The 69672-nt window shown below is 29.6% G+C and overlaps 2 protein-coding genes across 2 annotated transcripts; one reads left to right on the top strand and one right to left on the bottom strand.

Annotated features, from left to right (window-relative positions):
* The first annotated feature begins 9809 nt into the window (after positions 1 to 9809).
* Positions 9810 to 49900, top strand: LOC122501103 (homologous-pairing protein 2 homolog). The gene is made up of 2 exons (XM_043610374.1): positions 9810 to 10016; positions 49133 to 49900. The coding sequence occupies exon 2, from the start codon at positions 49156 to 49158 to the stop codon at positions 49756 to 49758; it is 603 nt and encodes a 200-aa protein (XP_043466309.1). The 5' UTR covers positions 9810 to 10016; positions 49133 to 49155; the 3' UTR covers positions 49759 to 49900.
* LOC122501123 (uncharacterized protein K02A2.6-like) lies at positions 30585 to 37337 on the bottom strand. Its single transcript, XM_043610397.1, has 3 exons — positions 33872 to 37337; positions 33501 to 33736; positions 30585 to 30671 (listed from the first exon to the last, which is right to left on the bottom strand). Exons 1-3 carry the CDS (start codon positions 37263 to 37265, stop codon positions 30585 to 30587), a joined length of 3717 nt encoding a protein of 1238 aa, XP_043466332.1. The 5' UTR covers positions 37266 to 37337.
* Positions 49901 to 69672: the final 19772 nt, after the last annotated feature.

The following is a 69672-nucleotide window of genomic DNA, read 5'->3' as shown; positions in this document are numbered from 1 at the left end:
TTTTATTTTCACTTCTAGACTGTTAACAATGGTTTGTTGACATAACCTACAATTGAAACTATTGTTAAAGGACTTTAAAAATGTCTACCGAAACATTAAAAAAAACGGACTGAAATTGTACTGGAGGACTTCACCCTTAGGGTGGAGTCCCATGACAGCGTTTTGCGTTGCGTCTTAATGGGAGAGTAAAAGACGCAAATATACGTTTGCTGCATTCTCTCTCATTACAACGCAAAACGCTGCCATGGGACTGCGGCCTTAAGTCCAACGCACAATAGGTTCGCGAAGGTCGTTCGCGAACACTGTAAAAAAATCTGCTGTAAATTTACTATGTCCGACGTTGGAAAGTTTGGTCACTATGTCCGACGTGGTATTTTTACACGCCGACTGTAATCTACATAACCTGCAAATATTTTTTGAAATAATATTTTCAGTCGTAACTTTTTGTATTTATGAAATATAGCCCAAAACTTTTTGTTATATTATTATTTACTTATAAATTAGCATATACTTTCTATAAATGTACATTATATACACTTTTTTAGAGTTATTTATAAAAACTTGAAAATTTTTTGAAAATCTTAAAGGAATAAGAAAATTACATTCGCCATGTAATTGTACAGATCGTGCGACGTAATATTACGTCAAAGTGTAGAAATACACGCAATGTAAAAATACCACGTCGGACATAGTGATCAAATTTTCCTACGTCGGACGTAGTAAATTTACACAAAACTATTAAATTACATAGTCGTATAATGTAAAATTATTAAAAATAGTAAAACTACTTTTGGAACGAAATAAATTTACTACGTACAACCTATAATTTTGATGTGTGAAATTACAAGTTTCGTGTTATTTTACACCAGATTTTTTTACAGTGAACGAGACGCATGAGATAGACAAGGACACGAATATATCTCTGTCCTTTTCTAACTCATGCTTTGCGTTCGCGAACGACTTTCGCGAATCTATTGTGCTTAGGCCTTAAGGCTGAAGTCCCATGGCAGCGTTTTGCGTTGCGTTTTGTAACTAGGCAATGAGTGTGAGAGAGATGGAGATATATGTTTGCTATATTTGCACTCATGGCCTAGTTACAAAACGCAAAACGCTGCCATGGGACTTCACCCTCAGGGTGGAGTCCCATGAGGGGCCGTCCATAAACCACGTGGACAATTTTTCACAAATTTTTGACCCCCCCCCCGCCCCCCGTTGTGGACAGTCGTGGACATTTGTGAAACCCCCTCCCCCCTATACAATTGTCCACGTGGATATTGCAAATTAAAAAAATAAGTTTTTTTTACTCCTGTATGTTAAAAAATAAAAAAGATTATTTTTGAACATATTTCAAAGCAAGAATGTCAGTAAAGTCAGGGAAATGTTAGGAAAAAATTTTTTGTCAGGGAAATTAAGAAAATTGTGACTTTTTTCGACTCATTTAAAATAATTGCGACAAAATACCACAATTTTTAGTAAAAAAAAGTACAAGTTATTTTGATTTTTATAATGTGAAAAATAACTATAAACAAATCTTTTTGAATAGTTGAAATTTTGTAAAATTTAATTGAAAATAATTAATTTATTTCAAGTCTTTTGTTACAATTTTTGTAGAATAAAAAATCTTTAAAGGTAAATTTAAAAATGAAAATTAATGAAAATTAGCTTCTAATTTTTTAAAATTCAATATTCTCAATTACATATTTTCAAAAATTCAAATATATACAAAAAAATAACATTTTAAAATTATTTTTAACATTTTAGAGGAAACAATCATGTTAAAAATTTTTAATTAAAATTTATCAATCAAATTCAAAAATAATTTTAAAATATAACAGAATTTTAGAAGAACTTTCGGAAAATTATTTAAATTAATTGATTCAGAGGCGAAGGTTTAGTTGCCCAGTAAAAAAAAGTATTGGAAGAGAGCGAATAGTACACTGAAAAAAAAGTTCATTGAATCAAGTAAATGCATTTTCTTGACCTGATTTATTTGAAACAAACCCATATTTTCTTATTGGAAGAAATTTATTTTCTTGTGTCAAGTAATTTTGAGCATTGATCAAAGTTATTGAAATAAGAAAATATGGGTTTGACATAAGTAAATATCTTACTGTTTCAAACGAACTGTTTTACATGCGCCAAGTCTCGAAAAAGTATTGAATCAAGAATATCATGTTCTCACGTCAAGTAATTTACCTTGAGTCATTTGGTATCTTGAGTCAAATAATTTTTTTACTTCCTTTAAAGCAACTATTTATTTCATCCAACACCCATAGTCTTGAGCCAAGAAAATGCGAAGATTAATACAAGTTAATAATTGTTTCAACTCAATTAAAAATTATTTTGTTTCAAAGAAATATTAATTAATCTAAGCATTTCTTTTACTTGAAGCATTTCTATATTCTCATGTTTCAAAATCATTAATTTCTTGCGAGAATGTTATATTTTCTGGAATGAAATATTTTATTTATTCAATTCAATTAAGTGTAAAATCTTGAATTAAATCATTCTTTTGTTTCCTTTAAAAAAGTTTTTACTTAATTCAACGCTCATATAATCCTGATTCAAGAAAATACGAAGGTTAATATAAGTAAATATTTGTTTCAAGTTGATTAAAAATTATATTCAATTAATCCCATATTTATTTGAAGAAAGAAATTCATTTTCTTGTGTCAAGTAAATATTAGCATTGAACAGAATTCTTGAATTAACAATTTAGTATTTGGCAGAACTCAATATGTAATTATTTCAACCAAATATTTTACTTTTCCGAAGTACCAAAAAGTATTGAATCTAGAATATCATATGTTCTTAAGCGAAATAATAAAGTATTGTGTGGAGAATTCATGTTTCTTGAATCGAATCATTTTATTTATTTGCTTTGAAACTTTTTTTTACTTAACACAATGCCAGTGTTCTTGATCCAAGAAAATATTTTTCTTCAAATGTATATGCTATACATGTATATGTATACATGTATATGTATATGTATATACTTAAATATCAGTTTTTGAAAACTGTCCATTGAGGCTAGGATGGCATAGTGGTAGCGTGACGGCTTCTGGTGCGTGCAACCCGAGTTCAATTCCTCCAACCGTGGAAAATTTTCTTTCAAGGTATATTTGTTGTATTTGTATTAAGTAATAATTAAATGTAAATATATATGTAAAATAACAATTATTTAAATAAAAAATATAAATGTTAATTAATTAAATAATAAAAATGTTTGACCTAAGTATTAGAAAAGATGGGATGGGGGTAAGGGGGGGGGGGTAATTTAAGTAAATAATTTACTTGTATTGAGAAAGTATTTTTTTGATTGAAATCTATAAATTTTCTCAAATCAAGAAAATATTTTCTTGGACAGAGAACATACTTTCTTGATTTGATACATAAATGATTTTGAATTAATATATTCTGCATTTCTTACATGCTACTTAATTTCTTGATCGAATTCCATATTTTCTTGGATCAAGAATATATGTTCTTCTCCCAAATATCCTATGTCAAGAAAATCGTTTTCTTGAATCAATACTTTAATAGTCTTGGCCGTATTCAATCCCACGATTTGCTTCAACCAAGAAAAATTTTCTTGGTTCAATACTTTTTTTTTTTCAGTGTATTGGCGGTGAGTTTCTGCCAATACGTTTTCGCGTGAAAACCGTATTGGCAGAAACTCACCGACAATACTATTCGCTCTCTTCCAATACTTTTTTTTTACTGGGTGGAAATTGTAGAAAATAATTGAATTCAGGAAGGGTTACAATTGTCATTTCAAAAAATAATTAAAATCATAAATTTTACTCATTTTCCGTAAACATTCATATTTTCCTGTAAAAAGAATTTTGTCAGGGAAATTGATTAACTGAAACTTATGATCATGGGTCATTTCGCAGGAGAGTTAAGGTTCATGTCTCAGATTTTTTTTATATTTTGCTTATTAATAGTATTTTGGGTCCTAAACAACTATACCAAATTTTAATTAAATATTTTTATTATTTTTCAAGATATTTGCATTGCAAATTTCTTGACATGTTTTTTTCATTTTATTATAACTCACTTATTTTTAAAAATTTATTAAATTTGTTAAGAACCTTTTTTACGTGAAAACCATTGAAGTTTAGTAAAAAAAATGGAACATTAAAAAATATCAATTTTTTTATTATTTATTTATAAAATTAAATTTATTTTTAATGTTTAAGCATGAGCCCTATCAGATTTTGTTTAAAAAAAAATCTTATTTCAAAGTTTAAGATCTCATTAAAAAACCGTGAAATTTTTAGAATGGCATCTGTCTTTGTTTTTTAGTAAGAAATTGTCAAAGTTTTAATTGCACTATCGCGCGCCGGCTCACAGTTGGATTTTTTTACAATTGAAGGGCTACAGAAAATAAGGGGACGAACGCGTGGTTGAAAGGGATAATATCAGTCAGGTAGCAGCGAGCGGCTCAAGGCTTGTCACTGCTACCCGACTGGTAGTATCCCTTCCAAGCCTCGCGTTCGTCCCCTTATTTTATGTAGCCCTTCAATTTACTGTTCAAAAATGACTACAGCCTACAATTTTTAACCGATTTGAGTGTTTTTTGTTTTAAATTTAAGGGGACATCCTGGGAGGCCGATTTTTTAAATATTGTTTATAATTTTTTATTTTAAAAAAATTAATACAATTTTTTTAAAAAGGACGTTTATTTTCTTATTCCGTTACTGCACATGATTTAAATAAGTTCAAAATAATCCAATATATCCACCAGACAATTAATAAAACAAAATAATTTATTCAAATTGTTATGAACAATATTAATTAACAAATAGTTAACTTTGATTCCTCTTCAATAAAAAATGTTTTTTTTTCACATTTACTTTTATATTTAGGTTCATTTAAAGAATATATGTCCTCTCTTTGTTTAAATAAGTTATTTTTTAAACAAGTAGGACATGTATTCTTGAAATAAAATTAAATCAAAAAGAAAATGTGGAAAAAAACCTTTTTTAGTGAAGAGGAATCAAAGTTATCTATTTGTTTAATTATATTGTTTATAACAATTTAAATAAGTTATGTTTTGAACGAGGAGGACATATATTCATTAAATGATCCTAAATATAAAAGTAAATGTTAAAAAAAACATTTTTTAGTGAACAGGAATCAAAGTTAACTTTTTGTTAATTAATATTGTTCATAACAATTTAAATAAATTATTTTGTTTTATTAATTGTCTGGTGGATATATTGGATTATTTTGAACTTATTTAGATCATGTGCAGTAACGGAATAAGAAAATAAACGTCCTTTTTAAAAAAATTGTATTAATTTTTTTAAAATAAAAAATTATAAACAATTAATATTTAAAAAATCGGCCTCCCAGGATGTCCCCTTTAATTTAAAACAAAAAACACTCAAATCGGTTAAAAATTGTAGGCTGTAGTCATTTTTGAACAGTAAATTGTAAAAAAATCCAACTGTGAGCCGGCGCGCGATAGTGCAATTAAAACTTTGACAATTTATTACTAAAAAAACAAAGACAGATGCCCTTCTAAAAATTTCACGGTTTTTTAATGAGATCTTAAACTTTGAAATAAGATTTTTTTTAAACAAAATTTGATAGGGCTCATGCTGAAACATTAATAATAAATATAATTTTATAAATAAATAATTAAAAAAATTGATATTTTTTATTTTTAAATTTTTTTTACTAAACTTCAATGGTTTTTACGTAAAAAAGGTTCTTAACAAATTTAATAAATTTTTAAAAATAAGTGAGTTATAATAAAATGAAAAAAACATGTCAAGAAATTTGCAATGCAAATATCTTAAAAAATAATAAAAATATTTAATTAAAATTTGGTATAGTTGTTTAGGACCCAAAATACTATTAATAAGCAAAATATAAAAAAAATCTGAGACATGAACCTTAACTCTTCTGCGAAATGACCCTCATCCTGATTAAGCTTAAGATATCTTTTTTGGAAATATCTTTGATTATATGTCCACGTTGACATTTGCTTTAACCCCCCCCCCTTCGTGGACTTTTGATTCACCCCCCCCCCCCTGCCACCCAAATGTGTCCACGTGGTTTATAGACGGCCCCTGTCAGCGTTTTGCGTTGCGTCGTAATGGGAGAGAAAGAGACGCAAATATATACGTTTGCTGCATTCTCTCTCATTACAACGCAACGCAAAACGCTGCCATGGGACTGCGGCCTAAGAGTGCAGTCCCATGGCACCGTTTTGCGTTGCGTTTTGTAACTAGGCAATGAGTGCAAATAGAGCAAACATATATCTGTATCTCTCTCACACTCATGGCCTAGTTACAAAACGCAACGCAAAACGCTGCCATAGGACTGCGGCCTCACTGTGAATACGTCGACCGAAAGCAGAAAATCATGAGTGCAATAGAGATAGATAGATATTGTTGTTCTTTTCACTTATGGTTTTCTGCTTTGATCGACGTAAAAACGTCGAATGCTCAGAACATCGAACTGTTAATTCGTCGAATGCTCAAAACGTCGAATGATAAAAACGTCGAATGCTAAAAACATCGAATTGTCAAAAGTTCGAAAAAGTTCTTTGTTTTAAGTTAATGTCTACTGAAGACAAAGAACTTTTTCGAACTTTTGACGATTCGATGTTTTTAGCATTCGACGTTTTTATCATTCGACGTTTTGAGCATTCGACGAAATAACAGTTCGATGTTCTGAGCATTCGACGTTTTTATCATTCGACGTTTTGAACATTCGACTACTTTACCATTCTACTACTTGGCAATTCGAACAGATGGCGTTTCGACTACTTTACCATTCTACTACTTGACATTTCGAACAGATGGCGTTTCGACTATTTGAGCATTCGACGATTTGAGAATTCGATGTTTTTAGCATTCGACGTTTTAATCATTCGACGTTTTGAACATTCGACGAATGGAAAATTCGATGATTTAAGCATTCGATGAATTAACAATTCGATGTTTTGAGCATTTGAGAAATTGATAATTCGACGTTTTGAACATTCGACATGTTGAGATTCGATGTTTTTAGCATTCGACGTTTTTATCATTCGACGTTTTGAACATTCGACGAATTGAGAATTCGATGTTTTTAGCATTCGATTAAATGAAGATTCGAAGTTTTTAGCATTCGACTAAATGACGATTCGATGTTTTGAACAATCGACAACTTTACCATTCTACTACTTGATAATTCGAACAGATGACGATTCGACGTTTTGAACATTCGACAACTTTACCATTCTACTACTTGATAATTCGAACAGATGGCGTTTCGACTATTTAAGCATTCGACGAATGGACTATTCGATGGTTTTACCATTCGACTAAATGAGGATTCGACGTTTTTAGCATTCAACGTTTTAAATATTCGACGTTTTGAACATTCGACGAATGGGGATCATTATATGTAAAGCTAATCTCAGATGGCAGCACTATAGCAAGATTTGTCTAGCGCTTAATTTTTGATTTCTCGAAAAGTCATATTTGTTTTACAAACAAATGGGCGAAGTAAATAAATACTTTTTTTGGAATTGTGAAAAGTTAAAAATTGAATTACTTGGGTGAGGAATTTGTGTCACAGGAAAAAAGACGGTTTTGCAAGTCACAGTATCGTAAAAGTATAGATAAAAAAAAATTGAGGTTATGTTGCCTGTTATTAAAGATATTGTAAACACATTTTAATTTTGAATCTCCCAACATCTTTAAATAGTTTTCCGTACTTTATTATAACCAATATTTCTGATCTAATGATTTTATTCTTCATTTACATGAACAAAAACCATTTATATTGTTTAATTAATATTATGCAACAAATCACATTTAAAATTTTGCGCCATAAAATCTTATAGTAGTGCTGCACTCTACTGGGGCCGTATTCTCGAATCGATGACCCTAGATGTCGCATGCGACAGACCATTCGAGATGGAAAAAGCTATTCTCGAACGCTTGTCGCATGCGAGATTTCATGTCGTATGCGATAATTTCCGAATGGTTCATCTCGAGTGGGTAGTGGCCATTCGAGATGCAAAGTCGTATACGAAATGCTAGTAAAAAAAGGTTGTGTGTCATCCTTGTAATAAACGTATATAATATAAAGTAGTATTAGTGTACATGAACCGCATGCTAAAGTAGAAAAACTATACAAAATAACCTAAATGTAATGTTTAAGAATTAAAAGTAAACTTGTGAAATAAAAGTTTAATGTAAATAATTTATAATATGCAAAATTTATAATGGATAAATTGCACATGTTTGTGTTATTTTTGTGAATGAATCATGTTAACAATATATTTATTTTATTTTTTTTAATTTTTTAATCTTCGTTTCATTTTTTCTGTCTGTTCACACTTTAAAGTTAGTTTTTGTGTATGCTTTTGTTTTTTTCTTTACAAAATATTGTTTCACAAATTGAAAGTATGCTCTTTTTTAAGATTTAAAATAAAATAAAATTTAAAATTATAAAATTACAAAAAATTTTGATTAACAAATAAATTTTCTTTTTGCAAAAATAGGAAATATATATATTTATTAATTAAAATTATGCATAATATAAAGGGATATATCCCTTTATTATGCATAATTTTAATTTTTCAATAACAATATTGTTCACAAACTGATTCTTTTCTTTAAAAAAAAAATATTACATATTCCAGTTTCTTAACATTTTTGTAAAAAATTCTCAATTTACAAATGCTAATATTAAAACTTTAATATAAAAAAAATGTTGTTACATTTATTTACGAATTTCTTTAATTATAAAATTATTCGTAATAATATCAGTAACTTCTATTTAAATAAATATTTGATTGTTATTATTTTTTCATTATTTTATTACATTTAAAAATAATTAAATTTTTGTAATCATTTTGTAACGTACGTCTACAAAATTCAATGTATTTAGTGTTTTTAACTAAAATTCTTCTATAAATTCATTATTTTTAATAATTAATTAAATATATATTGCCAAATATAACTAATTTCAAAAGAATTTGAATTATCAAAAGTTTAAATTAAATTCATTCAAAATTAAAATTTTATAAAATTTCAAACTGAAACCGCTTAAAGTTAATTTGTTTATAAAAATTGTAAACGCAAAATTGAATTGATTTTGAAATATTTAAATGAACGGATAACTATTTGTATTTTTCTCATATGTCAAGTTCTCTTCCTCCTCAATTATGATTGGCAGATAAGTATTTGGAAACGACGGCAACAATGTATGAATGTCGCACACGGAAATTTTCGAACAACCTATCTCGAACGGTCATTGAGAATAGACTTTCAGAGTCGCATGCGACATTAACCATTCGACATTTTACGCATGCGAGAATTGTCGAATGCTTTCGAGAATACGGCCCCTGGTCAAGTTTGGCTGTGAGGATCCCCATTGAGAATTCGATGTTTTTAGCATTCGATTAACTGAAAATTCGATATTTTTAGCATTCGACTACATGACGATTCGATGTTTTTAGCATTCGACGTTTTTATCACTCGACGTTTTAAACAATCGACATATTGACAATTCGATGTTTTTATCATTCGATGAATTAATAATTCGACGTTTTGAACATTCGTCGTATTGACGATTCGATATTTTTAACATTCGACTAATTGATAAATCGACGAATTGATAATTTGACGTATTGACAATTCGATGTGTTTTTAGCATTCGACGTTTTGTCCATTCGATTACTTGGCATTCGACTATTTGATCATTCGACGACTTGGCGATTGGGGGATATGCATGCGTCTCGTATTCTGCTCACATGTGATCGCACCCTAAGGGGGACAAAAATATTTTTCTTCTAGTTCACTCCATACTGCTTGCACACGCAGGCAGCCCACTGTGACCGATCCATTATTCTCTCATTATTCTGAATACATTGTGCTTAGACCCTTATAATCGTGTTTATTATTAGAGAACCGTTAAGTCTTTTGAATTAAAAAAAAGTTCTCAAGAAGCTTCATATGATATATATATATATATAATAAAGTTGAAAACTTTACATTATCTCAGTAAGTATCTTTTAGGAATATTTAAATAAAAATATAAATCACTTTAACGTTTTAAGTAATATAATTATTCTAAAGTATATCAATTTTTTTTATATAATCTTAATGTACTGGTAAATAATTTTCCTTTGTGTTTTGTTTGGATGATTGTCAAAATTAAAATAAGCATTCTACTCAGGTTTTCTGGAAAATTTAAACAATTAAAAGTATCACTTTATTAAAGATTGAATATTTTTGAAATTAAGAAAGAATTTTTGTAACATAACCTAAAAGGATTATTGTTTCTCATTCTTTGAAATTTTTAATCTTTATTTAGACTACGTGTTTATTGGTGAATTATAAAGACAAAATTGTTCATCCTTTTTCTAAACCATTTTTTTATTATACACATTATTTTTTGTTTCAAAAGAATATTTTTATTTGTTTTTTGACCTTATAATGATCAGAATAATTTTGTTGGGCTTTAGTAGAGCAAAAAAAGCTCTTTACAAGTCATAAATAAAAAAAAGTTTCACCAAGGTCATTAGGACATACTTCAAACTTATTTTTTTTTCAAGTCAAGAAAATGTACAGAAAATTTTCAGTATTTTTTAATTAGATTTTGCATTTGAGGATTCTGCTATTTAATGATTGAAAGCTATTTTTAACTTAAAGATTAAAGCGCTGCATAGTTAAAGCTAAAATTTTTATGTTAATTTCATGAATACTTTGCTTCCTTATAAAGATTTTTATTTTATGAGTGAATATTATAACCTATTTTGTAGTTTTGACAGTTTTTTCGGCTCTATATCGAAATTAGACATAACATTACCGCGAATGTTCTCACACACTATAAGCAAATTGTGGAATCACTGATGATTTATAATGCATTAGAATCGTTTCAATCCATCTATTTTTTTAAGTTATACGTGTTGTTACTTTCCTCGGTCTCCCCTTTCCCTTTAGCTCTTACAAAATTCGAGACATTTATGAAAATATGTTATGTATTTAAAAACCGACCATTAAATGTAATTAAGGAAATTTGAACCTTTATGACTTCCAGTTTTACAACACAAATCTTTCCCGTATTTAGTTAATGGAGTTTTGAATAATTTTTAATTAAAGTTATTAGAAAATATCTATAATAATATAGATTATGGTTAACACTCCGTCAGAAAAATTACAATTTGCATGGGGTCTACGGATTATTCTGTAATTTGGTGAAGTTGTTATATTTGATAACAAAAATAAGTGTACCAAAGGATTTTAAAAAATTTTCAAAATTGTAAAGATTACGCCATTTTGAATTTTTTTATAAGATTTTTTTCAAATGTGAATAGTTCCGAAACAATTTAACGGATTTTAATAAAATTTAAATATGTTATAGTTAAAATTATGTCCTTTCAGAATTTTTCAAAAAAAAAATTTTTTTTTGTTTTTTTCAAAAAAAAGTAAAAAAAAATTTTTTGAATCGATTTATTAAGCACGGGACCGATTTTTGAGTATTTTTCGATATATAATAAAATATTCCTTATAATTTCACCTTTCATTTACAAAAAAGAAAACGATGGAGACTTTAATAGTTTTCGAGATATTGCAATTTTTGTGGAAGCGCGACCACGTTTCAGTACCAGCGCAGTATCTTTTACCCGGGATGCCTCACAGTGGGATTTTTTACACTTTACTCTTCAAAATTGTCTAGAGCCTACAAATTTTATTGGATTTTAATGTTCTTGCTCTTAAATGAAAGGGGATAAAATTTCTAAGAGATCTCTTTAAACTCTATAACGAGGGCTCTGTCTCTCGGTATAGCGAGAAAAATTTTCTCCCGATTACCCCCACTATTTATAAACAAATACACATTCAGTTGGTTTAAATTTGGTTAAAATCAATTTTATTTATATAAAATAAAAATAAAAAGTCACTTCTTATTTGAAATAAATAAATAAATTTTCTGTATGTTAAAGTTCAAATTAAACTAGGTTACGTTTGTAATTTTGACATTATTTAATTTGTAAACACTAAAAAAAATGAATGAAGAATCTTAAAAGTGGGGATTTCTCCTCTTGCGCTCGTAATAGAGGGAGACTTGACTCCCGAACTTCTCGTTATAGCGAGATTCGAGTGTATTTCCGAAACAATTTAACGGATTTTAATAAAATTTAAATATGTTATATAGTTAAAATCATGTCCTTTCAGAATTTTTCAAAAGAAAAAAAAAATTTTTGAATCGATTTATTAAGCACGGGACCGATTTTTGAGTATTTTTCGATATATAATAAAATATTCCTTATAATTTCACCTTTCATTTACAAAAAAGAAAACGATGGAGACTTTAATAGTTTTCGAGATATTGCAATTTTTGTGGAAGCGCGACCACGTTTCAGTGCCAGCGCAGTATCTTTTACCCGGGACGCCTCACAGTGGGATTTTTTACACTTTACTCTTCAAAATTGTCTAGAGCCTACAAATTTTATTGGATTTTGATGTTCTTGGTCTTAAATGAAAGAGGATAAAATTTCTAAGAGATCTCTTTAAACCGATTTTTGAATTTTTAATTGTTTATTTATTTTTTTGTTACTCAAAGTTAACAATTTAAAATATTTTTGTAAAAAATACTGTTTATTTTTTATTTTTCTATTGCACAAGATCGAAATCAATTTAAATTAGTCTAGTCTGACCACCTGACAAATAATAATGCATAATACAGTTTATTTAAATTGTTAAAAAAAACAATTTAAATTAACAAATAGATAACTTTGGTCTGTTTTTTTTTAAATTGTTTTTTTTGTAGACAAATTTATGTTTATTTAAGTAATGTATGTCTATTTTGTAAAAAAATGATTTGAAAGTTAACAATTATCATTGTTATTAATAATTATATAACCAATAATCTATTTTCTTTTGCATTTATAAACATTTCCAGCATTTTTTAAACTTTAAATATTTATATCATATGTACATTCTTTCAAAAACTTAAAAAATTTATTAGCTTAAACAATTACATTTGTTATAAAGAAATTATTTACTTTGTAAACAAATAAATGGCTTATTTCTGCAAAAAAATAGAACCTTTTTGAACGAGTTTAACATTTTAAAGCTCTACTTAAATATCGATAACTTGAGTATTGTTAATATCAACGATAATCATTAACTTTAAAATCATTTTTTTACAACGTTGACATGAATTACTTAAATAAACATAAATTTGTCTAAAAAAACAATTTTTTTAAAAAGACCAATATTATCTATTTGTTAATTAAAATTGTTTTAAAATCAATAAGTAAATTTTACGAGTTTTTGAAAGAATGTACATATGATATAAACATTTTAAGTTTAAAAAATGCTGGAAATGTTTATGAATGCAAAAGAAAATAGATTATTGGTTATATAATTATTACTAACAATGATAATTGTTAACTTTCAAATCATTTTTTTACAAAATAGACATACATTACTTAAATAAACATAAAGTTGTCTACAAAAAAAACAATTTAAAAAAAAACAGACCAAAGTTATCTATTTGTTAATTTAAATTGTTTTTTTTAACAATTTAAATAAACTGTATTATGCATTATTATTTGTCAGGTGGTCAGACTAGACTAATTTAAATTGATTTCGATCTTGTGCAATGGAAAAATAAAAAATGAACAGTATTTTTTACAAAAATATTTTAAATTGTTAACTTTGAGTAACAAAAAAATAAATAAACAATAAAAAATTCAAAAATCGGTTTAAAGAGATCTCTTAGAAATTTTATCCCCTTTCATTTAAGAGCAAGAACATCAAAATCCAATAAAATTTGTAGGCTCTAGACAATTTTGAAGAGTAAAGTGTAAAAAATCCCACTGTGAGGCATCCCGGGTAAAAGATACTGCGCTGGTACTGAAACGTGGTCGCGCTTCCACAAAAATTGCAATATCTCGAAAACTATTAAAGTCTCCATCGTTTTCTTTTTTGTAAATGAAAGGTGAAATTATAAGGAATATTTTATTATATATCGAAAAATACTCAAAAATCGGTCCCGTGCTTAATAAATCGATTCAAAAAATTTTTTTTTACTTTTTTTTGAAAAAAACAAAAAAAAATTTTTTTTTTGAAAAATTCTGAAAGGACATGATTCTAACTTTAACATATTTAAATTTTATTAAAATCCGTTAAATTGTTTCGAAAATATTCACATTTGAAAAAAATCTTATTAAAAATTCAAAATGGCGTAACTTTTACAATTTTGAAAATTTTTATAAATCCTTTGGTACACTTATTTTTGTTATCAAATATAACAACTTCACCAAATTACAGAATAATCCGAAGACCCCATGCAAATTGTAATTTTTCTGACGGAGTCCTTACCCTTATGTCTTAGGTGCAGATTGAAATTTTACGCGAAAAATGTTTTTTCAAACAGATGTTTAGTTTTGTGTAAATATTGAAAACTTATTGTCCCTCAGAGGTCAAGATTTGTTCAAAAATCCTTTTAACCCTAAAGATTCAATCAACTTGCACGTAACAGACGCACAGTGGCGAAAAATGTACTTTTTCGTCACTCTACAGGTCATAATTTTTGTCCCAAATGATTTTTATTTTTTTCTTAATCTTCGTTATAAAATTCTCTATCAATTTCTGGGGCCCGATTTTTTAATTTTTTATTTTGAAAATTTTTTTAATAACAATAAGCATTAAAAACCCAGTGGGCAAAAAACCATCATTGTTTTAAAAACGTTCCAAAAACGTTTTTAGAACGTTTCATGTCTGCTAAATAACGTCCCAAAAACGTTATATGTTTCTAAAACGTTTTAAAAGCAATGGAACGTTTTTGGAACATTATTTGGCAGACATGGAACGTTCTAAAAACAATGATGGTTTTTTGCCCACTGGAAAGATCGTAAAAAATATTTTTTTAGCTTCATTAATTAAAAAAATTAATTAAAAAGCCTATTAAAGAAATATTTGAGTGTTTATGATTTATGAAAAAAGTATAACAATTTATAAAATTAAATTTGAAAGTAGTTAACAAGTTTTCCGAATCAATCTACACAAATAAATTAAATATCTTAAATAAATCTCGATAAGCTCATGGGCTTCAATGTATCGACAGCACAGCTGCTCTAATACAGAAACCTGCTTAATTTGAAAAATATTTTCGAAATTAATTAATAATTTCAAAATTATCAAAGAACTCAGAAAAAACGGTAGCATGGTGGGATACAAGCCCACGACCTTTCTATTGCCGGTAGACTGCTCTGACCACTAAGCTACATGCACCCCGAGACTCTCCGAGTTCCTTGAAATATACTATCCCTTCCTACATTATTTAATGATAACGTAGGAAGGTTCTTAAAGATTTCTGTATTAGGGCAGCTGTGCTGTCGATACATTGAAGCCCATGAGCTTATCGAGATTTATTTAAGATATTTAATTTATTTGTGTAGATTGATTCGGGAAAATTGTTAACTTCTTTCAAATTTAATATTTAATCACCGAATGATAAATTCACTTCCTTCAATTTATAAAATTGTTTAAACAATTAATTGTTGTTATTTTTTATAAACTGTACTTAGGGCTAGAAATTTCTAGATTCTTCTCAATTGTACAAATTTGTAGGAGAAAATCATCTACTAATGCTAAAAAATGAAAAATAAACTTATAAATTACTTTGTTTAAACAATTAATTGTTATTATTTTTGTCATAAACTGTACTTGGTGCTAGAAATTTCTAGTTTTTTCTCAATTTTGCAAAATAATTTATTTTAAAACTGTTTAAACAATGTATTGCTATCATTTTTTTCATAAAGGGCACTTAGGACTAGAAATTTCTAGTTTTTTCTAAATACATCAATTAAAAAATTAAAAACTATAAATTGTTTAAACAATAGTTAAATAATAAATTTTTAGTTTTTCTATTATACCTAAGTGTTTAAGTTATTAATAATTGCACAATTGAGAAAAAACTAGGAATTTATAGTTTTATGTAGGGGAAAGGCTTGCAGGTTGCAACACCTAAGCTTTTTTGCTCATAACTCATTAAGGGGACATTCCAGTTCAAAACAGGCAAAAATAAGGCTTTTTTAGTATATATTATTAAAATAACTATGACATTTATTTAAAAAATTTCTTTTACATCTAATAAATAATTTATTTAAGAATTTGTAAAAAATTTTTTTTTTCATTTTTATTTCAAAATGGCGGCGATATACGCCATTTTCGAAAATGCCCATTTTCGGTGGTAAGATCGATTCCAAACTTTCTAAAACAGATAAAACCAAAAACGAAGTGACTTCCCAGTGGGCAAAAAACCATCATTGGTTTAAAAACGTTCCAAAAACGTTTTTAGAAGGTTTCATGTCTGCTAAATAATGTCCCAAAAACGTTATATGGTTCTAAAACGTTTTAAAAGCAATGGAACGTTTTTGGAACATTATTTTGTAGACATGAAACGTTCTAAAAACGGCTTTGGAACGTGTTTAAAACAATGATGGTTTTTTGCCCACTGGGATTCTCTTTGTTAGATATTTCTTTAGGTGTGGAACCTCAAAAAAGTGGAATTTTCTTCCCCTCCTATTTTTAGAGTACTTTTTCCCCAAAATATGCAAAAAAAAAAGGTGTTTTTATTCTGAATTTCTCTTATAAAAAAAGGGGGAGTTGGAAATTTTCCAGTTTTTGAGGTTCCATTTATAGGCATAATGACGCTGAATCAAAAGCCGTTTGATTTTTTAAAATCACTTCAGAAGAACTCGAGATATCACTCTTATCCTTAGTAGAAATTTGTCTTGGCATGACTAGATTTATTCAAGTTACTGTACAGTTTTAGTCATGGAAGTTTAATCTAGCTTAACTGGCGAATTACTAGACAGCTACTGCATAACACTGTTAAAGAAAATATAAATTTGAACTTGATTATTACTGCATAGAAGTCCTGTACAGTTATTTTCATGGCACTATCGAGGCGTTCCGAGAATTTATGTTCCAAAGTTTGTCGTGGCGTTAGCGCTACCGCCAGTTTCAGTAACTAAACAGTTGTGTATTGACATTTTCGAAATATTTTCTACAAAATAAATCATTTGGTTTTACAGTTTATAGTTTTTATAATTTTAATTTTGTTCTTTTATTTTACTGTTGACAACTAAATAACAAATTTTTTAAATTATTTAATAATAAAAATTTCTTTTAAATCAAAATTTATTTTTAATGAAAATTCCTTTAGAAAAAAAACTTTTTTAAAATTCGCTTTAATTAATTGAGTTATTTAAAATAACTAATTTTTTAAATTCGGAAGACAATTTTTTTCAAGATTATATACTCTTATTATATGTATAAATATTTATTTAACAAACCTCCCAGTGGGCAAAAAACCATCATTGTTTTAAAAACGTTCCAAAAACGTTTTTAGAACGTTTCATGTCTGCAAAATAATGTTCCAAAATCGTTCCATTACTTTTAAAACGTTTTAGAACCATACACGGAAAAAAAAGTTCACGAATCTCTCGTGAACTAGTACATATATCACTTTTGGATGGGACACAAAATTTCAAAATTTTCATTCACTTTTGATTAGAAATGGCGAACGTCAACGAAAAACTGAAACAAAGTTAATGAATTTTTGATGAACTGTTAAGGAAGAGTAGTTCGTCAAAAGTAGAGGTACAAGTTCACGAAAAAATCGTGAACTCGCGAGTGTCAGTAGTATGCGCAGTTCGTAATGCGCATCAAATATGGCTGATCAAGCATTCATCATTCAGTCGGTGTCATCGGTGTTTACATTCGGGAAAATTCTTTGATGAAAGTTATTATTTAGAATCAGTGTTTTTTATTACTTAGTGAATATTTTTGTTTGCTAATTTCCTTTGTGAAACAAATAATTCATAAAATGAATTAAAAGTTACGATAAGGGACTTTTTCTACTTTGCACGGTCCTGAGTTTTACAGCAGACAAAGCTAATCGTTTCGTTTGTCGAAAGACAGTGTATCTAGATTTAGCCGTGGCGGTTAGTTGTTAGAAATATTATGTTATAGGGTATAGGTACTAGGTTCGAATCCCGTGAAGTGAATTACGAATTTTAATGGCGATAAAATTGTGTATTCTGTGTAGTTGATGAAATTTTGACGAACTGTGTTTGTTGATTTTCAAGAATTTTGTGTCCCATCCAAAAGTGATATACTAGTTCACGAGAGATTCGTGAACTTTTTTTTTCTGTGTAAGCATAAATTTTGTTTCAATATATCAGAAATATTAAATACATTAAAGAATTTAGAATAACTTTTACAATTTTTTAGGAGTGGTCCACTTAAGGTTACACTTTTTTCATTTCTTAAAAATTAGCTTTTTTTAAAAGTCAATTGTTTTTTCCAATAAAAAAAATCAAAGCTATTATGGCATAAATACTTATCTAGGGATTTAAACTAAAGCTCCGATTAATTTGCTTTCATAAAGAATTTTTTAGAAAAAAAGCGTAGGCGGTCCACTCAAGGTGACATTACTCTATATATGTTTTTTTCGAAAAAAGAATCAGCTACGATTTTTGGAAATGAAAATTTGGAATCTTGGGACGATTCCAGATAAAACTGCGTTAGCACAATTTTGACTCATTTTAGGTAAACCTAAAAGTGCTTCAAGACCACCGAGTGTGAGCATTAGAAGGTAGTTTCTAGTAAGCGTCATAAGATAAGTAATATAATATAAATTGATATTATACAAATAATTATTTACTGGATTTCTGTAATTGTTGTTATTTATTCATCTATTTATTGTTTACTTAAACTTATTTAATATTTCTATTTATTTATAACTATAAAAATAGTATTTATAAATTTAATAAAAATAAAATAAAAAATATTTCTCTCTATAATTTATTTATTGCCGCGAGCTGATACTTATTTATTCCTCAATATCAATATTATATTGAAGAAAATTTTGAAAATAAATTTGAAGGGACTGGGGATACAACCCGGGTTCGCAACGCAGAAACAAACAACCTAACCAACTAACCTAATCAACCATGTGTAGGAAAGAATATTTCGGGTCCTTTTAAGCTTCAAGTGATCTCATTGGTTGGCGTCACTAATGGCGGGATAATTTAAAAAAGGATTCACAAATATATTTGAATTTTCTCATTACAATAAATAATTTAATTTCTAATATTATTTCTTAATTAAATCTTCAAAAAATAAGAATAAATAAATAATTAAAAATGAAAATATTAAATTAGAAAGTTAATAGATAAGCATTAAACTAAACTTTATTTTTTTTTACTTAATTTGACTTCACAATTTTCTATAAAAAATGTAATTATGGTCTGTCTTAAAAATCGATGAACTCTGGTAATCTATTCGCAATTTGAAGTTAGTTGTTTCTGTTTGCATTTTGTTTCCTAGTTTTTTTTTATAATTAATTATTCTTTTTAATATTTTAATATTTAAAATTAATGAAAATTCTAATGTAATACACGGAGAGAAGGGCGTAGTAGATTCTACTGACATGGCAGTTAAATCTACTAAACAGAATCGTTAGGTTTGGACTGACGGTACAGACAGTGCCATCTACTGCACTGTTTAGTAAGATAGTAAGATACACTAAGCAAACAATATATTCTACTAAACAGAGAGGTGTCGTAGTGTATTATACTAAACATACAGTTGGCGCCACTAACCGGTGCACTAAATGATTTACTAAACGCGTTCTGTCACATTTACTGCAACTCTTCTCTCCGTGTACAATGCTTTCAATATTAGAAAAGCAATTAAATAAAATTGTTGTCAATTAAAAATATTCTTTATGCGGTATTTCTTACTTAATTTTATAATTTTTAACCTGAAATAATTTAATTTTTACAAAAAAATGAATCAAAAATTTTCAAAATAATTAAATTTTTTCGAAAAATTAAAATAAAATCTTTGAAAAAGTTCATTCTTACGCAAAATTTAATTAGAATAATATTTAAAATATTTAAATTCTTATAAAGAGTTTTATCAAAATTTTTAATAATAATTTAATTCTTTTGTGAAATGTTATTAATTAATTATGTAACTAATTGAATTTCTGAGAAGAATTTTATTAAAATCTTTATAAATCCTAATTAAATTTATTTGAATTTTTTTCAATTAATTGAGTTTCTTTAATAATTTTAATTTAAAAAAGGATTCATAAAGTTATTTGAATTTTCTCATTACAATAAATAATTTAATTACTAATATTATTCATTTAATGTTAAAATATTTTTTTTAGAATATAAATTTAATTATTATCTAATACTTAATAAATAAAAGTTTGTTCAAATAAATTTTTTTCAGGATATGCAACAAATTATTTCAATTTATGTCAATTAATTATTTTTTATTTTATTTATTCATTTAATATGTTTTTATTAAAAGAATCGATTGTAAAATAAATATAATTCAAATAATAAATTATTTCTATTACAGGGTTGCCACAGGTCAGGGAAATCAGGGAATTAAGGAAAAAGTCAGGGAACGTAAAATTGGTCAGGGAATTCAGGGAAAAGTCAGGGATTTCATAAATAATCAAAATTTCACAGGAGTTTAACTATTTACAAATTTTTTATAAATTTCTTCGCAATAAATCAGTTATTTTTATAAATAATAACATTTTTTTAAAAAAATTTAATTATTTTCATGAATAATAAAACTTATCATAGATATCAATTTTTTTAATACAATTTTAATTGAATTTCTCAAAAAAATTAATTACTCCTGAAAATTTTATTAAAATTCCTCAAAAAAATTCAGTTTTGTTGATAAAATTCTTTATGATAATTCAATTTCGAGAAACATTTATTTATTCAATAAATTATTTTTTTTGTATTTAAATAATTGAATTCTCGTAGAATTTTTCAATAGAAATTGATTTAAAAATCAATATCAGTTAAAATTTTAGATAATTGAATATTAAAAGCATTATGGCATGAATTTTTAAAAATAATTTAAAATTGAAATCTTTTAAAGAATTTTCATCAAATTTTTGAAAATAATTACATTTTTCGAAGAATTTACTTAAAATTGTATACAAAATCATTGAAATCCTGTAAAGAATTTAATTTATTTAATGAAAGTAATTGAATTCTTGGAATGAATTATTTCAAATTTTTTTAAATAATTGAAATAATGTAAAGAATATTATTATTTATGGAAATAATAGAATTCCTGCAACGAATTTTATTACGTTTTTTTCAATAATTGAATTATTTTGAGAACTTTTATTAAAATAGTATACATTCTGAAAATATTTGAATTTCAACAAAGAATTTCATTATATTCTTGAAATGTAATTAAATTATTGCAAAAAATTTAAGAAAATAATTCCACTTTTCTAGGCATTTATTTTAAATTGTATTATAAATAATTGAAATCCTCAAAAAAATTTTATAATTTAAGGAAATAATGGAATTCGTACAACGAATTTTATCAATTTTTTTTAAATAGTTGAAGTCTTCAGAAAAAATTTTATTGCTTGTAAAAATAACTGAATTCCTGCAAAGAATTTTATTTCATTTTATTTAAATAATTAAATTGTTTTTTTAAAATAGTAAATTTTGAAATCTTTGAATTTCAGCGAAGAATTCTATTATTTGTGAAATGTAATTTAATTCTTACAATAAATTTTTGATGATATTTTTATTTTCCGAGAAATTTAATTAAAATTGTATTAAAAATAATTAAAACCCTGTGAAGAATTTAATTATTTATGAAAGTAATTGAATTCTTACAATGAATTTTTTCAATTTTTTTTTAAATAATTGAAATAATGTAAAGAATCTTATTATTTATGAAAATAATTGAATTTCTGCAATGAATTTTATTACATTTTTTTTAAATATAATTAAATTCTTTAGAGAACTTTTATTAAAATAGTAGATTTTGAAAATATTTGAATTTCAACAAAGAATTTAATTATATTCTTGAAATGTAATTAAATTATTGCAAAAAATTTTAGAAAATAATTCCATTTTTCTAGGAATTTATTTTAAATTGTATTATAAATAATTGAAATCCTCAGAAAAATTTAATAATTTTTAGAAATAACACAGCCCCACAAAAAAAGAAAAGTACCCTGCGCGAAAGCCCACAGTACCATACCCCTATGTATTTTGATGCGCTGAACACGAATCCGAAGTCAGATTTGCTCCATCACGTCAGGATTTTTTTCTAACCTCAAAAAACATGTCAGATTTTATGTAATTTATGTAAAATACAAAATTTTTTAAAAATTGATTAGATTTGTCTCAAACTTGTTTCTTGGGGGTTTTTAAGATCGCTGACTACGAATCTGCAGTCAGTTTTTAAAACTTCAAAATGGCGGATCCAATATGGCGGCCAAAATTTAAAAATTTGGTGGATTTTCACTTTACTTGGTACATAGGGGTTTTCGGGGTCGCTGATTACAGATTTGCAGTCAGATGTTAAAAATTCAATATGGCGGATCCAATATGGCGGTCATTTTTTTGAAAATTGATTTATTTTGCTTTAAAATGGGTACTCAGTGGTTTTTTGGATCACTGATAACAAATCTTCAATTAGATTTTGAAAAATCAATATGTCCGTTTGAAAATAATGTAATTTTTATTTATGTCTGTTTATGGTAACGGACTCGTTTGGCTTCGAAAGACCTGTGCAGTAGTTTTCTTTTTAAGTTTACTCTTCCTGGAACAATATCCCTTTTTAGCATCCAACAATAGTCAGCCATCATATTTACGTCCCATCTGCCTTGATATCTGCTCTCCATTTCATTAATATCTTGAAAAACTTGATGAAACCGTTCTCCCTGTTCCTCGCTGTAGTTTTCTAAATTTTTTGGAAAGTAACTCAGATGTGAATGTAGGAAATGGAGCTTCAAACTCATCAAGCATCCTAATTTTTGAAAGTTTTTGATCATAACATTTACTATTAGTTCCCAATTCTCGCTCTTATGGTTGCCAAGAAAGTTTTCAATAACTCCCTTAAAACTAAGCCAAATGCAGCTTTCTCTTTATTACTCATTACTGTGATAAATTTTTCATCTTTTACTAGTTTGCGAATTCTGGCCCAACAAAAATTCCTTCCTTTAATTTAGCATTAGATATCTCTGGAAATTTTTGTTCCAGGTACTTGAAACATTTCCCTTCTTTACCTAAAGACTTTACAAACTGTTTTATTACCCCTAGTTTAATATGTAAAGGTGGTGAAATTACCTTTGTAGGATCAACTAGAGGTTTTTTTTATAATATTTTTGGAACCTGGTGTAAAGGATGTTCTTTTGGTCCATTCTTTTTGTACGTAATGTTTTTTTTTATCTCTACTGTCCCACAAACATAAAAAGCAAGGTGTTTTCGTAAAACCTGCTTGTTGGCCCAACATGATACTTATAATTTTAAAATCTCCACAAATTTGCCAATTGTGTTCTTTATATTTAATTTTCTCCAAAACTAATTTGACATTTTCATAATCTTCTTTAAGTTTAGTGGAATGGGCTACGGGAATTGAAGCAAAAACATTAGTGTTATGAATTAGCACTGCCTTTAGACTTCTTTTAGAAGAGTCAATGAATAACCTCTAGTCTTATGTTGATCTTCATATATGTTTGGTTTCAATTCATTTATTAGTCCTTCAATGTCAGAACAATATACTAATGAAAGCTCATCGTCTTTTGTAAAATATTTCCGAAATTCCTTTTCTCTGTCACGATAAAAGTAAGCTGTGGTGCCTTTAGATAACAAATTTTTCTTTTTTAAAACTGAAGCTAGATATCTAGCTGCATATTCTATTTTTGCATTTTTCTATCTAGTTGATATTCTGCTCCATTTTTGGGTAATTTCAAATCTCTGATGAGGTTGCTAAGCTCTTCTTGCGTAAAGCCTTCTTTAACCTTTTCTTCCTGATAACCATCTGGAATATAAATATCATCATTGTCTTCTACAATATTACTAACCGCATCACTTATATCGGAAAGTACATACTCTAATGGTGAACTGTCGATTTCCATATTTGCAGAAGAAAGAGTTAAATGACTTAAAATTTCGGGTTTTTTCACAGATACTACACATGCGTAAATTATATTCTTTTATTTTATTTTTTTTTATTTTTTTTAAGGCTATAGCCTTTTACATTGGTCATGCAAAAGTAGCAATCTTCTCGATTCAATGGTTTTTTCCACAATGTTGGTTTTTTAAACTTCAGGTGTTTATCCTCTTTCGTATCATTCCAACGAGTTAATATTGTGTAGCAGGAACTGCAGATTGTATTTGGAGCCCATTTTTCATTCTGATTGACTATCTCAAAATCAAAACAATCTTTGTAAATTTGTTTAATGTTTTCATTAATTAATTTGCGATTTTTCGGGATATAAAATTGTCCGCATAAGTAACAAAATACATCTGCATTGCTGTCACATGTATGTTGTGAGGTTGACACTCCAAAAAGAACTTTTGAAGCGTTTGAAGATTTTTTATTGTTTTGATTTTTGAAAGCCATGATATTTAGGAAAATGCCCGCACGCTAGGGATCCTGGTCTGATCGCAGGCGAGTCCACCGTCCTAGGGGTGATAACCCTCATACCTCCCTAGGCCTAAGTATGAGAGCTTTCCGACTTTGACGAGGACATTATCAACTTGTCGTCGGACACACTACGGTATCATCCTCACACCCTAACGTCCCCCTCCAAGGCAGCGCGCCTTCGCTGGCTTCGTTACTTCGATAGACAGGAAGCAAATCATTCTACACATCCCATTTCGGGGCAGTTGTCGTCGCCTACTACATCTATCGAAGCAGCAGGATTAATAGATCTTTTCATTTAAGGAATCTGTACTGCGCAAGCGCGGAGTATATATATAACTTCCAACAAAGTTTCGAGCACTTTTTGTACAAAATGCACAGTGCTAATAGTGAAAAGTAATTAAAAAATATTACTAATAAATGTAGAAAAAAAATAGCGTGTATTAAAAATGAGCAGTATCCCTGAGAAAAATAATCCACAAAGGAAAAAAATTGATGCACAAAAAAAATATTGTTTTGGGAATTGCAAAAGTGATGCTCGTTGCAAGTCTTATTTGACTGAAAATTATTACTTTATTTCTTTCCCAAAACCGTTTAACATTTAGAAAATAAAATATTAGGAATGAAAATATTCGAAGTAATTGCAAAACTTGTCAAGTATATCGAAAATGAGACCTTTGGGTAAGGTTATGTTCAGAACATAACATAACCTTATTTACATATAAACAATATAGACTTTTTTACCCTTTAAACACTGACTTCGGCTTTATAACCATATTTTTAATTGACAGCTACAGTATTTTTCTCTACCTGTTTATACATTAATTTTGCTTCTGGAATATCATTTTCATCGAGTTTTTTATTTGAATTGTTATTAGCACAATATACATTCTGACACAAAGTTGCTCGAAAATTTTGAAATCGCGCCGTCTGTCATGGCGTAGCTTCAACTTCCGGTCTTAAATGAAAAGGTCTATATTGTGCCAAAGCACAATGGAAATACAATACAGTATTATGTCCTAGCAGGCCTGCGTTCAAGAGAAAAGTATTCTGCAATTGTTGAATTGAACTTCACCCAGAAATTATGCCTAATTCTCTAGAAATGTTCCTAGATGTCGTCTCGATAAATACATTTTAATTTAGGCATTCAGGTTACCAAAAATCTGCATTTCCTGCTGCATAAATGTTTACCAACAAACTTTTCGAAACTTTTAAATTCACCGACTCCCAAAATGCTTGCATATCAAGTCATATTGGACCAGTTGTTAGAAATTTTTAAAGTCTGATTTGAAATTTGTGATCAGCGATCCGAAAAACCAGTGAGTACCCATTTTAAAGCAAAAGAAATCAATTTTCGAAAAAATGACCGCCATATTGAATTTTTAAAATCTGACTGCAAATTTGTAATCAGCGACCCCGAAAACCCCTATACATATACCAAGTAATGTGAAAATCCAACAAAATTTTTTAATTTGTCCGCCATATTGGATCCGCCATTTTGAATTTTTAAAAACTGACTGCAGATTCGTAATCAGCGATCTTAAAAACCCCCGAAAAACAAGTTTGAGAAAAATCTAATCAATTTTTTTAAAAATTTTGTATTTTACATAAATTACATAAAATCTGACATGTTTTTTGAGGTTAGAAAAAAGTCCTGACGTGATGGAGCAAATCTGACTTTGGATTCGTGTTCAGCGCATCAAAATACATAGGGGTATGGTACTGTGGACTTTCGCGCAGGGTACTTTTCTTTTTTTGTGGGGCTGTGTAATGGAATATTCTTATTACAACAAATTTTATCAATTTAAAAAAAAAAATTGAATTCATGTGAAAAATTTTATTACCTACTTGTAAAAATAATTGGATTTTCGAAAATTTTTGAATTTCAGCGAAGAATTTCATTATTTGTGAAATGTAATTTAATTCTTGCAAAAAATTTTTGAAAATAATTTCATTTAAAATTGTATTAAAAATAATTAAAAACCTTTGAAGAAATTTATTTTTTATGAAAATAATTGAATTCTTGCAACGAATTTTATTATAATTTTTGTAAATAATTTAACTTTTTTTGAAATATTTTATGGAAATTAAAATTTTTATAAACCAGAAAGATATCAATTACTCCGAGTCAAAGACTCGGAGTGATTGATATCTTTATGTTTTATAATAATATTCTTATCCCAGTAAAAAAAAACTAATTCAAATGAATTGAAACGAATTAACATTTTTGGTAGGCTCCAATTCGTATTTGTCACAAAGCGGGATTCACTCAAGCTCTTTGTATATTCAATTGAATTTAATTCAATATGTACCAATTTGTCCAAACGAATTCGCATTCGAAAGAAATGGCCAAGGAATGCATTGAATTCGTGCTAACGAATTGAAAAAAATTAAAGGCTCAAAACTTGTCCAGTGAATTGGTACGGATAGAAGGTTCGGAAGTTCAATACAGTTTCACGAATTCAGGAAAATTGCATCATGGCTCCAATTCGTATTTGTCACAAAGCGGGATTCACGAAAGCTCTTTGTGAATTCTTTTTAATTCATTTCAATTAGTTTTCGTTTACTGGGATAAGTTGTTGAATTTTAAAAATGTTTGAATTTGAATGATTTGGAGAATTTTAATTCCTATGGGAAAATAATAATTAAATATTTATTTAAAAATTTAGTTATTGATGTTTGCGAATAATTTTACAATTTAAGAAATTCGTAAGTAAATGTAAAAGAATATTTTTTTTATCTAATAATTTTTTAAGTATGAATCAGAATATTCTTTAGAGTCAGGGAAAAAGTCAAAATTTTGTCTGGAAACCAGAGAAAAGTCAGGGATAAACGGAATTAATTTTTTGTGGCAACCCTGTATTATTAAATAATTCATTAATAAAAATTGCTATTCTTTTTTCAAATTTTAATATACTTGACGTGTTTACAAATTTCATTTTATTTATTTTCACAAAAGAATTAAATTATTATAAAAAATTTTGATAAAACTCTTTATAAGAATTTAAATATTTTAAATATTATTTTAATTAAATTTTGCGTAAGAATGAACTTTTTAAAAGATTTTATTTTAATTTTTCGAAAAAATTTAATTATTTTGAAAATTTTGGATTTATTTTTTTGTAAAAATTAAATTATTTCAGGTTAAAAATTATAAAATTAAGTAAGAAATACCGCATAAGGAATATTTTTAATTGACAACAATTTTGTTTAATTGCTTTTCTAATATTGAAAGCATTTTATTACATTAGAATTTTCATTAATTTTAAATATTAAAATATTAAAAAGAGTAATTAATTATAAAAGAAACTAGGAAACAAAATGCAAACAGAAACAACTAACTTCAAATTGCGAATAGATTACCGGAGTTCATTGATTTTTGAGACAGACCATAATTACATTTTTTATAGAAAATTGTGAAGTCAAATTAAGTAAAAAAAAATAAAGTTTAGTTTAATGCTTATCTATTAACTTTCTAATTTAATATTTTCATTTTTAATTATTTATTTATGTGCGATTCCATGGGAGATTTTAGTTTTTTCGGAGTAAGTAAACCAATTGCAATAAAATTTAGGAATTTTAATCTACACATAAAAAGAAATATTTCCACCAAATATTACGTCAAAATATTCAGTAGTTTTTGAGATGTCAAAATTTTGGAAAAATTTTGAAATCGTTATATCTTCGTTCCATTTTAACCAAATCACATAATTTTTTTTGGAGAAAATTCAGCATAAAAAAACGAAAAAATTTTTTTATATTATGTTTATACAAAATTTTTATAAACAAAAAAGTTATTAAATAATAATTGAATAACTTTTGAATAGCTTCACAGAATTGAATGAAATAAACACTAAAATAATCTTACCTTTGATTTCTTTAAGATTCCGAAAAAAATACCTGGCAACGAGATTGTCTTCATATAATATTTTTAATATTTTTGTTCACTTTTGAGAGTAAACATTAAAAGTTTCTGCTACTTTACGTGCAAATTCAGGTGCGCGCGCAGACCTCTCTTTCTAATCATCTCCGAATTTCCGGTTTCAGAGAGAGAGGTCTGCGCGCGCACCTGAATTTGCACGTAAAGTAGCAGAAACTTTTAATGTTTACTCTCAAAAGTGAACAAAAATATTAAAAATATTATATGAAGACAATCTCGTTGCCAGGTATTTTTTTCGGAATCTTAAAGAAATCAAAGGTAAGATTATTTCAGTGTTTATTTCATTCAATTCTGTAAAGCTATTCAAAAGTTATTCAATTATTATTTAATAACTTTTTTGTTTATAAAAATTTTGTATAAACATAATATAAAAAATTTTTTCGTTTTTTTATGCTGAATTTTCTCCAAAGAAAATTAAGTGATTTGGTTAAAATGGAACGAAGATATAACGATTTCAAAATTTTTCCAAAATTTTGACATCTCAAAAACTACTGAATATTTTGACGTAATATTTGGTGGAAATATTTCTTTTTATGTGTAGATTAAAATTCCTAAATTTTATTGCAATTGGTTTACTTACTCCGAAAAAACTAAAATCTCCCATGGAATCGCACTTATTCTTATTTTTTGAAGATTTAATTAAGAAATAATATTAGAAATTAAATTATTTATTGTAATGAGAAAATTCAAATATATTTGTGAATCCTTTTTTAAATTATCCCGCCATTAGTGACGCCAACCAATGAGATCACTTGAAGCTTAAGAAGGCCCGAAACATTTTCCCTTTCACATGGTTGGTTAGGTTGTTTGTTTCTGCGTTGCGAACCCGGGTTCTATCCCCAGTCCCTTCAAATTTATTTTCAAAATTTTCTTCAATATAATATTGATATTGAGGAATAAATAAGTATCAGCTCGCGGCAATAAATAAATTATAGAGAGAAATATTTTTTATTTTATTTTTATTAAATTTATAAATACTATTTTTATAGTTATAAATAAATAGAAATATTAAATAAGTTTAAGTAAACAATAAATAGATAAATAAATAAAAACAATTACAGAAATCCAGTAAATAATTATTTGTATAATATCAATTTATATTATATTACTTATCTTATGACGCTTACTAGAAACTACCTTCTAATGCTCACAGATACTTACCAGAGATAGTTTTAAAGAAGATAACCAAGCAAAATTATCTAAAACTAACAATTTAATATTTCACCAAGTTTTCTCTCTTTGTTTTCAGAAAAGTTTCTTAGATAACTTTCTGCAAGCTAACACGGAAAGCTTAAAAGCGTAGGACATTTATAGGCCCTGGGAAGCTAACCGTGTTAACTATAGAAGCTAACATGGTTAGTTTCCCGTTAGCTTCCCGCAAAATATGGTGCTATGTGGGTTCTGTGTACAGAAGATAATAAGATAATAAGATATATATCTTATTTCCAACTCAACACTCACGAATAATTATTTTTCTCAATATATTAAAAATGTAGGGGAGACTGCACGGAGAGAAAAAAAAGTGAGCCGTTTGATTTGGCAAGAGAGCGCTGTTTTCCCTTTATAAAGCGCAGCAGTTGCGCCGCAAACGTCGAACGGTTATACTTTTTGAGGAGTATCGGTTCTCTTCTCCACACAAATAGAGCCGCTTACTTTCCAAAAAGTGTACCCGCTTTCCCCAAAAAGGAGAACCGTTCTCCCCTCGAGAGTAAGCAGCGTGCTTAACCTCAAGTTGAACGGCTGTTTCGCATTTAACGCAACCGCTCTACCGACAGGTAGAGCTGCTTACTTTTTTTTCTCTCCGTGTGGGGCTAAACCGATCAAGTCAAATATTTCCGAAACCATGAAGAATTTAAAATAATGTTAATAACCTGTAAACGCGCTATTTCGTGAAGCATATACTGCATGAGGTTTTAGGGACATGTCATTTTTCTTGTAATAATAGTTGCCGTTGATATATAAAATGTCGTTTTTCGCAGTAAAAAGTAAAAAATTTATTTTCTCATTTTTTTGGGTTTTTATTGTTATAATTAAAGTGGACATATACATGTCGTAGGCAACTAGAAGAATCCGGCATTAAGCTTAATACCTAGGCAATAAGCTTACTGCCGGCAATTAGACGAATACACGACGAAATCGTTCAGATTTGTCTATTTGCCTAGGCAGTAAGCTTAATGCCCGGCAGTAAGCTTATTGCCCGATGAAGATTCGGCAATTAGACGAATCACATTAGAATCCATTTGCAGTGCACAAACGTCCTATAAAAAATTAATTAAAAACAATAATAATAATAATAATAAATCATTCTGGACAGAATTAAATATTTCTTGGGTAAAAAAAATATTTCTTGAGTCTAATAAACATTTCTTGGATCAATTAAATAATTCTGGACAGAATTAAATATTTCTTGAGTAAAAAAAATATCTCCTGAGTCAAATAAATAATTTTTTTACTTTTGCATAAAGAAAAATATTTCTCGACTAAAATAAATTTTGTTTAAGTCTATCAAACAATTCTTGACTAAAATATTCCTTTAGTGAAATAAATATTTATTGAGTCAAATAGAGATTGTTTGATTTAAATAAATATTTCTTGACTCAAATAAATGCTTCTTGACTCTGGCGTTCGAAATAAAAACTTAGTTAACTGACATTTATATCGAAACGAGAAAATAAGGAAAAACGGTTTGCTTTCAGAACCCTAATAAAAATTAAAAAATTGTTCTATTCAACTTCACATACTGAGTATAATGATGGTGCTCCATTTAATTATGAAATAAAAAATTAATTATTTAAACAAATTATATGAAAAAGAACACTTGCGTGTTTTTCCGAATGCAAATATGAAGTAAAAAAAAAAGTAAAAAAAAAATAAATGTAAAATGATGTAATGATGTAAATGATGTAAATGTAAAAGTTAGGTAAAGTCCTTTAAAGGCATTTTTCCTTCAAATCTTACATTCGAGCTCGTAGCCTCGTTTGTTTTTTGGACTACGCAAAGTCCTTTCCTTAACTTTTTATCAAATATTCCTTCATTTTCTGCAATTTCTTAGATTTTTAATATTAATTTTTTACAAACAATAATTTGCAAGAAAATTTAAACTATAACTATTAGACGCAGTTTTTTCTTACGAGTTCATTGATACCAAAAACTCATTTTTCACCAAAATGTCAGTTAACTAAGTTTTTATATCACACGGCAGGCACTCTTATAAATATTTGTTATCATTGAGAAATATTTCTTGAGTCTAATAAATATTTTTTGACTCAAAAAGAAAAAAAATTCTTGGATGAAAAAAAATATTTCTTAGGAAAATATAAATTATTTATTTGACTCAGGAAATATTTTTTTTACTCAAAAAATATTTAATTCTGTCCAGAATTATTTAATTGATCCAAGAAATGTTTATTAGACTTAAGAAATATTTTTTTTACCCAAGAAATATTTAATTCTGTCCAGAATGATTTATTTCAGTTAAGAAATGTTTATTTGACTAAAGCAATATTTATTTTAGTCGAGAATTATTTATATGAGTCAAGGAATATTATTATCATTATTATTATTATCATTATTATTGTTTTTAATTAATTTTTTATAGGACGTTTGTGCACTGCAAATGGATTCTAATGTGATTCGTCTAATTGCCGAATCTTCATCGGGCAATAAGCTTACTGCCGGGCATTAAGCTTATTGCCTACACGGAGAGAAAAAAAAGTAAGCGGCTCTACCTGTCAGTAGAGCGGTTGCGTTAAATGCGAAACAGCCGTTCAACTTGAGGTTAAGCACGCTGCTTACTCTCGAGGGGAGAACGGTTCTCTTTTTTGGGGAAAGCGGGTAAACTTTTTGGAAAGTAAGCGGCTCTATTTGTGTGGAGAAGAGAACCGATACTCCTCAAAAAGTATAACCGTTCGACGTTTGCGGCGCAACTGCTGCGCTTTATAAAGGGAAAACAGCGCTCTCTTGCCAAATCAAACGGCTCACTTTTTTTTTCTCTCCGTGTAGGCAAATAGACAAATCTGAACGATTTCGTCGTGTATTCGTCTAATTGCCGGCAGTAAGCTTATTGCCTAGGAATTAAGCTTAATGCTTGATTCTTCTAGTTGCCTACGACATACATAAAGGAAATGAAGTTTTAAGAAAAAAAGGATAATTTTGTTCAAAAAATTTATTCACACTGAAAAAAAGTTAGAATTTGATAATTCCTTGTTACTCTTGCTTATACTTACCGACATTAGATATTTCTCGGATGCAGTAACACGATTTTGTATTAGCGGTAGAATAAATAAGTTTTTCTTCATTACTAATTAATAATATATTATTATTTATTTATTATATAAATGTTCTTATATAAAATAATTAAATTTAATACAAAATCGTGCTTACCGCATCCGAGAAATATCTAATGTCGGTAAGTAAAAGTAACAAAGAATTATCAAATTCTAACCTTTTTTCAGTGTGAATAAATTTTTTGAACAAAATTATTCTTTTTTTCTTAAAACTTCATTTCCCTTATGAATTTAGCTTTGTTTTAGATGAGATAATTCATTTCTATTATCTACATTAATTTAAAATAGTGTTACATTAATAAAAATGCTTTAAAAGTCACCTCGTATACAAGCATCTACTTAGTAAGAAACGAGAAATTGAAAAGTATTAAAAAGATTCTATTCTTTTGAATGCCATTTCTGTCCAATACTTTTCTATCCAATGAGAGCAATATGAAAAGTAACGATATCAATTGTGATGTCTCTGACATAAAATAATAAATAATAAAATAGACTCATTGAAATATAAAGTACGTAATTTATTGGAACCTTTACTGGCTGATATACAGACAAGACTGGCATACATGGAACTGAGCTTATGGCTCGTTCATAACATGTCTTACGCTATCTAGTGGACACTTACGACATTACAATACCTCCCCCTTTAATTTGAAACATTATTTTTATAAAATCTTATTATAAGTTTAATCGCTGTGGAGGTTTGATATTTCTTTTCGGTCTTGTATATATTTCCTTATTGATAGTTTCTAGCTTTTTAGATATTTCTGGAGACGCTATTATAATTGGTTTTTCGAGATTTACCTTCTCCTGTTCATCAACATTATTTTTTTGCAATTCATTCTCTACATCAGTTATTTCAGAATCTACATTTGCCTTTTCTTGACTATTTTCATTTTGATCAATTCGATTTTTAACACAAACAGGATCCAATATAATCTCAACGTTTTCTGACTTTTCTTTAGTGTTGTCGTCGTTTTTAACAATTTCATAAACTTTTAACATTTGATCCATATGCCTTTTCCACATATTTTCACAACCTGGAATTTTACATAAATAAGTTTGATCCCCAATTACTCACCACACACTCCCTTTAACCCACTCTTTCTTGTTTACATTTCTATAGTCTCTCACATACACCAATTCGCCTTCCTGAAATTTTACATTTCGATTACCTTTGTGATTTCTTTTTATTCTCTCGATTGCTTTATTTTTACCGTCAGGTTTCAAAAAATCAAATCTGGTTCTAATCGCTCTTCCAAACATTAATTTTGCCGGTGTTTCTCCCGTTGTACAATGAGTCGAAGTCCTATAATTTAATAAATATCTATTGACAATCGTATCTATTTGTACATTTTTGTTTTTTTGATCATTCAACGCTTTCGTTGTATTGTTCATACTGAAAACTTCAGGCCATTTTGTGAACGCGTCTGTAACAATCAAAAACATTTTTTTTGCAATCGGTCCTAAAAAATCTATATGTATTCTTTCGAATGGAAAAGTAGCCTCTTCAAAAAGTTTTAATTTTGCCTTTTGCGGATCCGGTCTTTCCAATTGACACGCATGACATTGTAACGCAATTTTTTTGATTTCTTTATCTAATAACGGCCACCAAAAATACGCTCGTGCCATTGATTTCAATTTTCCCATACCTGCGTGCGTTAAATGCAATTCCTCTAAAAGTTTATTTCTGAATTTCGCTGGTACAAGAATCCTATAACCCCACATTAATACACCTTGATCAATATAAATTTCAGTTTTTCTAATTTCATATGGTTTTAAATGACTCTCGATTTTAATAGGCCATCCCTTCTCTACATATGAATAAATTGTACTCAACTCAGGATCTTTTCTTGTTTCTACTTTCAATTGAATCGCAGTCAAAGGTACAGAACTTTCAATAAAATTAAAATACTCACATCCGTCATCAAAACCATGAATTACCTGTGTCTCGATTGGAAGTCTCGATAGGCCGTCAGCAATACAATTGCTCTTGCCTTTTATGTGCTTAAAATTATATTCAAAGCCCGACAAAAATACTGCCCACCTTTGCAACCTACCCGCTGCCATTTCTGGGAGACTTTTATTTTTTCCAAAAAGTGCTTCTAACGGCTTGTGATCCGAAAATAGATTGAATTTATTTCCGATTAAATATTGATAGAATTTTTTAGCTCCGAAATAAATTGCTAACGCCTCTTTTTGAATCACCGCATAGTTCTTTTCCGCAGGTTGTAATACCCTTGACGCAAATGCAATTGGTCGCTCTGTTCCGCCAAAAAAAACATGTGTTAATACCGCAGCTATACCAAACTGAGAAGCGTCACAATACATATTTATCGGTTTTGTTCTGTCAAAATGCACTAGCACTTTTTTTGACGTGATTTCCTTTCTTGTTTTAATGAACGCATTTTCACATTTTTCAGTCCATTTAAATTCCGTATTGTCCCTCAACAGTTCGTACATTGGTAATAGTATTTCCGCCACATTCGGAATAAATTTCGAATAATAATTTACAGTACCAACCCATGTTTTAACCTCACTTTTGTTCGTTGGCCTAGGAATTTTCAAAATCGCTTCTACTTTGCTATTATCTGTTTTTAACCCTTCTTTGTTAATCACATGACCCAAAAATCGGATTTCCTTTTGAAAAAATTTACATTTTTTTATATTTAATTTGAACCCCGCATTTTGAAGCCTTCCTAAAACCCCATTTAAATTAGCAAGATGCTCTTGTCGCGTTTTTCCCGTAACTACTACGTCGTCAATAAAACAAACTACACCCGGTAATCCTTGTAGAACTTTTTCTATTATTCTCTGAAAAATTGCTGACGCCGGCTTTGTGCCAAATGGCAATCTATTAACGCGGTAAATTCCTTTGCAAGTGCTCCATGTGAGCAAATCACTTGTTTCCTCATCTAATTCTAACTGATTAAAAGCATTAAGAAAATCAAGTTTTGTAAATTCTTCCCCACCCTGGAGAGCAGTGAAAAGATCTTCGATTCTGGGTAATGGATAATTCACATCTACTAAATATTTATTTATCGTAATTTTATAATTTGCACACAAACGAATCGACCCGTCAGACTTTATTATTAGTACCAAAGGTGTACCAAACTTGCCATTGTTTACTTTAGTCAGCATTCCGTCACTTTCTAATTTATCAATTATTTTATCGACATTATCTCGAAACGCATATGCTACCGGTTTCGGTTTAATAAAAATCGGTTTAATATCTGGAGTTACTTCTAATTTGATTTTTTCATACGCGTACTTCCCTAATTCTTGTTTAAAGATTTCGTCATATTTTTCCAATAATTGGATTAAATCGTCGCCATTCGGTTTTTCATCGATTTTATACGTCTCGACTGGAATATTAAACTTTATACCAAAACATTGCATTAAATCTCTACCTAGAAGTGGTCTAGATCCTTTGTCAACTAATAAAATTTTTTTTACTACATTTTTCCCTTTATATACAACCTTTGCTTCGAATTCTTCAGCTGGCTGGACAATACTTCCATCATAAAAAGCTAATTGTACCGACGTGTTTAGCTTTTTTGTACATTTGCTGAGGTTCCTTTCAAAGAAATCAATTGGAATGCAAGATCTACCTGCTCCAGAATCTAACTCGCATTTGACAGGTACACCTTGAATTAACACGGTTAACATAAATTGAGTTACCCCATTTTCACTTTTAACATAAAACATTTCTAACTCCTCAGCTTCTTCTGAAAAATGTACACGATTAGTTTTAGACTTACAGATAACAGCTAAATGACCTACCTCATTACAAATTTTACATTTGTATTTCTTATATTTACATGTCGCAAATACATGACCACCTTTACCACAAGCAAAACATGCCGACCCTTTTTTGCTGACGTTGTTTCCCTTTGGTCCCTTGTTGGTGTTGTCCTGAGTTTGTTGCCATTTACTATGTTCTTGCGCCTTGCTACCAGCTGATCCTCCTCGTTTGCCTGGGATGAATTTCATTTTGTTGACTTCCACTTCTTGTAGTGACAGCTCCTTGTTTAATGCAATTTCCTTTAAATCGTTCAAAGACTTCGTGACTTCCTCTTCACACAAACGTTCTCGTATTCTTCCTTCACACAAACCAGATATGAACTTATCTTTTAATATCGCTTCCAACTGATTCCCGAACTTGCAATCAGCCGCCACTTTTTTAATTCGAGCGTACCATTCACTCACTTTTTCATTTTGTTCTTGTCTAGTCTCATAAAATTCAATTCGTTTTCTAAATGTTGACACTCGAGGTGAAAATTGGCTTCTTAAAATCTCACACAACTGCAAATATGTTTTATCCTTAGGCAAATCTGGATTCGCCAAATCTCTTATAACCTTGTACGCATCTGGACCAATGACCGTCAATAATACAGATACTTTTCTATCATCTTTAATATAATTCGCTGTTAAATATTGATCTAGACGCTCTTCGTAAATTTGCCAATCTTCTCCTAATTTGTACTCTGCTAATGTACCAATTTGTGCATGCATCGCAATTTGTGTCATATTTCCACCTTGTATGTTTCCTTCTTCTGCATCAGCCATGTTGTTTTCGTGGTTACGTTCCAATCGTTCCTTGTTCTACGGTCCGAGTTTTCCTCAATTCACAGTGCCCCCTGGTAAACTTTGTTGAAAATTAAATCAAATATGGCTACACATAAAATGGATAAGCGTCCTTTTCCTTTGTTTGCGCGTCTGGTCCTTCCAGATCCCAATTTTCTATTTTCTCCTTTCAAATAAAAAATATTCAAAACCGCACACAACAGGAGAGCATGCACCAGCCGTTGATGCCCCCCTTTTTTTTTGCCAAACAATAATTTTCACTTTAGAATCGTCTCACTGTTCAAGACCACGCCGTCGACACTTTGTGAATTTTGTAATTTCTATCTTTTTCTTTCACTATATGCACATACTATACTTTGCACTAAATAACCTTTCAATCCTCGTCGCCAATGTGATGTCTCTGACATAAAATAATAAATAATAAAATAGACTCATTGAAATATAAAGTACGTAATTTATTGGAACCTTTACTGGCTGATATACAGACAAGACTGGCATACATGGAACTGAGCTTATGGCTCGTTCATAACATGTCTTACGCTATCTAGTGGACACTTACGACATTACATCAATCCTCTTGAATACCCAGTAAGAAAGCAAAGATTAAGAAGCATTAAAAAAATTCTATCCTTTTGAATATTATTTCTGTCCTATGCTTCTGAATTCCGCGACAGTAGTTGAAAAGTTTACAATTTCAATCCTTTCAAATGCTCATACAAATATAGTATAATAATATAATAGAGTCAAATTTTCTGAACTGGGCCACCAAAAACAATCTTTTTAAATTTACATTATATCTATACATAATTTGTTACAGCCGGGTGATACAAAAACATTCCCGGAATGCGTTTTAAAAAATTTTCATTTTTCAATTAGTTATAAACAATTAAACTTTAAAGTACCTTTTTAGAAAATTTAATATTTCTTCGTTGTTTTTTGATAAAATTTAAAAATATTTGGCAGAAATGTACAAAAATACTGCCTCTATTAATAACAATAAAATTTAAAAAAATTCATAATTATTTATGCAAAATTAATTGTTAATTAATTAAACAATTAAAGTTTTAAGTGACTTCTGGACTAGTTACGAAAACAATTTAAAAACTACTGAAATCTATTTTTTCTATACTTTAATTTCCAAAAACAAAATCTTAGTACCTTTAATAATTGAGCAAATGACATAATTTTAAAGAGGGGCGTGCAAGCGCTCGGACCTCGGCTCGGACTGCCGCGGCCGCTGCGCTAGGACGCGTTGAGACACGATTGTTCTTGAAAAAACGTTTATTTAATATGCTTGTCTTATAAATTGATTTTTATTAATTTTTCCTTATTACTTCTACAACAGTAATTTATTAGACGTAATTCAGATACATAGTACTTTTATCAAACCATTTTCACGATAACAAAATTCGTGTCATCTGAAAAATTTTTACATTTCAACTGGTTACCATCAATAGGCACATAACTATGAAACTGGCGAGTGTTTTTTATCGTTTTAGCATTTAAAAAACGTTTTTGTAAAAACTTCTTGTGATTTTCGTATTCTTGAACAGAACAATATGAAAAATCAATTTTTTTGAAAAAACTTTGAGCCCATTCGAAAAGTTTTGTCGTTGTTGTTATTGCAGCTGAAGTTTCTTTTTGCAAGCTTGCACGGTATGCGTTTCTCTTTACACACCCCCCAATTCCATCGCAAGCCCCCTTCCCGTGTGCAGTAGGGTGGTTCGAATTCCAACAAGTTATTCATTTCAAATTCTAATAGTGCGGAAAACTTGCTATGGAATAATACAAGTATTTTCGTAAAAAAAAATTCAAATCGGGTAATATCTTCTGTTCGCGCATCACACTTATAGTTTTGAAAAATCTTTGAAAAATAGTTTATTTCCTTAACTTCTTGAAAGTAATATTTAATTGTTATTTTTTATTATTATTTTGATACTCATGCTTTCTGATTGTTAGCTTTTCCATAATAATTAACTTTATATCGATTGGTACAATTATTGTTCAAGATTTAGTAGTGGTGGAAGAGTTAGACTTCATTTGCTACTGTGACTCTTGTATGCAACATTTAGAAGTCAAATAATATTGTCTTTCACTGACACTTTATATAATTGTTATTTAGTAGTATATTTATTTTTGCTTAAAATGGATGAAAAAACAGAAAAACCCCGAGTTCATATTTCTAGGAAAGATCATTTTTGTCCAATATTTGGTGCTCCTAAGAATTTTTCTTTAAGAAATCTTCCCTCTTATGCTGACGTTATTCTTTGTTGTTTTGAACAAAGATATGTTATGTCTTCATCTTCGGAATTACCACCACAGAAGATTGCTTTTTCAACAATAACGAACGTGGTAGCTGAGAAAATTAAGATGCTTTACTTGACAGCATCTATTCCCACAGTTTCTCAAACCAGGGTTGAACAAATGATTTCTGCATATCATGACAAATATTGGAAAAAAAGAAAGTCTTACAGAAGAGATAAAGAAAGGCCTAAGTTTCAGAAGGATCTTGAAATATTCAAGACCGAAGCAGCGAAAATTTTTGACATTTCTTCATGCAAATGTCAAATGACTGTAACTGCGGTAAACCTCTGTCATTATGTATTTGCCCAAACCCTATTTCTATTGACTGTAGATGCGAAAAAGATCGTAAAATTCCTCTTATAGAACGTAAATTTCTTTTTGATCAAAGAGCTGACAGAGTCGGAAAGATTGGTTCTATAGATGTACTCGAAACTGCAAAACTTAATCGTCGAGCTGAAAGAAATGAAAAAATAAAACATAACATGACATGTGCTTTCACTTCTTCTGTTGACAATGCCAAAGGTTTTTCAGATGATTTTGGTGCCAACATTATAGAGTTCGTAGAGAATCATTCACCTGAAGTAGAAGAACATATCAAAGATCCAACATTCGCTCTCAGGCCGTCAACATCGTACTTTCAAAAGCCTTCTACCTCACAAATGCGCATTAATCTTCCTGAAACTGCAGCAATTAGTGACAGATTCGGTGTTTCGGAAAGAGCGACCGCTGCTATTGCGACGTCAGTCCTGAAAGACCTACAAATCGTCACTGCTACAGACTTGACTTTTGTTATAGATAAAAATAAAATCAGAAGGGAGAAATCTAAAAACAGAGAAGCCTTGCAACAGGAAGCTAAAACTATGTCCGAAGCCCTTACATCCCTTTATTTTGATGGAAGAAAAGATGAGACCTTATACCAGGAGGAAGTAGGCTCCAAGCGTTATCGCAAAACGTGCAAGGAAGAACATGTCTCTATTATAATGGAGCCTGGTTCTCAATATATATCTCACATAACGCCTAGTTCTGGTACAAGCAAAGGTATCACTGAAAGTATGATATCTCACTTAAATGAAAAGGGCTTTGATTTTAGTGAACTTCTTCTAGTTGGTTGTGATGGCACATCAACAAATACAGGCTGGAGAGGTGGCATTATTAGGCTTATTGAAATATACTTGAACAGACCAATTCAGTGGAATATATGCTTGCTTCATGCAAATGAATTACCTTTGCGACACTTATTTCAACATTTTGATGGAAAAACAAGTGGACCGAATTCATTTTCAGGAACAATCGGAAAACAACTTCAGAGCGTTGAACACTTGCCTGTTGTTAATTTCAATAAAATTGAGTGTGATTTCATACAAGTCACATGCAGAGACAATTTAAGTAAAGATCAAAAATATCTCTACGATATTGGGCAAGCTACTCATTCAGGTAACTGTTCATCTGATCTTTCTCTGCGAGATCCAGGAAGACTCTCCCACGCGCGTTGGATCACTCTAGCAAACAGAACATTGAGACTATACATATCAAGTGAAGACCCTTCCGAAAACTTAGTTCACATAGTTACATTTATAATGAAAGTGTATTTGCCTACGTGGTTTCAAATAAAAATAAGCGATTCAATTACAGATGGTGCGAGACATGTCTTCACTATGATTAAAAATTCTCGATACTTACCAAAACATCTTCTGAAAGTAGTTGATCCTGTAATACAACACAATGCTTATTTCGCGCATCCTGAAAATTTGCTTTTGTCTATGCTCACAGATGATAATCTGAATGTACGTAAGATTGGGTTACAAAGGATTTTAAAATCCAGAGAGACAACTTCTACTGCGAAGAATTCGGTGCGCTCTTTCATTTTGCCAAAACTGAACTTTAATGCCACTAATTACTATGAAATGATCGACTGGTCTTCTACAGTACTATCACCTCCTCCAGTACTAAGGAATGTCTCAAATGCAGATCTGTTATCTTCCATTGATAACCAACTATCTATCTCTCAATGGAACTTGGTAAGCTTTCCATGTCACACTCAAGCGGTAGAGCGAACTGTTAAGCTTGTCACTGAAGCGTCGAAGAAGGTATGTGGTTATCAAAATAGGGATGGTTACATACGCTCAACTTTATTTTCTCGTTCCAGTTTGCCTAAATTTGATCATAAATCCCAGTTTGCAATTCACGCATAAGGAGAGTTTAATATACAAATCTTCACTATCGCATATTTTTTTAATAATAATATTTAATAATATTTTCTACACAATGCACAAGAGACAAAAGAAAAAACAAAAATTGAAAAGGAATCGAAAAACAAAATTAAAAATTAAAAAAAAAGTAATAAAAAATATTTAAAAAAACAAAAAAATTATAAAATTTAAAAAAATAAAAAAAAATTATAAAATATAAAAAAAACAAAAAAAAATGGGATCAGATTTTTCACCACGTCCTTGTCGTTGATCCTGGGGAAAGCTAAGCGTGAAAAGCCTAATAGAATGCGTGAAATTTGTTCAAACAACTTACTTATTTTGAATTCTTAAAACCACTATTTTGATATAAATACAAAATAACCCTTTTAAATAATTCAACATCAACATAAAATAAGTAAAATTTTGGAAAACGACAACTGAAACATAGTTCTAAGAAATATAGAAATGTGCATTTTTCTAGTAAAATTTTCAAAAGCTCAAGTGTGATGCGCGAACAGAAGATATTAACCGATTTGAATTTTTTTTTACGAAAATACTTGTATTATTCCATAGCAAGTTTTCCGCACTATTAGAATTTGAAATGAATAACTTGTTGGAATTCGAACCACCCTAGTGTGCAGTCGCAAAAAAATTCCATTCAGCCTGTACACCAAAATCTCTTTCGTGGTATAATAAATTTAAGAAATGAAATCTATTTTTATATTGCGATCCGGCCCCGTCCGAAAAGTAATGGAATTTCTTAATATCTTGCGAATTGAATTCTTCTTTTAAAAATGATATTAATTTTGAGTTATATAAGTGTACTGCAGTAGCATCATGATTGACACTTTCGGAGACTAGAACGAAATTTTTATGGCATAGATATCCATTTTTTCTGTAATAAACTACGTACACGTGCAACGTCGCTTGATCATTTGAACAATGTTGCGTTTGGATAGCGTCTTGAACGTAAAACGAATAATTTTCAGAAAAATCCATGGTGATTATAAATTCGCCTTGTTCAAGAGAAGCTTTCAATTTCTCCAAATAGGCAGCTTGTGATTTAGCGAGAAAATCGTGCTTTAATACTTCAGGAAGTTCCATAGCCAGATTTTTTATAAAAATTTCACTTGTTTCACTTACTCTATTTAATTGGCACCTGTTTAAAAAAGTATGAGATTTTGTAAGAAATAGAGGATTAAAAAATTTTACACTCTAAAATATTATTTACAAACCTGTCTGTCGTGACCCATTGACTGAAGGTAATTGTTCTAACATCAGCTTTTTGCAACGTTGATTTCAATTCACCAAACACTTCAATTCCTTGTGGACATTGAGAACATTTTCCCAAAAAGCAAATTGAATTTGGCTCATCGCAATTAATAATTTAAAAATAGTCCCGATAACTGTTTTTAAATTCGACCTTTCTTAATGTTAACTCATTCTTCAGTCCCACAAATTTTTGCCGCATATTTTCATGCGTTTTACATACGCAGACATTGTGAGCACCTTTAGGTCCAGCTAAAATGCATTGTGGTGGTCTTAAAATACTAAATGCGGAGAGTGAAACTTTTTCTTCTGGGTATTTAGTCAAAAACATTTTATGTAAATCACTAAGATTTCCCAACAACAAATGTTTCTAAAAAATATAAATAGAAATAATTTTCATTGTATTAAAAATTAGATTCGATAGAGTAAATTGATGTTTAGACCACTAAATTCATATACAACAGAACTTTTATTTCACCAGCTTTTTATTTCATAGACAAAAAGTTTAACCGAATTTTCATTTTGCAAAATTTTTATTTCAATTAAAAAGAATTTTAAGTTTGAAGAATTTATTTAAATGTAAAAATATGCATTTATCTGGATCCTTTTGTCTCAATTTTTATTTGCACTTTGAATATTTCATAATTTCAATAAATATTCATTGGGGCAAATAAAAATTCCGACTAACAAAGATTCTATGAAATAGATATTCTAACATAAAAAAACTCTACTTACTTAAAATTCTGTTAAATGAAAATACAGTTAAATTCAACTCTTCTTTTATATAAAACGTGAATTAAAGTAAAATAAATTCTGTTTAATGAAGTTTTAGTTAAATTGGAATTCGATGACCTCAAAATCATATGCTCCAATATTTTCATAATTTCATTAATCAAAAAGATAAAATATGTTTATAATAATATATTTTAAAAAATTAAATAAATCTTATTTTATTTTTAATTAAAGTTTTAAGACTCTTTGTAACTCAATAATGTGTATAAATCAATCTTCAATCAATTAAAAAAACAAGAAACTTTTAAATTGAAAAATTTTTAAATCTTGAAATTTTTTCGCAATTTATTACTGAATCCCTTTTAAAAAGCTTCATTAAAATATTTTTAAGCATTTGGAATAAGCAATTAATGTTTATTTTATGTCTAATATTAATAGTAAAAAAATGTCTTGACTAAAAATTATCAAAAACTTACAGATTCATGCTCACGTTTCCCGTTAACTACAATAGACTTGTAGTCTTTCGCACCAGGCATCATCCTGCTAACATCATCAGATAGAAAGAAGTTTTTAATTTTGTTTTTAAGCTGTTCACTCATAGATTGGCCGTTCTTCTTATCCGGTTCGGTTGCGAAACCATTATTTTTTCGAATATTAAAAGCAGTAGATACCATTCGTCTAGATACACCAAATTCTCTCGCTGTTTTTCTAATACTCCATTGCACTGGAAGTGTTGTTAAAAGAAAAGTTTTTTCTCTTTTAGTTGACGCTTTGTTCAATGCAGTTTTTAAATCAGTAATCCAAAAATTATTAATCTCGATAGAGGAACATAATAGAGAATCATTGAGATTTGGTTGAATTACTTCAAGAAGCGATTGTTGTAAATCTTTGTTACTTATTTGAGATTTTGTTGATGAAAGAATCACATTCTCAATACTTTTTACGAGTTTAACTTTTTTCGAATTCTTATCAACTCTCACAGACACATAATCCTCATCATGGATTTCAGATTCCATTTCTTCTGATGAATAGTCATCGTTTTCAGGCACATTTTTTATTGATTCCTCAATTTTCCGCTTACTAAGTGAATTCATGTTTTGGGACTTCACATCACTTTTCTTTTTATAAAGTTTCGTTTTGCACTTGACACACACGTATTTGTTATAAAAAACACTTAATTTTTCATTACACTTTTCTGTTATAAGAACTAAATTCTTATAACAAGAATTTTGGCCTTTGATATTAAAAGGGTTGCAACATACTTTAGGGGGTGACATTTTTAAAAATTTGTTATATACATTGCAAGACAAAGTAAAAAAATTAAATTGACTTTTGTGGCTAAAATATTTCCCGGTTCCTAATGTACTTTTAGGTGTATCGATCTAATCCGTTTTCACATTAAAATATATAAAATTTATGCACTTTATATTTTATGCACTTTAAAAGTGTTTTACAATTACACACTTTGACGTAAAACACATTAGAATAATACACTACAAGAGCAATCAGAACTGGGGAACATTTTTTGCATTAAAGTGAAATAAATTTACTCACATTTACAGTAAACATTTTCTATTCTATTTGTTTATTTTATATTTCAATTTATAATTATCCAATTGAAAAAATTTTTTAAACGAATCAATATTATAACTCATTACTTAATTTAGTGAATACGTGCATTATTTTCACTAACTTTACAGAAGATAGTATATCAATTTGGTTTGTACAAAAAAATAATGAATATATTTTCAAACAATACGAACATTAATTAATTATTATTGCAAAAGAAATAAGGAAAAATTAATAAAAATCAATTTATAAGACAAGCATATTAAATAAACGTTTTTTCAAGAACAATCGTGTCTCAACGCGTCCTAGCGCAGCGGCCGCGGCAGTCCGAGCCGAGGTCCGAGCGCTTGCACGCCCCTCTTTAAAATTATGTCATTTGCTCAATTATTAAAGGTACTAAGATTTTGTTTTTGGAAATTAAAGTATAGAAAAAATAGATTTCAGTAGTTTTTAAATTGTTTTCGTAACTAGTCCAGAAGTCACTTAAAACTTTAATTGTTTAATTAATTAACAATTAATTTTGCATAAATAATTATGAATTTTTTTAAATTTTATTGTTATTAATAGAGGCAGTATTTTTGTACATTTCTGCCAAATATTTTTAAATTTTATCAAAAAACAACGAAGAAATATTAAATTTTCTAAAAAGGTACTTTAAAGTTTAATTGTTTATAACTAATTGAAAAATGAAAATTTTTTAAAACGCATTCCGGGAATGTTTTTGTATCACCCGGCTGTAAAAAATTATGTATAGATATAATGTAAATTTAAAAAGATTGTTTTTGGTGGCCCAGTTCAGAAAATTTGACTCAATACTAATATTGTTGACATTGCATAGAATGTTCAATTACTTTCAAATAACTGCACTCATGACTTTATTTGCTATTTTAAAAAGGAATAATTATTAAATTATTATCAGTTAAGAGGGTTAAAAGTGTTTAAAGGTCTCTGAAATTTTTAGGTTATGATTTATTGTCTAATAGAATAACGGCCCTGACTCGTTAAAATGACGTAAAATTGGTAAACAATCAATTTTTCAGCAAGTTTTTCTTTGAACACAAACACTTTTTACAAAATCTGCCAATGTATGTATCTTATAAATTACAAAAATCCAGAAGATTGCTTGAATGCATGCAGAAACGCGGTTCCAATGAAAACTTGAAAAGTGATGTAATGACAGGCTGTAATAATTTCGGATGGGATTGGAAAGCATTCAGAAAAAATTTTTGTCTTTGTTAACAATTACAAACAGAATTGAATTGCATTCATTTTTAGACGAAACGTGGTCCTATCATGGTATAGAAAAGTATTGGACAGAAATGGCATTCAAAAGTATTGGATAATTTCTACTACACCATACAGAGTTTGAATTATTTCAATCCTTTTCAATTCCTCGCTTCTTACTGGGTATACACTTCTCATTACGGAAAAGGCTCGTATGAGAGATTTCTCATATTTCTCATACGAGCTACCGAGCTCGTATACGAACTCCGCGGTCCGTGCATCGAATTTTTTTACTGGGTAATATGGCAATTTTATATTAGCTGAAGGTGTACTGAGTTTAGTAGAAAAAAAATTTAATGGAAAACGTTAAGAAGAAAAAATTTATTGCAGGTTAATTATTAGATAACGGTGTGGGGCTAAATCGGACGTCGTGATAAAAAACAATCAAATTTGCGAATACTATAATTTATTTCATATTAATAACCTATTTTATATTATATTCTTTGCATAGAACCACTTTATCAATAAATAAATAAAGAATTTATTTTAAAACACGAATTAGCAAGCGAGATGCTGAAAACAAACAAGTCTGAAAACTATAATTCATTTTATATTATATTATTTACATATTTTACATTTTATATTATATTCTTTGCATATAACTACCTACAAATAAGTAAACAAAGAATTGATTTGACTTTTCTACAAAAAAACGAAAATTTGTGTCTCGCTCTTTAATTAATTAGCCGTGTCCGATTTAGCCCCATGGGGTGTCCTATTCAGCCCCACCAATTTTCAGATTTTCGTTTTTGAGGTAGTCACACGGAGAAAAATTGAAAAATGATTTAAGCAGTCAGTGTAGTACTCCTTTACAGAATAATATGTGACAGGTACACACTATAAGTATTAGAAGTTTCATAGCTGAACAGTTTGGGACTCAACACAAGTTATCCCATTCATCAGCTTAAACAAGACTGTTTATATAGTCTAAGAGGGAATAAGAGTATAAAAAATTGGAATGAGAAATTACTTTCTCATGTAATTGTTGAAAGAACGCGGCAGTGTACAAAACACAAGTCAATAATAGAAGCGAATATTGAACAACTAGTACTCAGTCCAGTTCTTTCGAAGAATGAACGCCGTGCACATAAAGTAGATACCTACTCGAAAACCACAAGTTATTCTCTCTCTCACACTAATGGTCGTTCACTTACTCTTACTACTCTCAACTATTATGCAGTGCAGTTAAGTTCATTAAATTATTAAATATTGCTGTGAGAATAATTAATTATACATTTCATTCAACGTCAATTTACTATTTTGTACACGGAAAAAAAGAATAATCAAATTTACCATGAGGAGTGTCAAACTTGAAAAAGGTTAGGAAAAAATTAATGTTTTTTATTTATTTATTATTAAATTCTAATAACCGCGTATCAAATTTAAACTAGTTGACAATATTATTTATTCAATATTATGAATATTGTTGACATCCATACTTACATTAATTACAAAGTAAAATCCACGCATCATCTAATTTATTTCATTGGTAAGGGATGTTTCTTAAATAGGAAATTTCCCCCATCGATTGCGTAGCCGAGAGGCTTAATGTAAAAGCGTGCGATTTATAATTATATGCGTATATTTAGTTGTATGGTTAGGTAGGTGTTCAATCCCGTATGATTGTAAGATTTTCCGATGCATTTAGTTGTTAATTGTAAGTATGAAGATGTGGGAAGAATAAAACTTGTGAATTAATGAATATGAATATATAAAGAGTGCATTTAACATATTTTTCTTTTTTTTAATGATTGGTTATTGTTTTTTTTATATAAAATTGACGAAGTGAATACAAGGAAACACTCGTATCGCGTCGCGTCGGCCATTTATTTTGACAGGTTCCGCGCCTGCGTTCCCTCATTGTGAAAATTTCGAAGTAGGGGACTGAGTCCAGTTTCTCTACTATATGCACACTGCAGCGCGCCTTATAATCTTCGCCTGTGTTTCAATGCTCTTTACAGTGACATTTGAAACTAAGGCCCTTTATACACTATACGCAATACCCTAAGATGCTTGATGGAAATGAATTAATGTACTTTTACTGGACTGAGTCCTGTTTTTTCAATATTGACTCGCCAGTTTTTCAAACTCAATTTTTCTCCGTGCACCTTCAAAGCAATATATTTCCAAAGCCATTGTAGTTTTTTAAAAACGAACAAGTGCGATTTGTAGGTGAAGGGACAAGTTTCAAAACGGTATATTACTCATTAGCAAAAAATATTTTTTTCTATGAGTTTTCTGGTCAAAGACCAAATCCGTCCGGTTTAGCCCCAGTCTCCCCTACATAAACTGTATTATACACCAACTGTTTCTATGATGAAAACATATTTTAAGTGAAATTAAGAGAATCCAGGGTTACTCACTTTTGGTATTATTAATTTACAACTTATTAAACTATTTGTTAAAAAAAAGTTGCGAAAATAGATTTTTATTTGTAATCTCTATATAAACTTGTAATTTTTAAATTCATTTTCTACATATTATATAATTATCATTTTACAGATTGTAATCACTGATGTGCAAAAATGTCAAAGGAAATAGTATTGAAGTTTATGAAAACTCAAAATAGGCCATTCAGTACAAACGATGTTGTTTTAAACCTCCGCAATGAATTAGGCAAATCTGTTGTCCAAAAGGCCTTTGATCAGTTGGTTCATGAAGGCAAATTAGTTGAAAAAGTATATGGAAAGCAGAAAGTTTATTGTACTGCTCAAGAATCAAATCGAAATACGGATGAATTGTTGCGCATCGATAGAGAACTTCAGTCTCACGCTGGCGAAGTTGAAAGTAAGCAGCAGTTACTTGAAAAAGAAGTTCGAACAATGGAGGCCAGCCTTGCCGGTTTGAAATCCAGTATCACTCTTGAAGAGGCTCAAAAGCAGAAATTGGAGAGAAATAATAAAGTGGATCATTTATCTCGAAAATTAAGTGAACTCATGGAAGTTTCCGGATCAGAAGACTTGACTGAATCAAAAAGAAAAATAGAAAATGCTTTAGGTGTTCGTAAACGTGAATATTCTAAGAGAAAGCGAATTGTCACAGAAATATTAGATTGTATCCGAGAAAATTATCCTGGTAGTAAAACAGAATTATATGAGGAAATTGGAATAGTTGAAAAAGTTGTGTGATTAACATTTTTTTTAACTTACTAATTCAATGTCATTTTAATTTCTAATTGTTTTCTAAGTATGAATTTATATGTGGCTTATGTCAGGATCCATAAGAAACCAACTAATCCAGTAAACATTAAAAACAATTGAAAACTTTAAATTTCCTTGAATTTCATTCCTGACTTATTTTTTTAAAAAACTCGATTTTTTAAAAACTGAAGATTCTTGTAGTAAATATATGTATATAAGTGACCTAGTAAGTTAACATGAATTGAAAATCTTTACCCAGGAGTTTTTAAGGTTGATGATTACTAATACGGCATCAGATCTTTAAAATTTTAAATGTTGATTTACAATAGCGAATAGCGAAATGTATTTGCTTGAAACAATTTGCAAATTTATCAAATTTGCTTGATACTTGTTACTCGGAGGTTTCTAGGGTCGCTGATTACGAATCTGGCATCAGATTTTCAGAATTCAAAACCAATTTGACTCTTGGATCAGATATTTTGAATATTGAAAATCTAATTCCAGATTTGTAATCAGAGACCCGCAAACCCTCATATACCAAGTTTCATAGAAAATCAATAATTTTTTAGTTTTAATGTCCGACATATTCGATTCACCATTTTGAATTTTGGAAATATGGTGCCAGTTTCGTAATTTGCGTCTTCAAAAAACCCTGAGTAACAAATTTCAAGCAAGACCGATGAATTTTTATACATTTATTTTGTTGTTTATTTTTGATGGGTAAAAAATTTAATAAAGAAAGAGATTTGCTGTTGACCCAGAAAAAAGCTTCTTTGTTTCAAAGAAAGTTTCTTTGAATCAAAGAAATTTGTGCATTGTCATAGGGTCAAAAAAAAGTTTCTTTGATTTAAAGAAATTATTTCTTTAACTGCTGTTTGTTGACTCAAAGAAATATTTCTTTGGATTTAATAAATCTTTTTTTAAGTCAAAGAAATATTTCTTTAAATTTAAGAAATTTTTTGTTAAAAGCCAAAGAAATATTTCTTTAGATTGAAGAAATTTTTTATTTAAGTTAAAAAAAAATTTTTTGTTTTAATGTGCAAATTTCTTTGAATCAGAGATATATTTTTTAGTTTCAATAAATAATATGTTTAAATTAAAGAAAAAATAGCTTTAAATGTGTACCTAAATATTTAGTTAATTTTATATTTTGTAGGGAAGTGTAAAGTATGGTGGCGAAACCTTTTTTTTTGCGTCTCTCTCTCTCGAAAAACAATATTTTTCAAAATTTCAAAAGCAGGCAGTTTCTCACATCTATTAAGCATATTTCTGTGGCGGATTTGGTGTATTCAGCTAAAACATTATGTAGATGTTAAAATCATTTATTAAAACTACTAGAAATGATGAAAAAAAACAAAATGAGAAGAAACTGATGATTTTACATTATAGAAAAAAACGTTTCACTTCAGTTATGGTTACAATTTGGACATGTGAAGTAGTTGGTGGCTGTTTTAACGCAACTAGAATAAGAGAAGACCGCAAGTGTCACATATTCGAGAATTTTTGCGGTAGAGCACAAGAGGCATTAGTACACAAAACATGCAAAGACAATTGAAACTCGTGCAAAAAAATGGTTCACCACTGTACGTTACAAAAATTACGCCATCATACCTTACAAGCTATTGATGGAAACATGATGGTGTTACTTTCATACAGCGCGATTTGAAAAAAATGTGAAATACAAAAAATTGTTGTCCAAGGTCTAAACAATACGTTCCATACATTTACCTGACTCAATTTTCAAAAAATCTTGTCTCTGGCACTGTTAACACACATATCCAATAAAACTTTTTATTTTTTTTCACTACTTTTTTATTCAAAATCACTAACAGTACAAAGCACGCGTTTGATCATTAATACTACTGCATATAAAATGTCATCACGATAAAAGACATCGACCATAGTGATAAGGCGTTTCAGATGCAACGTTACATGCCAGATTTGACAAGTCCGCCACCATACCTTACACGCCACTATACCTTACATTTCCCTAATTAAAGTAAGGTTTAATCTGTTAAGAAAAAAAGTTATTAAAATGAAAATTGCATACAATTACATTTTTTGTCAATGATTTTCTTATTAGAAAATAAAAAATGCACATGTATGTTTTAAAACATACAAATTCAGTAATTCTATTTTATACTATAACTATAAATACTTTCGGACTAATCCGAAATTTGTCCGAAACAGTGCGGTTTATAGTCAGGTTTTTGTCACCCGAAATTAATCCAAATAAATCCGAACTCTATACGGTTTGTGAACAACTAGTAAATCCGAAGTTGGTCGGATGAAGTCTGAAATTAATCAGTTAATTTTAACTAGTGAATCCGGAATTAGTCCGAAACAGTCAAAAATTAGACCGGAAAATTTAGTGAATTTTAATAAAAAAATAATTATTATTACACATATTAATTATCATTACTTTATAGTACATTCAACATATTTTTCGATATACCTTTCGCAATTTTATTTACATTAACTTAAAATTTCTAATGCTTCGGGATTCGAACCTACACCTATCTAACATTATAACGCACCGAAATCGAATATACTAACCACTATACCACGCTCGCATAGGATTTCAAATTCATAATAGAATTTATGAAGTACTACGAAAAGAAATTACAAAAAACCAACACATCAGTGTAAATTATAATGTTACGTCAAAACTGAAACCTTTTTAAATATACCGAACATTCCTCGTTTTAAATTAGTTTCAGAAATTGAATCTAATTTAGGATGAGGATAAGTCAATGAGCCTATTAAATGTTGTGAGAGAATATTTATTTAAAACCAACCAAGAAAGAAAAGAATTGACAATAGTACAAAAATACAATGAGTATAAAAATCTTACTTTTGGAATACCGATTATTGCAAGTGTTGAAAAACTGGTGATTGTTATCTCGATTTCCGATCTGAAGTGGTTATGAGAAGTAGACACAAAGGAGCCTGTGGTTGATGTCCTTAATGGTTGTATATTAGCCTTGTTGTTTACACTAATGGGATTTAGTGTATTGTATTCTTGGGGATTTTACTCTTCTTCCAGACTGTCGCCTCCAAAGCAAATCTCGATGTTTAGAAATTAGAAATACTGTTTCAATATTTGATTTTGAAACTTGAAAACAATTTAATTCTTCTTGGGTTATCACTTATTGCTCGTAGTTAAATAAGTGAATTTACTAATTGTTGTACCGAACTTGGTCTCAAAATATATTTGGGGATGTAGTTTAGTTAACTTCTAAACTGTATACTGGGATTGCACTTAAGTTGACTTCGATGTGTTATGCACTGAAAAAAATACATGAGACATTTTCAACTACATCCCCTTAGTAGAGTAAAAAGTAATAAAACGAACTACTTTTTTAGTTAGTCTGGCTACTTTTGATACTTATTTTAACTGTTTTATGTAGTTAAAAATTATTAATTAAATTAATGTAATTTTACAGTTAACTTTGTAACTGCAGGTATGTTACAGAAATGACTACAGAAAGTAGTAGATTCTACTACTTAAAGTAGTTCGATAGACTCATTTTGTAGTAGTTTTTACTTCTTCTAGGAGTTGAATTATTTTCCATGTAATTTATGTTATAGATTTTTATAGAAGATTATCAACTGTGAAAAGTTGTAAATGCAACTACTTTAAGTAGTAAAATTAACTACAGTTATCAGTTGAACTGTGTCTGGAATGCCTATAAGTATTAAGCAACTCATCGAAGCGGGCGAGCGTGGTTAGGTGGTTGGGTTATCGGTTTACGAATGTTAGGGTCGAGCGTTCAACTCCCGACGTTTAGAGATTTTTCTCCGTTAGGTATATAGACATTAAATAAATAAGGTATAGGTAAACAAAAGTGGGTAGGGGGAAATATAAAAAAATACAACTCGATAATATTTATAATAAATTATAAATAATTTTATTTTACCATTTTCAGTAGTTGTCTTTATTACTGAGTTATCTTAGTAACTTTAACTACATATCAGCAGTTAATTCTACTGCAAAACTGTCATTGGTTCCTATTTAACTAAGAAAAGTAGTTAATGCAACTGTATTATCACTTCATTCAACTACATATCTGATAATTAATGTAAGTTCAAAATTATCTTTGGGGACTTATTGAACTAAGGAAAGTAGTTAAAAAGTAGTCAAATCTACTAAGAATTTTTTTCAGTGTGGCTGATGTTCAGAAAAATACTCTCTTTCAAAGATGTTATTAGGTTGATTTCCAAAAAAACTCTCTTTCAAAGATGTTATTAGGTTGATTTCCAAAAAAATAGGGGAGAGTCTCCAGTTGTAAGACAGTCAATTTTTTTTAACATGCAATATTAAACAGCCGATTGGTTTATATAAAAACATTTCTTTTTATATGAGCCAACTATTTCGTGTACGCCGAAGCGGATATATAAACTGTTTTTGTTAAATACCAACACCGTGTGTGATAATCGACTAAAAAGCGTTTTTTCAATAAATGCAAAGTACTTTTTTTCCAAGTTAATTAATTGGAAAAGGTAAATGTAATGCATTTTCTTTTAGTGTTTTCTTATATTTTGTGATGCAATATTGCATTGTTCCAATCTACGGTTGAAAATAATTTAATTTTCCTTTTTCAAAATAGCGCTAATTTCTGGGTGTGAGACACAGCATATCACCAGTTGTGAGACGGTGTCAACACCCATCTGGGCAGCCTAAAAAATACGACTTTGCAGGCATACTATTTAAATGTTGTTTTGATTTTTTTTCTAGTATTTTTGGGCATGTCAAGTGGAAAAAAGTCAATTGATTCAGAAGAAATCAATTTTAATGATCTTGTTGAAGCTATTAAATTGTGTTTATTTGATAGTCATATTTTGACGAATAAATATTATTATTTAGTATACAATAATATATATTATTAATATATTTAATTATTTCCACTAAACATAACGTTTTATGTCAAACTTATTAAATTTTAGCAATTTTTAATGAGTGTCTCACAACTGGAGACATTTTTTTCTTTTGAAAAAAGCGATGTGCTCGGAAAATGTATCGTAAAATTTTTTGAGTTCATCGAAACACTATACTTTCTTTTAATAAAAGTTGCGTATTTCTGTTACCTTTCGAACGGTGTATTTTATTTACAATTTCGTTTACCCGTTTACAATTTACGGGTCAAAAATAAAACCCGTCTCACAACTGGAGACTCTCCCCTACTCTCTGCTCTATCGAAGATGCTACCCCTTTTTATATCAAATTTCTAATGCAAGGTGGTTCACGAATATTACACGTGCCGAAATGCTACACGTGCAGGTAGGTGCAGCGATACGTCACCGGACTAATATCAATAGGGTTTTCTTCATTCGCCATGTATTTGGATAGGTCTCACTGGACTTGATTCTGGCATGTGTCGTTTCTCTCTCTTTCGGAGTGCATTCTTCTTTCCTTATGTGTGGTCTAGTTTGCAGAAGGTTGTCAAATTGATGCGTAATTGTTATTCCTCTTACATTATTTAAAATATAACTTCTCTTTCTTGGATTTGTTATAACTTATTAATTTGTTGGAAATACATAGAAAATATATAATAACAAATATCATATTCATAGAAAATGTACTGAATACAATGTAATAATATATGACATACACATACACATACACACGTGAATATTATAGAAAATACATAGTTCAATCAAGAATATTAATAAGAAAATACATAGTTGAATCAAGAATATTAAATAAGAAGTTACGGACGTAACAATAATATTAAAAAAAGATAACTAATAGTACTAGTAAATTTGTAAAAACAAATTGACTGCATCAGAAGTAAATATTTTATCTATCATAAGTAAATACCTTGAACAAAAAGTCGGACCGATTTCGGACTAATCCGGAATTTGTCCGCAAGAGTACGGTTTATTGTGGAGTTTTTTCACCCTAAATTAAATTTGATCTGAATACAGTTTTTTATAATTATTGAATCCGTAATTAGTCAGATCATATGCAACTAGTAAATGCAGAAGTAATCCGATTGGTTTAATAAGTCAATCCGCAGCTAATCCGAAACATATTGATTTCGCATTATTCCGTATTTATTTTAGATGAATTTCAACGGACATAATTTCGAATTGTTGCGTAATAATTACGGACTTAATTCATAGACATTCATGATTACTCCAGACGAATATTCGAATATTTTTCGTACAATTATCGGCCTAATCCACAATAATATGTCCGGATTTAATCCAGATTAGTCCGAAATTTTTGCCTGGGATATAATATGATTCGTGTGGCCGTCTATTTCCGGATTCTTAGCATAAATATTTCGGATTGTTTCGTATTTGTTTTGGAATAGGATTTTATCACACTAATTCCAAATTGAAGTACAGATTTCGGATTATTTCGTATTATGCCTTTTAATTGAATTAAATCCGGATTATTTCAGCCAATTTTCGGATTCGTTGCATACAGTTTGCGGATTGTTTCGTACTTGTTTCGGAATAGAATTTTGCAACACTTAATTTCAAATTGTTGAGGACTTATATCGGATTTCTTGCTTACAGAGTTCGGATTGCTTTGGAAATTTTACGGATTAAGTTTTTTAACTAGATTAAATTCGGATTGTTGCGGACTGATTCCGTATTCTTTACACCCAGGTGCGAATTGTCGGTCGGCCCAATTTGGTTAGGCAATGGTCGGGCCACCCTGTGGTTTGATCACGTCGTCCGACCAGTGGTTGATACAGTTGGACCAACTGTTGGCACCAAATGGTGCCAACCAAATGGTCGGACTGACTTTGGCAAACATGGTCGGCCGACGTGATCAATCCACAGGTTGACCCGACCATTGGCTAACTAAGTTGGGCCTTCTATGGATGCCAAAGTTTTGCCGGCCTTAAGAACGAATGGTTGGGTTCTATTTGATAATCATGGTCGGCCCAACTTCAGTAAAGTTAGTCGGGACAACCATGGGCAATTACGTCATCAAACGATGACGCACTACAGTCTTACACGCTACCACTATGCTACGCTTACATGTCTGAAGGAAGAGCAAATGGATTTTATAAATTACAACTTTGAAAAATAAATGTCTGTTAATTCAAAATGACAAATAAGTAATATTTACCCACGTATAATATAATGTAACATATATGTACACGGAAAAAAATTTTTACTGTGGGGAACAGCTAATTTCGAAAATAAATAACATAAAGAATCTATTCAACTAATTCAGTGAATGATTTCCAATGCAGTAGTCAAACTGTTTCTCTGATATAGAGAAAATGAATTTCACTGGTCAGCCATATTGGAAATATTTGACAGTTTACCATTCTCATAGAAATTTTTCTAAAATCACAAATGTCAAATTTACATTTCTTACCTCTAAATACGAATTAATTTACTAATTTTAAATTTTATTAGTTATAACATAAAAAATATAATTAATAGAATTTGAATATACGCTTTGAACATTAATTTAAAAATGTTTTTATTCAAGTGTTATTTTGAGGTTATGTTGTTTTCAAAAGGTAACGCAAGAAATATCATTTTCGCTGGATCAGCAAAAATTGATTATCGATGGAGCCAAATCAGTGAAATTTATAGCTATTATAGTGATTGTTATCTCTACTTTAGTAGAACTTTTTTTAGCGTGTACACCTAATACTAAAATAAATAAAAAAAATGACAAAATAACAGTGACATCTGCGTTGAGACTACAATCGTTGGCCCAACTGTGGCTGATGGTTGGTCCGACCATCAAAAAGTAGGTTTTTCAACTTTGGTGGCCAAAGTTCACCCGACCGCGTTGGCTCAACTGTAGCTGACGGTTGGGCCGATAATCAGTTCTCACGGTCGGCATTCATGGTTGGCCCGACTTTGGGAGAAACTTCCAACCAAAGTCGGGCCACCTTTGGGTGCCGAAACTTCGGCTGTCACAGTTAGCCCGACTTTGGCAAGACGTTCCAACTGTAGCGGCCGACCGAAATTCGCACCTAGGATATATATTGATTTCTGATAATTCCGTACTTATTTTAGAAGAATTCTTCACCGGTCTTAAATTCGGATTGTTGCAGACTAATTACGTACTGAATTCATAGACATTCAGGATTACTCCGGAGTGTTTTCAGATTCAGGTTTTCGTTCGGATTAATATCAGACTAACGCGGATCATTTTCGGACCTTTTTCGTACAATTTTCGGACTAATCCGTAATAATCTGTCCGTATTTAATCCGGAATTAGTCCGAAACAATGCGGTTTATGGTCAGGTTATTGCCACCCGAAATTAATCCAAATAAATCCGAACTCTATACGGTTTGTGAACAACTAGTGAATCCGGAGTTGGTCCGATGAAGTCTGAAATTAATCAGTCAATTTCAAGTAGTGAATCCGGAATTAGTCCGAAACAGTCAATAATTAGACCGGAAAATTTAGTAAATGTTAATAAAAAAAAAATTATTATTACACATTTTAATTATTATTACTTTATGGTACATTCAACATAGTTTTCGATTCACCTATCGCAATTTCATTACATTAACTTAAAATTTCTAACGCTTAGGGATTCGAACCTACACCTATAACATTATATCGCACCGAAATCGAATACACTAACCACTATAGAGTAGAAGGGGGTAATGTAGTGCACTTTTCTTTCGAAGACTCCTGTGGTCGCAATTTTCAACCAATTGAAATTTGGAAATTTGGAATTTTCTTTTTTTTGTTGGCAAATTTCATGAATTATCAAAATTTTTAGAAAATCTTTTGATTTTCTTTGCTCCCACCTGAAACCTTTTTAAAAATCTTTTTATTCTTGATACAAAACAAGGGAAACTTTAGTTTATCCAGTAATAAATTTCCTGTCTCTGGAAATTTGGAATTTTCTTTTTTTTCTTAGCTAATTTCATCAATTATCAAAATTTTTCAGAAAATCTTTTGATTTTCTTTGCTCCCACCTAAAACTTTTGTAAAAATCTTTTTATTCTTGATACAAAACAAGGAAAACTTTAGTTGATCCAGAAATAAATTGCCTGTCTTTAGAAATTTGGAATTTCCTCTTTTTTCTTAGCTAATTTCATCAATTATCAAAATTTTTCAGAAAATCTTTTTATTTTCTTTGCTCCCACCTGAAACCTTTTTAAAAATTTTTTTACTCTTGATACAAAACAAGAGAAACTTAGTTGATCCAGAAAAAAATTGCCTGTCTTTAGAAATTTGGAATTTCCTTTTTTTTCTTCTCTAATTTCATGAATTATCAAAATTTTTCAGAAAATCTTTTGATTTTCTTTGCTCCCGCCTGAAACCTTTTGAAAAATCTTTTTATTCTTGATAGAAAACAAGGGAAAGATTGGTTGATCCAGATAAAAATTTCCTGTCTTTAGAAATTTTGAATTTTCTTATCTTTGTTGGCTAATTTCATCAATTATCAAAATTTTTCAGAAAGTCTTGGGATTTCTTTGCTCCTACCTAAAACCTTTTTAAAAATCTTTTTATTCTTGATAGAAAACAAGGAAAACATTAGACGATCCAGAAAAAAATTTCCTGTCTTTAGAAATTTGAAATTTTCTTTTTTTCTTGTTTAATTTCATAAATTATCAAAATTTTTCAGAAAATTTTTGTATTTTCTTTGCTCCCAACTGAAACCTTTTTAAAAATTTTTTTACTCTTGATACAAAACAAGAGAAACTTAGTTGATCCAGAAAAAAATTTCCTGTCTTTAGAAATTTGGAATTTTCTTCTTTTTCTTCACTAATTTCATGAATTATCAAAATTTTTCAGAAAATCTTTTGATTTTCTTTGCTCCCCCCTGAAACCTTTTTAAAAATCTTTTCATTCTTGATAGAAAACAAGGGAAACTTTAGTTGATCCAGAAAAAATTTTCCTGTCCTTAGAAATTTGGAATTTTCTTTTTTTTCTTCTCTAATTTCATGAATTATCAAAATTTTTCAGAAAATCTTTTGATTTTCTTTGCTCCCACCTGAAACCTTTTTAAAATCTTTTCATTCTTGATACAAAACAAGGAAAACTTTAGTTGATCCAGAAATAAATTGCCTATCTTTAGAAATTTGGAATTTTCTTTTTTTTCTTGTTTAATTTCATGAATTATCAAAATTTTTCTGAAAATCTTTTGATTTTCTTTGCTCCCATCTGAAACCTTTTTAAAAATTTTTTTACTCTTGATAGAAAACAAGAGAAACTTAGTTGATCCAGAAAAAAATTTCCTGTCTTTAGAAATTAGAAATTTTTTTTTTCTTCTCTAATTTCATGAATTATCAAAATTTTTCAGAAAATCTTTTGATTTTCTTTGCTTCCGCCTGAAACCTTTTTAAAATTTTTTTATTCTTGATTGAAAACAAGGGAAACTTTAGTTGATCCAGAAAGAAATTTCCTGCCTTTAGAAATTTGGAATTTTCTTTTTTTTCTTCTCTAATTTCATCAATTATTAAAATTTTTCAGAAAGTCTTGGAATTTCTTTGCTCCCTCCTCAAACCTTTTGAAAAATCTTTTTATGTTTGATAAGAAATTAGTAAAGCTTGAGTTGATCCCGAAGAAAATGTACAGTCATAAAAATTTGGAATTTTTGTTTTTTTGGCTAAGTTTATCGAAATTGAAAATTTTGAGGCAAGCTTACAGCAATCTTACAGTTTAACCTTGTGACAGGTGGGACATTTCAAGATTGAGGTAAGCTTGCGGCAGGGTTGCAGTGCAAGCTTGGCAATATTGCGCGGCAATTTTGCCGCAAGGTTTCTACAAGCTTACATGCTGTCTGGGACAATGCAAAGCAAATTTAATAACGAAATTTAAAATTACGATTATTATCAAAGATACTTTTTTATAAAAGTAGAATTAAATTCTTTGTTTAATATAATTATTTTCAAAATACTTAGAAGGAATTTAATTATTTAGAAAAAAATGTAATAAATATTACAATAAAAATCAATTACTTAATAAAATTTCCAATAAAAAATAATTAAAGAAATTCCAAAATATAAAAAAATGGAAAGGAATTATTCAATTATTTTAACAATTTTAATTATATTTTTTATAAGAATTCAATTCTTTTCAAAAACAACAGAATTTCTCACAAGAATTCAATTAGTTTATAATATTTACAAATTTCATTGAAAGCATTTAATTGCATTGAAAAATATTGAAAGAGAAAAATTATTAAAATAAATAAAGATTATTTACATTGATTTTTAAATAAGAAAATTAAAACTAACTTCAAAATTAATATTCACATTTTTCTACTTTAAAATTACAAGAAAAACATTTTAAAAAATTTGAATATTTATAAATATTAAAACTAACCTGAAAATTAATAATCCCATATTTCTCATTTTTCTGTTTTAAAATTTATAAAAAATAATGATAACTAATTGCTATGAATGTTATTGTTTTTAAAAGTACTTAAAAAAATTACTTATACTTAATTGATAAATTATTTAAAACTGTAAATCAAAACAAATAAAAATAGACAAACTGAAAAAATAACTTTAGAGGATGACTTTAATAAATAATTTAAATATACCTATATATTAATATATATTACATAAAAAATAATCTTACCTTACAAATGTTCTCTGCATTTAATAATCATTAATTAATTAATTAATTATTAAATAATATTAATTAATTATTTATTTTTCCATTTAATTAATACTTCACATGAAATTTATTTTTGCTAAAGAAAGCGAAATTGTATTTTTGTATTTCGCTCGACAATTCCTTAATGCTAGATATGTCGCTCTTCTAGCTCCATTGAAATTGGTGGAGCATTTATTCTGAGTGAAATAGTGATCTGAACGCAACCATTAATCATAACACTAGGCACAGAACGTATCCTTTATCCCTTACTAGCACCTCCGACGGCCGCAAGCGGCCGTCTACGGTGCTAGTTTTTATATGTCCATTGTCCAAGTCCATTATTTCATTAATAATAATATTCAAATTTTTTCAGTTAATAATTTGCTTATTTATATTTGAAATGTTGACGTTTTTTTTTACCATGCAAAATAAGATTTATTATGAGTACTTTCTCTTAACAAAAATAAAATTTATATATTCGCGCTCTTTTTAAATAACATACGACTGCAGCGCCACCTTCACATGTACAAACAATTTTAAAAACACCCTTCTATTAAGATTTTACATCCTCATTGCCCATTCTTTACTTCGATACTTTTCGATACATTCGACCTTTCCACTCCATGTCTTTTTTAAGAAAGGATCCCTTATTCACCAAACAATTTAGGGCTAATTCATAGTGTGGGGATTGGCCAATAGATCTCGCATCTACGCCAATTTCCCATATAGATCTCTCACAAGTGCAATACGGGCTAGTCTTGTAGCATATATACAAGTTCCGAATTTGCTTCCCCCGTCTAGGGCAGGTCTCCCACTACGTAGCCTTACTGATGAGTCCAAGTAGTGGGGACCGGGACGAAACGATATAAAGTGGTCTTCATACCACTCTATGGATGATATACTTTTAAATCTCCATATTGGTGACCGCCGACGGGCCGCTTCGTGTTGCAATTTTCTGCGACGGTGTTAACGAAGAGCTCGAGTTTTCGGGGTCGCTCACAACGCTCCTTTCGTACCTTTCCTCGCACTTGCCACGAAGCGGTGAGCACTAGAAAACAGATGCCTTCGCTGTCTCTCGCTCGCAACGCGCTCCGTCTATCTCTTTCCAAAAACCTTCTGATCTGCACATTGTGCACGCAAAGTCTTCTTTCCACTCGTACATAGTACTTGAGTTTCCTGAAGCTTTCCCTTCGTTCCTATTCCTTTAACCAATCGTATCATCTACTTCGATGATACTAGGGGGGGAGTATGTGGGGATTGGCCAATAGATCTCGCATCTACGCCAATTTCCCATATAGATCTCTCACAAGTGCAATACGGGCTAGTCTTGTAGCATATATACAAGTTCCGAATTTGCTTCCCCCGTCTAGGGCAGGTCTCCCACTACGTAGCCTTACTGATGAGTCCAAGTAGTGGGGACCGGGACGAAACGATATAAAGTGGTCTTCATACCACTCTATGGATGATATACTTTTAAATCTCCATAATAGGCTTTCCACATGCGGAATCTGGCAGCGAATCAAAAATGATGTTCAGCAAACATACATTTTAAAATGGTTGAGAACCTTTTCGCTCCGTCGGATCGCTCGGAGCGATCACCTCGTAAACACCCACTATAATTTGATACCTTAACCCTACCATACCAACGGCAAGTAATTCAATTCATTCGTTTAGTCAGTAAAGCCAGTGCACTACATTACCCCCCTCTACTCTACCACGCTCGCATGGGAGTTCAAATTCATAATAGAATTCATAAAGTGCCACGAAAAGAAATGACAAGAAACTAAGGGAACATTTACACCTTCGGTAAAAATTTCCCGAACGGAAAATTTTTCATTGGAGTAAAAGAGACAGACTGTATCTGACTCTCTTACTCCAATGCAAATTTTCCTTTTTGGACAATTTTTACAGATGGTGTAAACGCTCCATAACACATAATCAGTGTTAATTGTAATATTGAAACAAGATAATTAATAATACTAGTAAATTTGTAAAAACAAATTATGACTGCAGAATTAAATATTTTATTTACCATAAGTAAATACCCTGAATAAAAAGTAGGACCGATTTCAGACTAATCCAGAATTTGTCTGCAACAGTACGGCTTATTGTGGAGTTTTTTCACCATGAATTAAGTTTGAAATCAATACCGTTTTTTATCACTATTGAATCCGTAATTAGTCCGGTTTAGTCTGCAGTTAGTCAGATCATATGCAACTAGTAAATGCAGAAGTAATCCGGTTGGTTTAACCAGTGAATCCGCAGCTAATCCGAAACAGTCTGCTTATGGACAAGTTTTTATTCTTAAATCATTCCGGATTGACGCTGACTATCACCGGATTCTTTGCATACAGATTTTGGAATGTTCCATACTTGTTTCGGATTAAATCTTTTAACTGGATTAAATTCGGAATATTGCGGACTGATTTCGTATTCTTTACATATTGATTTCGGATTATTTCGTATTTATTTTAAATGAGTTTTTTGACGGACATAATTTTGGATTGTTTTGTAATAATTACGGACTTATTTCAGACATTCAAGATTATTCCAGACTGATTTAGGATTCACAATTTCACTCGGATTGATGTTAGATTAACGCGGATCATTTTCGTACAATTATCGGACTAATCCACACTAATATGCCCGGATTTAATGCGGATTAGTCCGAAATTTTTACCAGGGATATAATATGATTCGGGTGACCTTCTATTGCTGGATTCTTAGCATACACCCAGTGGGCAAAATACCATCATTGTTTTAAAAACGTTCCAAAAACGTTTTTAGAACGTTTCATGTCTGCAAAATAATGTTCTAAAAACGTTCCATTGCTTTTAAAACGTTTTAGAACCATATAACGTTTTTGGGACATTATTTAGCAGACATGAAACGTTTTTGGAACGTTTTTAAAACAATGATGGTTTTTTGCCCACTGGGCATATTTTGGATTGTTTCGTATTTGTTTCGGAATATGATTTTACCACACTAATTCCGAATTGAAGCGGACTAATGTCGGATTCTTTGTGTACAGATTTCGGATTATACCTTTTAGTTGGATTAAATCCGATTTGTTGCAGACAATTTTCGGATTCTTAGCATACAGATTTCGGATTGTTTCGTACTTCTTTCGGAATAGGATTTTGACTCATTTAATTTCAAATTGTTGCGGACTAATACCGGATTTCTAGCTTACAGAGTTCGGATTGCTTTAGACATTTTGCGGATTAAGTTTTTTTAACTAAATTAAACTCGGATTGTTGCGGACTGATTCCGTATTATTTACATATTGATATAGGATAATTCCGTACTTATTTTAGAAGAATTCTTCATCGGTCATAAATTTGGATTGTTGCGGACTAATTACGGACTGAATCCCTATATTAAAGAACCAGTAGAACCGGGTAGAATCAGGAGCCTACTTGCTTTAAATTGGTTATTGTCACGTAAGTTCCAATTTCAAACCAGTAGATAAGTATTTTCAGCTGGTTTGAATTTGGAATGTCAAGTTCAAAATGAACTGGTCTCAGTTTGAACATTACAGTCAACCGGAAATTCCAAATAGGTTACATTGTACAACATGAACTTGTTTCAACTTGGATATCGATTCACAATTGGAAATCCAAGGTGGTTACAATTGAACAGATAGTTTTGAAAAAAAATATTTGTGGAAAAAATAATAAAAAATTCTTATGACCATTAATAACATTATATTCTTAGCACACTCCAAACATACAAACATTTTAATTAAACTGGAAGAATTAAATTAAAACTTGAACCCTATGGGAATCGAACCCCGTACCTATGACCTATCTATCTAAACGCTTAACGACCGCGGCTATCGAATCGACGTGAGAAATATTTTTCGACCTGTCTATATAAACTGCAACTTTGGAAAACGTAATAAGTTTATGTAAAATATTATAATTTTTGTAAGTACCTATAAAAATACAAGCAGAAATTAAAATATTTATAGAGATTTGCAAATATATGATATTATGTAAAAAATATTAATTAAATATTTAATACATTTTTGCTCAAATGTCATTTAACCGCTTTGTAATTTTTTGCAAATATTTGCCAAAAAATAACATTAAGCGAAATAAAAAACAGAAAATTCGTAAAAATTAAAATTCCCAAAATGACTGGGCCAGACCAGCTCAACTGTGTTAAAAAATTTCATTGATTTTCTAAAATGTTAAAACTTTTATGAAAATCTGTAGTTCACAACAAAACAATAAAACACTCTTAACCGTTTTTTGAAATTTGAAATTTTTGTAATTTTTTGCATTAACAAAATATTACAAAATTTTAAAATAATTAATAACTCAAAAGCCTTTTACCATAAATTAATAAAACTTACACTGATTACACAAAATTGTTCACTCTCTTACAAGAAAATATTAGCATGATTGTAAATTTAAAAATTTCATATTTTTAATAACAATTTTATAAATAATTTGAATTATTTATGTGTTCTACCCCTCCATAATTGCAATGAAACTCATAGGAGGTATAGTCATAGTAGTCTCTTTTTGAAGACCCTAATAAAAAATTTTCATTTTGGAATGTACATAACGTATTTTTTAATAAAAACGCGCGTCCATTCCACAATGGGAAAAATGTGATTGTCGTGGAAAATTTAGTCTAGACGTTACAATTATTATTTGTTTTTTTATAAATTTTTTTTAAATAAAAGACTAAATTTTCCACAACAATCAACTTTTTCCCACTGTGGAGTTGGCGCGCGTTTTTAATAAAAAAATTCGTTATGTACATTCCAAATTGAAAATACCAACATTTTTTTTTGGGGGGGTTTCAAGAAGAGACTACTGAGTATACTTCCTATGAGTTTCATTGCAACAGGAGCGGTCGAACACATAAATAATTAAAATTGTTTATAAAATTGTTATTAAAAATACGGAATTTTTAAATTTACAATCATGCAAATATTTTCTATTAAAAGAGTAAACAATTTTCTGTAAATAGTGTAAGTTTCATTAATTTATTGTTAACGGCTTTTAGGAGTTATTAATTTTTTTTAAATTTTGTAATATATTTTGTTAATCTAAAAAAATAACAAAAATTTTTTCAAAAAAACGGTTAAAAGTGCTTTATTGTTTTGTTGTGAACTACAGATTTTCATAAAATTACAAAATTACAAATAGCAACAGTAACAAATTCATAAAAATATCAATTCGAGAAATGCAAATTCGCAAAAATAAAATTATCAAAACAACAATTAGCAGAAATAATGATACACAACAAAGCAGTTTCGCAAAAAATAACAATTAGCAAAAGTATCTAACAATTTGTAAAACTGTCCATTGCGAAGAATGCAAGTTTGCAAAAATAACAAATTTGAAAAATAACAGTAAACTAAAATAAATATTTGTAAAATGTAAATTTGCAATAATAATTCTTTGCAAAAATAACAATTGGCGAAAATGACAATTTAAAGAATTCCAATTAGCGATTAATCAAACTCTTTAAATTTGAACTTGAAATTTCAAATAGAATGCATCCCCGATTCAAATTAAACCAAGATGACATTAATCCTTCACTGTGCTATATAAATTTGGAGTTGGAAGTTCCAAACTGAAGCTTGTTGATTTTTAATTTAACAGCACAAGTGAAATGTAGTATTCCAGAATCCAAATTGAACCAAGTAGATACTTGAACTTAATTTTGTATTTGGAAATGCAAGCTGATACTTGTAGTACGTGCGAACTTGGAAATACAAGTAGAGATGATAAGATTGGAAATCCATGTTAAAACAAGTCGAAACAAAAATTGAAGAGGACAATCCAAGATAGAACCATTTCAATTTTATCTTGGATATCCGTTTCAGTTACATAAATAAGATTTCCAAGTTAAAACCAGTAGAATTGCTACACGGAAAAGTTTTTCAATTTGGAAAGCAAGTTGACACCAGTAGATCCATGTTCAATTTCTACTGGTCTCAACTGGTTCTTTAATATAGGGATTCGTAGACATTCAGGATTACTCCGGATTGTTTTCGGATTCAGTTTTTCGTTCGGATTGATATCAGACTATTTAATTCGAAATTAGTCCGAAATTTTTACCAGAATACATAATACCTATCATAAAAATCTGGTATTGTATCAGCAAATCCCCAAGCACCAAGAAGTGACAAACTGTTTTATCACTCATTGCGAAATATATTCTGAAAACTGTTTGATCTATGTATAATGTGACGATAAATGAGTATAATAAACTAGGAAGAAATATTTCTTTAATTTAAATAAATATTTTTTTGATTCAAAGAAAATAAATCAAAGAAATAATTTCTTTGAATGTTCTCGGCCTCTTATTTGTCTTAACCGGCGTCAGAATTGGCGTCGGGCGTAGAAGTGACAGAAAAAAAAATAAAGAATACTTTATTTTTATATTATAAATCTCCTTACAGAATTAGAAAATCGGAGTCAAGTCTTGACGCCTTTCTGCCGCTTCTGTCACTTCTACGTCTAACGCCAATTCTGACGCTCTGCCGCTCAAGTAGTTAAAGAAATTTTTCTTTGGATCAAAAATAACATTTAAAGAAAAAATTTCTTTGATTCAAAAAACCTTGAAAATTGGTTTTCGTAAAATTAAAGAAAACTTTTTTTAAGTCAAACAAATTTTATCTTTGATTCAAAGAGAGAGTTTAAAAAACGATTTCTTTATTTCAAAGAAATCTTTTTTCTGGGTGTTTATTCCATTTATTCCAAACATCTTTTTTGTAAGAATCACTGAAAAAGTGAAAATCGATTTTCTCTTCTTTTGCTTCTAAGGTACCTATCTTCAGAGCTCATAACACTTACATATTTTAAAGTAAACGAAAGAATATAGAGAAAAATTATAAGAATTTAAAAATTTAGTTTTGTTTAGAATTTTCCACAACTAAAGGCCAACGCAGAATAGAATCTTTAACCGGAACCGCAATCGTAACCGTAAGCGTAAGAATGAGTTAGAGAAGGATAAACAATATACCTATCCTTCTTTAACTCATTCTTACGGTTACGTTTACGATTGCGGTTCCGGTTAAAGATTCTATTCTGCGTTGGCTTTAAACGAGTATTTCAATCATTTTAATAACATTTTGAGTTTCTAAAATTCATTTAAAAATATTTATTTTAAAATTATGCAAAGAAAAATATTGAACAGAAGAAACTAAAATTTAGAAATGATTTAGATTTCAACTGTAGGGGAATGTGGCCATGTGGAGCAAAGTGGGGATCGAGGCAAAGCGGTGAGTTGACGATAACTTGCGTATATCAAAGTAAGCGCGATCTTCCATAGGCACTATGAACTTCGTTAAAAAAGTGCCTTTATGTTATTTTTTGACCACACAGTCCAACCTGATGACGCATAATTAATCGAACTGTTAAAAACGCACCTAGTTTTTTGTCATTATTAAAAATATTGTCTTGAACTACGATACAAGTAAGTAATCGTTTAATTTTTTTTTCATCTGAACTTTTTATAATGGTGTTGAAGGGGGTTCCTTGTAGAATAAATTTATCATAAAACTATATTGTTATATTAATTTTTGATGAAATAATGAATTTTTAACTAAAAACTTGCAATTTTGGCAAAGTGGAGAGGTTTTAAAGTATTGTCTTTTCTTTGTCAAATTTATTAACCATGTAGATGCATGTTTCAGCATGCCCAGGTGCGATTTTGTGGTCGGCCCATAGTTAGGCCAACTTTTACAAAGTCGGTCCAACTTCTCGTGCCAGAGGTTGGGCCAACCATACAGATGATAACGGTTCGCCGTCTAATGGCGACGATGGTTGTCCCGACAACTCATAAGGAAGTTGGCCCAACTTACAATGCATATGTTATGCCAACTACACATTTTAATGGTTGGTCCAAAGACTGAAGCCAAAGTTTGCACAACTTTAAATGCGTAAGTTGGGCCAACCACAATTTTCAAAGTTTGGCCAACTTCAACAGCCAAAGGTAAAAAATTATTAAAAAACTAAATTATTTAAAGAATTAACAGGTTATTATTAGCGGGAACATCCGATATAACCTTTACCTATTATTATTAAACACAATCTCATACATACATTTTCGAAAATATCTAACGCTCGCTGCGATCGAACCCCTAACCTAACGCACCGAAGACTTATACACTGACCACTACGCTACGCTCACATGGGAGTACATAACGCAAAATGAATATTAAAGCTGCAACAGTCGGGCCAACCGTGGCCCAGAGTTCGGCCAACCAAGAAAGTTTAAGTCATTTAAACTGCATTTGACAAAGTTTTGCCAACCGTGGCCCAGAGTTCGGCCGACCAAGAAAGTTTAAGTCATTTAAACTGCATTTGACAAAGTTTTGCCAA

Source organism: Leptopilina heterotoma, unplaced genomic scaffold (assembly GCF_015476425.1).
Source record: "Leptopilina heterotoma isolate Lh14 unplaced genomic scaffold, ASM1547642v1 Lhet_201, whole genome shotgun sequence".
NCBI classification, from domain to species: domain Eukaryota; kingdom Metazoa; phylum Arthropoda; class Insecta; order Hymenoptera; family Figitidae; genus Leptopilina; species Leptopilina heterotoma.
Note: the sequence above shows the minus strand (reverse complement) of the source record. Positions and strands in the feature narration are given on the sequence as shown.

Excerpts from the sequence above, each read along its gene's own strand:
- LOC122501123 (XM_043610397.1), bottom strand. The coding sequence starts at position 37,265 with ATGGCTGATGCAGAAGAAGGAAACATACAAGGTGGAAATATGACACAA. Across the intron at positions 33,737-33,871 it reads AATAAAAAGAAATCACAAAG|GTTGTGAAAATATGTGGAAA; the intron begins GTAATCGAAATG and ends GTAAAATTCCAG. Across the intron at positions 30,672-33,500 it reads ATGTTGATGAACAGGAGAAG|GACGTTTGTGCACTGCAAAT; the intron begins GTAAATCTCGAA and ends AATTTTTTATAG.
- LOC122501103 (XM_043610374.1), top strand. The coding sequence starts at position 49,156 with ATGTCAAAGGAAATAGTATTGAAGTTTATGAAAACTCAAAATAGGCCA.